Raw genomic sequence first — 71895 nt, forward strand, 5'->3', positions numbered from 1 at the left:
ATCTCTCTTCTGGCTTTCTAATGCTGAGTAAGCAATCCTTGTGTGCCACCTTACAAGGGCCTGAAAGGAAGAACCTAACTGATATCAGGCTGAGACCTTCAAAACTGAGCAGAAATAAACATTTTCTCTTTATAAGGTGATTATGTCAGATATTTCATGACAGTGCAGAAAGCTAACTAACACCATTTATATAAAATTACTGGCTGGCTAGAATACTGGTAGTTATTTTGTTTGTCTGGTTTGGTTTGGGTTTTTTTTTTTTTTTTTTTTTTTTTTTTTGTGGTTTTTGAAACAAGATCTCACAGTGTAGCATGGGATTGCCTTGGACTCACTGGCTGGGCTAAACAAAACTCAGGGCAACCTTCCTGCATCGGCCTCTTAGTGGTGAGATTCTAAGTGTCTGCCATGAACGCTATTAAAACATTCTCTAATATCTACTAAACTGGGCTAATGAGCAGGCTTAGTAGGTAGGTACAGGCACTGGCTGCCAACCCTGATGGACTCAATTTGATTCTTTGGACCTACGCAGTGGAAAGAGAAAACCAGCTCCCAAGAAAGTTATAAACTTGTCCTCTGACCTCTACATGGCCACCATGGCATCTATATGCACACACACACACACACACACACACACACACACGCACGCAAAATCACTCAAATAAATAAATACATTAATTAATTAAAAATCTAATAAACTAAATACCATACTGATGTGGACATCACTGAACAGTGTATTATACAGTACTCGCCCCATCATAACCAGACAACTTTAAATAGGCAAAGATCTCTAAAAGTGTCTTGTGCCTAGTTCAAAACTTCTCCGTGTTAGTCAGTTTCTTATAATTGCACCAAATTCCTAAGAGAAATAACATGCAAGGACAGATTTATTCTGGCCCACAGCTTTATAGGTTTCAATCCAGACACTTGTCCCATTGTTCGTTTTGGATCTGGGTCAAGGCTGAGTGAAGAGGTGACAGTGACAGGTGACAGTGTGCAGAGCAGAGCCTCTAGTTCCTTGTGGACAGCAGAGGATGAAGAGCAACAAGAAAAGCTCCACTGACAGGCCTCCAGGGACCTACTGCTTCCAAACAGGCTTCACCTCTGAAAGTTCTCCTGGTCTCCAAACAATGTCATCAGACTGTGAACTGGCCCCTGGATAAGAACATCCATTGAGTAGGTCAGGGCATCCAGAATCCAGTCACCCTCTCAGTCACTGGCCTGACCAGCCGGACACCAAGCCTTCACTGAAGCCTTTTAGAGAATCTGTGTACCTCAACCATAACTGCCCACATTTTCTTATTTTCCTCTTGCTCCATGTCGTATAAATACATTATCTCAAAGGTAGGGAAGAAAGAGACAAACATCAGATCTAAGTATGCTTTAAATGTTTTCATGAGAGAGACACACATGGCTCGGTGAACGAAAAATTGGTGAGATCCATGCATGGTGCATTTGGTCTAAGTACACATAATCAAATAGAAAAAAAAAGTTAAAGTGTATTAACGGAGGGAAGAAAAACATGGCTCAGGGACTGGCAGCTGGGTAGGGAGGGGCTGGGGGCAGGGCGGGGGAACTGAGTCAGGGAGACAAACAGGATGCTGGGAGGTGAGAAATAAGGGTGGGGAGTAGTGTAGAGTCTTAAGAGGAACTAACAAGATCTGTTGCTTATAGTTACCCAGAAACCCTTCAGAACAATAACACACAAACAAGCTTAAAAGGAAGAAGCTGGAGGACAGGCCTTCCAGCTCAGGAGATGCACAGCTTGTGTTCTGGTGTTGGGGGAGCCGTCGGCTGTCTCATAGTTATATTCCCATCACTGACTCTGTTGACTAGATGGATCCTGGCAAAGCACGGTAGACCGGAAGAGCGAACCCTGGGCCCGGGAAGTACTTGCCTGTAAAAATAGGAACCTGGGCTCTGTTCATTCTAAGTTGCCAGCTCCTCTGGTTTCCAACTTTTTCTGCTTGGCGATGCTTTTGAACACATATATCTTGAGGAAGAATTCTGGTTTTGAGAAGCTGAGCAGGCCCAACCAATCAAGAGGCTATGGAAAACTTCAAAGTCTGCCTCCTCCCAGGTTTCTCATCCCTCACCTCCACCCCATCCCCTCTCCTCCCTCCCCCCTTTCCCGGTGCCTGAGTCTGGGGTGCTTCCAAGAAATGTAATTTTACATTTCATTAGACACAACTTACCCACTTATCTGTAGCTATTTTTTAATACACTTTTCCTTGCTCTTGAAAAGTGTGTTAACTAAAAAAAAACTACATCAGAGTATTGAAATGCAAAGAAAAAAAAAAAAAGCCGCCCTCATGCCAGCCGCTACTACAACCACACCATTTTTTTTTTAAATAGCAAATCTTCCTTCCCTAAAGACCTCTGCACCATTCCTAAGGACAACCACATGCTGAGTCTTTCCATAGACAACTGAGTAAAACTTCCAAAGCATTTGTGAATGTACCAGGTTGGGATTCCCAGTAATAAAAAGCCCGACATCCTTCCAACCAGTCACTTGCTTTAGATGCAAAGATTCGGGGAGGCCGGGCATGCTGTCCTTTGGGAGCAAAGAGCAAAAAGGAAGACAGCGACACCATGTCAATATATCAAGCAGATTCCACACTCTGCTAGCTGAGTCACAGAGAGAGAAAAATGTGCGTGTGACCCTCAAAAATAAAAAAAGATGCTCTATGTATAAATGCATGTACATAAGACAGCCCCTGATTTAGTAGTTTGACATATGGTTGTATTTATTGACTTTAACTACTAGATTCTTGAACTTTCTGTTCACAACCAGCCATTGCTGGATTAGCTGGACCACAGCCTGTAAGTCATTCTAATCTAATAAATTATATATATATATATGTATATATATATATATATATATATATATAGAGAGAGAGAGAGAGAGAGAGAGAGAGAGATGCTAGTTGGGTGCTCCTAGCATCTCTGGATAACTTGTATAGGGATGAACCCATAATAAAATTGACCAACTTCTAGCATCTCAGAATACAGTGAAGCAATGAGCTTAGTGATAAAATTGGCCTGCTCCAGATGTGCATGGACATGCAGCAGTTCTCAACCTGTGGGTCGAGACCACTTTGGGAGTCTACCAACCCTTTCACAGACACCACATGTCAGATATCCTGCATATCAGATGTTTACATTATGATTCATAACAGTAGCAAGACTGCAGCTATGAAGTAGCAACAAAATAATTTTAGGGTTTGGGGGGGTCATACAATACAAGGAACTACATTAAAGGGCTGAAGCATTAGGAAGGTTTAAGACTACTGGTATAAAAGTTTCTAATTGGAAAAGAACCTACTTAACAGCAGCCACTGAGCTCAAGCTGCAAAAATCAAACCAAGGCCCTCCTTGTCTTAGTTAGGTTTCCATTGCTGTGAAAAGACACCCTGACCAAGGCGGCTCTTATAAGGAACAACATTTAATTGGGAGTGGTTTACAGGTTCAGAGTTTCAGTCCATTATCATCATAGCAGGAAACATGGCAGTGGCCAGGTGGGTATGGCACTGGAGAGGAGCTGAGAGTTCTACATCTTCATCCAAAAGAAGCTAGAAGCAGACTATCTCCAGGTGTCAAGGCAGCCGTGGAAGGATGTCTTGATTCTTGGGAGGGCATGGGCCTTTGAACCCCGACTCCCCATTGGAGAAACGGCAGGTGTTTGGCCACGCCCCCAGAATCCAGGCTTCTACACCCGGTCATGTCCCCATTAACCTGCGCCTTGCAGACACGTTTGGCTCAGTAGCACCTCCCAGAGAAGTTTTGTGTCACCTTCTACAGATACAGGTAGAGGGTGTGACTAACAAGCCTCTGCCTCAAGATTTCCATATCCATGAGTTAACTAAAGGGGGGGCATAGCTAAATTAAGTTATTCCTTCCCAGTCCCCCCTCTTTTCCTTTCCCTATTTAAGCCAGCTAGCTTCCCTTGGCTTTTGGTGGGTGGGTGGGGGCACACATCCAGACCCAACGACCACACCATGACAATAAAACTTCTGGAATCCCTTTGGACTTTCTCGTGTCTTCTGGGGCCTGCCCCTGCCAAAGTTTCTAGCCTTTGGAACCTTGGACCTTCTCATGTATATGGGACTTGCCAGCTGCGTGGAACGCCCTGCCCCGGGGCTCCACTGCTGCAAGAGTTTGATCCCACATTCAGGCAGTTAGGAGGGGTCTCCCCAAACCCATGCCCACAATGACACACTTCCTCCAACAAGGTCACACCTTCAAATAGTACTACTCACTGAATCAAGCATATTCAAACCAACACATTCCACTTCCTAGCCCCCATAGGTTTGTTTAAATACATGGGTCTATGGGGGCCATAACTAGCCAAAGCATAATGTAAAATATATATTTATTCCAACTTCAAAAGTCCCACAGTCTATAACAGTCTTAATAGTGTTAAAAGTCCAAAAGTCTCTTCTGAGGTTCATGCAATCTCTTAACTATAATCCCCTAACATATCAAAATTTAAAAATAAAAACAGATCACATACCTCCTACATCATGCAGAATATACATTACCATTCCAAACTGTCATGGTGAAAAAAATACCAGACCAACATAAGACCAAAAAAGCAGCTGGGCAAACTCAGCATCACCATGTCTGATGTCAAAGCTCTCTTCAAATCTCCAACTCCTTTCATCTGTTGACTACAACACAATACTTTCTCTTTGGCTGGTTCTATTCCCCGTTAGAAACTTCCCTAAGCTGGTATCCTATGGCTCTGGCATCTCTAACATCTTGAGGTATCCAAGGCAATTTCACAGGTTCTTGTCCCATTGTCTGGGATCCACACATGATCTTCTGGGCTCCTCCAAAGGGCTTGGGTCACCTCTCCAGCTCTGCCCTCTGTAGCACTCTAGGCTCTGGTTGACTCCACCACACTGTTGCTGCTGTTCTTAGTGATCATCTTACAGTACTTCAATACACTGTCTTCTGTTGCAACTAGGCTTCACCAGTAACCTCTCATAGACTTTCTTCATCATGCCAAGCCTCAACTTCCTTGTATGATCCCTTCAGTCCCAGACTGTCAACTATAACTAAGGCTGCACCTTCACCAGTGGCCTTCCCTGGCCACTCACAGTGCCAAGCCTCAGCTGCTCTCCATGAGCCCAACCTTGGTTATCTCTAGAACACAGCTTCTTTGTGTTCTCATGTCGTGCCCCACTCGTCCAGCAAGGAAGACGCGAACAACCGGATCCTTCTCAACAGCCTTTATTGCAGAAGCGCTCTTTTAGTTTTCAGGAGGAGACTTCGAATGCCCAGGCGAGCTGCTTATATACCCTCAGCCCTGGGCGGAGCATGGAGGTGTGCGATTGGTCAGAACTGCAGTGCCTCATTAGCATACCACATTAGCATATCCAGCCTTTTTTGTTCTGGCACATTATTACCAGAGTTATATTTTCCAGCTCCTTCACTGCCTAAGCTTGGCTGTGCGGGAACTTGCTCTGTAGATTAACCTTGAGCTCAGAGATCTGCATGGTGGTGTCTCCTGAATGCATTGATTAAAGATGTGTATCATTGCAACTGGATTTGGAAGTTGCTCTGTCCCAGGCTGGCCTTGAACTCAGAGATCTGCTTGACTCTGTCTCCTGAGATTAAAAGTGCACTACCTTGCCTGGGCCTAAGCTTTTCGTGGCCATTATACTTGAAGATCTGGATCACAGGCGTGCCCTCCATTTCTGGATTGTAGTTCATTCCAGATATAGTCAAGTTGACAACCAGGAATAGCTGTCACATCCCTCATTATAAGTTTGGCTGAATTACAGTGAAAATTCAAGTGCTAGATTCTAAAGGTTTTGGCAGTCAGATTAAGGGCATTAATTGTAAAGAATGGGACCCTGTAACTTGGCATGGACAAGAGAACCCTAATGAAGCTGAGAACTTTGGTCCTTCAGATTCTCAAGGGTTTATCTCTCCTGAAGAAGTCATCACTGTTCCCATCCCTTGAAAAGCCCTTTTCACCCTTGACTGAGGAAATTAATCCTTCATTGTCTGCTAAACCAGCAGTGACTTTCTCTGAAGGACATTCTAGGAACGACAATACTGATGTCCCCCAGAGTCCACCAATCATTGCCTCTAGACCTATATCCAGACTTAAGACAAAGCAAGCTCCTAGAGGGGAGGTAGAAAGTTTAGTCCATGAGGAAGAGCACTACATGACCAAGGAACTCATTCAAGCAGAAGTCTAGATAATACATGTGGGAATGGAAAATGGTATCAAATGTTTGTTTGAACGGTTAGCCCAGCATTTGTCAAAAGATGGCCTACAAAAAATTGAATTGGAGATGCTTGATCCCTGTTGGCTTACTGCTAATGAAGGGATTTTAAGGCTCAGGGAAATTTCAGTCCTAGAGTGGGTATGTGGGTATGTTGTGTAAAACCTAATCTTCCACAGTGGGAAGGCCTAGAAGACATGCCCTTCACTGATTCTTCATAATGAAAATGGTCCACTGGGCAGTGGTGGCACATACCTTTAATCCCAGCACTTGGGAGGCAGAGTCAAGCAGATATCTGTGAGTTCTCAAGGCCAGCCTGGTCTACAGAAGGAGTGCCAGAACAGCCAGGTAAAACAAAGTTTTAATTGAGTTCCATCAGCAAAACTAAACACAAAACAAAACATAAAGATGCGAAAGGATCAGAGGAGCAGCAGCACATGTGGAGAGCTTCTTCATGTGCCAGAGCTTAGTGTAAACCTAATCTTCCATAGTTCATTGGGGGAAAGGAAACAGACTTTCCAGTATCTTTTGGATAATCATTATGAACTGACACAAGAAACACTGCAGCCCTCCAGTTAAAATAAGGGCTTAGGAGGTCCGGTGATGAAAGGAGCTTTGACCAAAGTCAGATTCACAGTCAGTCCAGGGTGTTCCAGAATAATCTTCTGGTTATTTCCCCAGTCCTAGAATTGGGGGTTATAGTATATACTATATGTACTATATATACAATATATACTATATGTACTATATATACAATATATACTATATATACTATATAGTATTATACTATATACTATATACTATATACTATATACTATATACTATATACTATATACTATATACTATATACTATATACTATATAGTATATACTATATACTATATATACTATATAGTATTATACTATATACTATATACTATATACTATATACTATATACTATATACTATATACTATATACTATATACTATATAAATTTGTGGGGAGCCGACAGAAGGCAGCTATCATCCTTTCAGCCATCTTGAGCCATATACCCTGACAAGAGACTTGTTTACAACAGCCTACAACAGCTGAGCACGCTCTGATAACATCTTGTTTTAAATACCCACGATTTTCCCTTGGGTGTGTGAGACTTAAAGGTGTGATTTAGAGATAAGACTTAAAGGCGTGACTTAAAGGCATGGCTTAGAAGTGAGACATATAAAAGGTGAGAGGCAGTCAGAAGAAATGATTAGACACTTGTACTTGGAAGAGTACCTGAGACTTGAGGCAGGTAACTTGGAACTGGGAAAGAGACTAGCAACTTAGAACTAGGATTAGGACTTGAGACTTGGTGCTGAAGCCCAGGACCTGAGACTTGGTACTAGGAACTAGGGACTTGGAAAGAAGAAGAGAAACTGAAGAATAAACGGGATTGAATCACACTCTGTCTGGTCTCCATTCTTCGCATCTGTCCTCACTCTCTCTCTTGCTGAACCCCCCCTCCCAAGAACTGGAGCATCTTGGGGAAGTGTGGGCTCTAACAATTTAGCCCCCAAGACTTTTGACAGTGCAGGTTTCAACATTGATAGAGCGGTCCCCGACATTTTGGCCCCCAAGAGTGGGGCAGAGCGGTCCTCAACATCTATTGGGATAGATATACTAAGAAATGGATGGAATTTTCACATTGGTTCCATGACCTGTGGATCAAGGCTATCATGGATGGAAAGGCTACATGGAAACCTTTAGAGTTGCCTCTTCCAAAAAAATAGTGAATCAAAAACAATATTAAAATGTTGGAGGAACTGCAGAAATTAATGCCACCGTCAAGGACTTGAAAGATGAAGGGGTGTCTGGTTTCCACCACAAGTCTCTTTCACTCTCATATCCATCCAATGCAAAGACACACGGATCTTGGAGAATGATAGTTGACTATTGAAAATTTAATCAGCTGACTCTGATTGCAGCTGCTATACTAGATGCTGTATCTTTACTTGAGCAAATTAATATATCCTTGTACTGAAAGGTCCAGGACTCCCCAGAAGGGAGGTCCACTAGAGTCACAGGATAGCACGCTCCCAAAGAACACACGAGAGACCGTCTTGCTGTAAAGCACATGAGGTGGTTTATTAAATCAGAGCTCTGGGCCAGCCCATATCTCCATATCTCACATAGGGGATAGAGGGACTGACCTCGTGGCTCAGTGGTCTAGCACTTATATATGGGCGGGGTGGGGAAAAAGCGAACTTTCTTGCGGGCGCACAGGATTGGTTGTTTTACTTTTTTGAACACTGGCAGGCCGTACCATGGGGGCAGGGTATAGTTCCTCCCTTGGCCAGTCAGTTTCTGGGATGTTCTTAACAGGCCTTTGTCTTGTAACTCCCCCTCCTCTGTAACTAATTAGATGGGCCCAAACCTGCTGGCTGGCACTTTTAACTATTTAGGTTAGGGAAAGGGCCCTGTTGTTATTATTATTAGTTTCAGCCTATTTCAAAAATTCTCTTTTAGTATATGGTTTGCAGCTATTGATCTAGCAACTGCTTTCTTTTCCGTACCATTCCATAAGGACCACCAGAAGCAATTGCTTTCAGTTGGCAAGTATGCCTTCACAGTTTTACCTCAAGGATATATGAATGTTTCAGCCTGTGTCATAACTTAGTTAGAAGGGATCTTGATTGTCTCTCTCTTTCATAGAACATCACACTGGCTCAGTATATTAATGGCATTATACTGACTGGATTAAGTAAGCAGGGATTAGCAACCACTTTGAACTCATTGGTAATCCATATGCATATCAGAGGATGGGAAATAAATCCAACCAAAGTTCAAGTGCCTTCTACCTCAGTGAAATTCTCAGGAGTCGAGTGGTGTGGGTTATGCAGAGATATTCTTTCTAAAGTGAAGGATAAGTTATTGCACCTGGCCCCTCCCACCACCAAGAAAGAAGTACAACATTTAATGAGCCTATTTGGATTCTGGAGGACGCACATTCCTCACTTGGGTGTGTTACTCTGGCCCATATACCAAGTGATTCAGAAAGCTGCTAGCTTTGTGTGGGGCCTGGAACAGAGAAGGCTCAACAGCTCCAGGTTCCTATGCAGGCTGCTCTACCACTTGGACCTTATGATCCAACAGACCCAGTGCTACTTGATGTGATCCTTATTTATCAGTGATAAATAAGGGTGCTGTAGGTTAATCACAGAAGAGACCTTTGGGGTTTTGGAGCAAGGCTCTACCATCATCTGTAGTTAACTATTCTTGCTTTGAAAGAGAGCTCTTGGCTCTCTTGGGCATTGGTAAAAAGTGAATTTTGACAATAGGCTGTTGGCAGAAAATGTTTACAAACTTTCAATTTTTAATAAATGTTCAAGCTCTCCTCTTGCCCACCACCCACCAGAGGTAGTGGAAAAGGTCTTAGGATATAGAAGAAGTGAGACCGTTTAGCAGGAGTTCTTTGGGGGTGAGCTCAATCTTCCCTGGGGGCAGTTTAGTCTCATAGCAAACACCAAATATGACTTGGCAGCTGCAGACAGTCCTCTAGGAAGGCAAACACCAGGCACGAACCAGCAGGCGTAGCTCAATCCTGAAGAAATCTAAAGGCTTGTCAATGGGCCCAAGGAGAGGCTGTGGATGCGGCAAGCTGCTGCAGTAACCTCATGAGCAGTGTCTTTGGTGAGTTTCTTTCTGGTGTCACCACTAATGGAGATCAACAATGAGTGCTATGTAAGGCAAACCAGCACATGCATGTTGTTAGTGAAGAATAGTGAGGTGAAGCAAACCAAACCAATACTCAGTGCTCGTCTGCCACTGACTGTGGAGTCACGTTTATACTCCTTTATCATGAGTTCTTTCACATGTTTTCTATATCAAAACATCCTTTCATCCTTCCACTTCAATGGGCCACCAAGTTATCATGTGACCTGAGCTGCCCATCATGAGCTGAGTGTTATCTGAACCACCAAGTCATAAAGTAGGATGTACACAGCAGCAGTCCATTATCAAATGGTAGTAGTGTATACATGATTGGGCCAAGCAGGTCTTAAAGGCATAAGCAAGGTACATGAAGAAGTTGGCCAAATGACTGTGCTTTCTACTCCCATTACAATGCTATCTGCTGTCAATTATGCATCTATAGCCTCATGGGGTGTGCCCTATGATTGATTAACTGAGAAAGAGAAGACTAGGGCCTAGCTTATTGATGGTTCTGCATGATATACAGGCACCATCCAAAAGTGGCCGGCTGCAGCATTGCAACTTTTCTGGGACAAGCCTGAAGGATGCTGGCAAGAGGAAATCTTCACAGTGGGCAGAACTTTCGATGGTACACATATTGTTTAGAAGGAGAAATGGCCTGATGTAGGAGTGTTCACGAATTCATTAGCTATAGCCAATAAATTGGCCAGATGATCACGGACTTGGAAAGATCACAATTGGAAAATTGGTGAGGAAGACAGCTGGGGAAGAAGTATGTGAATAGATCTCTCCAAATGGGTGAAGGATGTGAAGATACTTGTGCCTCCATGTAAATGCTCACCAAAAGGTGACTTCAGCTGAGGAAATAATTGAGTAGATATGATGACCCATTCTGTGGACAATCAGCCTCTTTCCCCAGCCATTCCCACCATTGCCCAATGGACACATGAACAAAGTGGCCATGGTGGCAGAGATGGGGTTGTGCTCGACAACATGGACTTCCATTCATCAAGGCTGACTTGGCTGCAGCTGCTGCTGAGTGTCATATCTGCCAACAGAAGACATTAACACTGAGCCCAAGATATGCCACCATTCCCCAAGGTGACCAGCCTGGTGGCAGGTTGACTCTACATTAGACTACTTCCTCTGTAGAAAGGACAACACTTTGTCCTTACTGGAGTAAATAATTATTCTGGTTATAGATTTACCTTTCCTGCATAGAATGCTTCTGCCAAAACCACCATCTATGGACTTAGGGAATGCCTTATCTACCATCATGGTATTCCGCACAGTATTGCTTCTGACCAAGAAACTCCCTTCACAGCCAGAGAAGTGTGACAGCGAGCCCATGATCATGGAGTCCACTGGTCTTACCATGTTCTCCACCATCCTGAAGCATAAGGAGACATGACTGTGTGTCAGGTTCACAAAGTGGACTTGTGGTAGCTATTCTTAGTTGACTACATCTAGAACTAAAACCTAAAAGCAGGGTGAGTTTTGGTCAAACTTGAAGTAGAATCTTCTGCTACTAATCTAGATCTTTGAGTTTGGAAGACACACTTTTAATTCAGATCTTTAATTCATATTTAATTTGGGCTACACCTTCTGCTCGACACCTATATAACAACATGGCAGACAGAAGCTTCTGTTTGCTCTTTTGCCTGTTTGTACTTACCTTGCCAGGAAGTCAATTCCTTGACTGGCGTTACAGCATTCGTGATTTCAGTGTATACTGAAGACCAGCTGAGACATCCAGCCACATGAACTGAGCCACTACTGGATTCTTGGATTTTCTGAAGCCCGTAAATCACTCTAATAAATCCCCTTTCTATATATATATAAAGAGATTCACTCTATACGTTTGTTCTATGATTCTAGAGAACCATGACTAATAATACAGTTTACAGTGGTGTGAAGAGGATATACATTCAGTAGTTATTGAATTTCAGATTTTAATCTCAACTGGTGCTGGTGACAGGCCATGAGATCTTCTCTGTCCTGCTATGCAGTGGCCTATGCAGTCCGTGGAGGACTGTGTGCTTCACTGTGTTTGGCAGGTTGGGCAAATTCACTGCTCCTTCATCTTACTATGATCAGCTTAAGATGGGTTTATTGAAAGCCAGGTGGTGGTAGAACACATCTTTGATACCAGCACTCAGGAAGCAGAGGCAGGTAGGTCTCTGAGTTCAAGTCAGCCTGGTCTACAGAATGCATTCTTGGATAGCCAAGGCTACATAGAGAAAACCTGTCTTGAAAAACAAAACAAACTGATAGGTTAATTGAGTGGTAGCCTTATAGAGAGTCAAGGTATATCTATCTGTATTTCCTATGGCTGCTGTTCATTCAATGGTGTTTATATAATTTTTAAAATTTTAATGTTATTTATTATTATTATTATTATTATTATTATTATTATTATTTGTGTGTATGTGTGTGTATGTGTGTGCACATGTGCATTCATGCAGATCACAATGCATGCATGCATGTTCAGAGGTCAGAGGCCAACTTCTGGGACTTTTTTGAGCTGTCTAAACCAATCATTTGTTTGCTTAGGGGTTGGTTGGTTCTGAGTGTTGTGTAGCCCAGGCTAGCCTTTAACTCCTTAGCCTATTTCCTCTATTTGCTGAGTGTTTGATAATAGGCATGAGCCACTATAACAGGCATAATATCATTTTTTCTTCTTTCCTGTTTTGGATGTGTGTTTGTGTGTTGGGTGTACATTTCTGTATGTGTATTTTCATGAGTGTGAGGTCTTGTGTGAGTAGGTGCCAGAGGCTGATGTCCGTTTCTTCCTGGGTTTCTCTCTGCCTTATGTATTTAGTCTGGGTTTCTCATTTAAACCCAGAACATGGCAATTTAGTTAGTCTCACTAGCCAGCTTGCTTCATGGATCCTGGCTCTCCCTTCCAAGCACTGGGATCACGTGCAGCCATCACACTTGCCAGCATCTGTGAAGGTGTTGGGGATTTGAATTCTGTCCTCATGTGTTCATGCCAAGGGCTTTACCCACTGAGCCATCTTCCCAGGCCCTTTCATATTCATTGTGTAGGTCGTTTGATTCATTTGATTCCTTTTTTTTTTTGAGTCATCCGTGCCTCCCAATCTTCACCACACACCACACACACTTAAAACCTTAGAAAACAAGGGTCTTCCCATGTAGCCAGACTTAGAATTTGAGATGCATTTACCTCTCTCTAATATTGAGATTACAGGCAGAAACCACCACTAGGGTTACAGGCAGACCCCACCCTGCTAGGGTCCTGTCTCTTTAAAGGTCCTACTTAGAGTCTCTGCACTGGAAATCTCACTTCTTTAGGGACACATTACATCAAACCTACAATGCTTTTTATGTGGTAGTAAGCATGATTATAACCACAACGATACTGAGCCTGGCGGCAGTGTCCACCTTTAATCCCAACACTCAGGAGTCAGAGACAGTAGATCTCTGAGTTCGAGGCCAGCCTGATCTACAAAGCAAGTTCGGGGACAGACAGGGCTACACAGAAACCCTATCTGAAAAAAATCAAAGAAATAATAATAATAAAAAAATAACAACAATGAACAAACTTAGTTGCCAGTTAGCAATAAATTTATAGAATAAATTTATAAAAATAAATCTTTGTATGTGTAAATCACTGGTTTCAAAATTATAAATCAGATCCCTCTGGGAAAAAATGATAATCCTTTAATATCTCTAACAAGTCCCTCAAAGCTAACTTGAAATATCAATGATGCAGAAATAGATTTATAATTAAAAATAAAAAATTAGACTATGGACCTATTTTACAATAAACAAAAAAAGCAACCAAATATAAATGATAATTTTTAGCTTGAGCTATCATGACTCAGAAAAAGTAGCTTTAAGGACAGTAAAACAGTTCTCTGTCTAGCCGTCACCCAGCAGTTTCTTGCCAGTTTTTTTTCTATATAATAAAGATGTGGCCAAAGTACAGAGTCTTCACAGGATCCCCTGTTGGGCTGGTTCTGAATATCTTCAGGAGGCCCATGGAACCATGCTCAATGTCAGAGTGCCACCAGACATGACTCTTTCTTTCTTTCTTTCTTTCTTTCTTTCTTTCTTTCTTTCTTTCTTTCTTTCTTTCTTCCTTCCTCCTTCCTTCCTTTCTTTATAAATTAATTACTTTATTTACATTCCAGCCATTGCCCCCGCCCCAACTTGGTTCCCCCTCTTCACAGTACATCATCCTATTCCTCTTCCTCCTTGCCTCCCACCCTCACTAGGCCTCCTTACATCTTCTCCATCTGAAGCCAGACCAGGCAGTCCTCTGCTATATACATGTCCAGTGCCTTTGAACAGCCCATATATGCTGCCTGGTTGGTGGCTCAGTGTCTGCGAGCTCACGGGGGTCCAGGTTTGTTGAGACTGCTGGTCTTCCTATAGGGTTGCCCTCCCCTTCAGCTTCTTCAATCCTTCCCCCAATTTAGCCATAGGGCTCTCAATTTCAGTCCAATGGTTGGGTGTCAGTATCTGCGCCTGTCTCAGAGACCTAACTATTTCTAAGCCACTGTCTTTGGATTGCATGTCCTGCCAAAACAGAATCCAGGTCAGCTGTTCACAGTACTAGAAATGCTTGCACTCCTGAGTCAGGAAGGCAGGAAATCATACACACAGTTTGAACTTCAGTAGGTGTAGAGGAATTTTAATCCAGCAACATGGTGGCTCTGGTTGGAGTACAGACATGCCCTTAGTATACACCTTTAACCTCAAACAATGTAGGTAGGGTTAGTCTGTAGAAGCTGCCATCTTTGAAAGTGACTATAGTCGAAGGGAAGACAAAGTGATGAATCAGAGAAAGATTCGACAGAATAGGATATGTCCAACTCTCACAAGAACAGATAGAAAAGGTGTCCATTTAAGAGCAGTGCAGGAAGAGAGAGAGGGGAGTTGGAAGTTAGTTGAATTCATTGTAGAAGAGTTGAGTCAGTCATCTTGGAGTCAGTGCAGTAAACGCAGTGCAGTGAACGCAGTGCGGTGGAGTTGAGTTTGTGCATGAGTTCATGCAGTTCACTGCAGGTCAGCAGAGGTAGTTGAAGCCAGAAAATAAGAAGCCAGAAGATTAGAACAAATTGCCAGAGTTATTTTGAGGCCAAGCAGAGAAATTCAGTGAGAAACTGAGAGAAGCCAGATTGGATCAGTCACCTTGAAGAGGAGTTTGAGCCAGAACAGCTGAGTTGAACCAGCCAGCCAGAGTTCAGAAAGAGCTAGAAAGGATGAGCTTATTCAGCAGTAAGCCTCCAGATGACATTTACATCTGGTGAATAAAACAACCAGAACTCATGGTCACCCAAACCCTTTGTAGTACTGCACACCCATAATCCCAGGACTTGAGAAGTGGAAGCAGGAGGATTGAGAATTTGAGGCCAGATTGGGTTATGTAGCAAGGCTCCACCTAAAACCAAACCAAAACGCTCTTAGCTCTAATTCAACCTCAACACTTTCAGGCTATTCTATTATTCTGGACAATTTTAAATTGGACAGATGGATGGATGGATGGACAGGTGGACAGATGGATAAGTGGGAACTTGGAGAGATGCTTGAGAGAATCTTTATAACACTGCAGTGTTTTAGTTTCAGTTTTACTTCAAAAACTATAGCCTTGTTGTTCTCTAAGTTACATGGACCTGTGCTGTTCACGATTTCATGGTCACATGACACTCTCTTGCTCTTGTCACTTGTCCCGTTATCAAATGAGGAGGAGAAATTTTCCTGAGCAGGAAACTGAAACACTCTGAACCATAACAGCAAAGAGGAAATCTCAGGAACATTTAATTTTTGCATAAGAACAACTGCCTGAGCCGGGACTACATATGCTGAGATCAGAAGAGAACGAGTCTGGCTTTGTGGGCACAGACCTACCAGCCTGAGTCACGTTCAGCCTGGGTTATCCTGTGGTCACCATCTTGTCATTCATTAACTCATAAATCCCTGTGGATATCTCTTACTTACTAGACACTGTTTTAAGAGCTTACCAAAGAAAAATGACTAATAATGTCCTAACCTTTATTCTAAGAAGAATGTATATGTATTTGTATATGGGTATGTGTATGATGTATATATTCTCCTTTGAAATTTTTTAAGAGTAAGATAGTTCTGGGGAAATGGCTCAGTGGTTAAAGCACTTACCACTCAAACAAGAGGACCAAGAGTTTAGGTTCCCAGAGCTCACATAAGAATCCTGGGTAGGCATGGCTGCTTGCTTGTAATTCTAGCTGTAGAAGGTAGAGAGAGGAGTCTCCAGAGTAAGCTGGCTAGCAAGACTAGTAATATAGTGATATAGCTAGTAATATAGCTCTGAGTTTGACTAAGATCCTGCTTCAGAAGAATTAAGTGAATAAGAATTGACCAAGATTTGCCACATGGACCCCAGGATTCCACACATACTTATGTGCACATACACACCTACGCACACACCCGTGAAAAGAAGCAGGGAATAAAAAAAGTTAAATGTGGGGCTAGAGAGATGGCTCAGTCGTTAAGTTGCTCTTCCAGAGGATCCAGGTTCAATTCCTAGCTCCCACATGGTAGCTCATAACTATCTATAACTTCAGTTCCCAGGGAATCTGACACTCTCATATGGACATGCACATGCAGGCAAAACACCATATGCACATAAAATAAAAATAAGTAAAAGCAAACATTAAAATGTCAAAATTCAGGAAGGGAGAAGAATGGAATGGGTTAGAAGCTTCAGGGAAGAAGGTTGTGATGGTTCCTCTTCATTGTCAACTTGACTGGACTTAGAAGCACCTAGAAAATTCCCTTCTGGAAGACTGAATGTGGGCAGAACCTTCCCAAGGGCAGAATAGATGAAATGAAAACTGAGAAAGGAACCAAGCACCAGCATTTGTCTGTATGCTTCCTGACTGAGATGCGCTGGGGCCAGCTGCCATGTGTTTCTGTCACCATAACTGTCATACCATGCCTGCCAGGATGGACTCAAGCTATGAGCCAAATACAACTTTCCTTCTTTGCCACAGCAATGAGAAGTGTAACTAATGAGAAATGTAACTAATATGAAAGTTATCCCTAAAGCGGTAACAACTGAACTAAAAACTAAATGGGGGAGAAAAGAACTATTAATATGGAAATCTGAAATCCCAGCCTTCTTATTCAGACAAGATGGCTGCAGTACGTGTAAGTATCTCATCCTTGCATCACAGTTCTCAAAGTTCTGGGGGTTTTCTATTATGAGGAAGAAAAAGATTTCCCACAAGGTCCTAAGCCTATTTGCCCTCCTGTCCCAATGTCCAGTACTAGTACTCTCCAGCCAGGAATGTGGAATTGCAATGATTGGCTGGGAGCAATTGTGGCCCTGTAGAAGGCATGGCCTGTGTTGAACGTGAGCTATGTGAGGCTCAAGCAGACCAGCTTCTTGTCAGCAAGGGCTGGGTAAAGATGTCATCCCAAAAGCCAGCTGGAGAGACTGCATTTATCCTGAAGTCATTGAGCACCTAAGCCTTGGTCAGGCTCTGTGTTATCGTTGAGGATAAAAAGAAAACCATGTGACAGGCAAGCTATCTGTGATGCTTTGTATATGCTTGGTCCAAGGAGTGGCACTATTTGAAGGCGTGGCCTTGTTGGAGGAAGTGTGTCAATATGGGCGTGTGCTTTAAGACCCTCTCCCTAGCTGCCTGGAAGCCAGTCTTCTCCTAGCTGCATTTAGAACAAGAGGTGGAACTCTCAGCTCCTCAAATCCTATGCCTGCCTGAACACTGCCTTGCTCCCACCTTGATGGTAATAGACTGAACCTCTGAACCTGTAAGCCAGCCCCAATTAAATGTTGTCCTTGTAAGAGCTGCCTTGGTCATGGTGTCTGCTCACAGCTAACTAAGAAGTTGGTACCAGGAGTGGTGTATTTCTGTGATAGGCCTGACCATGCTTTTGATGGAAGAATGTGGATTTTGGTACTTTGGATTTAGGAAACAGTGGAATGCTTTAAGTGGGGCTTACAGGGCTTTCCTAGTAGGCATATGGAAGATTTTTGTTTCGAAGAGTGATTTGAACTGTGCAGACCTGGCCCAAGAGGTTTCAGTGGAGAAGAATTTCAGTATGTGGCATCGAGACTTTTTGTGGTATTTTGGTGAAGAATGTGGCTGCTTTTTGCCAACGTCTGAGGATTCTGCCTGAGGCTACGGCGAAGAGATTTGGATTAATTGCTTTGAAAAAGGACGTCTCAAAACAGCCCAGTGTAAATTCTGTTGTGTGGTTAACTGCAAACTTGTTATTATTAATCGTAATGTAAATATCTGATATGCAGCTCATGTGATATGTGGCCCCTATGAAAGGGTCACCCCCCCCCAAAGGGGTCATGACTCACAGGTTGAGAATCGCTGACCTAGAGAAATAAGCATGTGCAAAGGCCAGGGATGCAGAATGGGTTGGGAAGAAAGCAGAACAGGATGGGAAGGCAGAACCAGGGGAAAGGGAGGTAGAGAACCGTGATCGTTTGAATGAGATGTCCCCTGGATTTTGGGGCATTTGGATACTTGGTCCATCATATGTTGGTGAATATTTGGAGAGGCTTGGGATGTGTGGCCTTACTGGAGAAAGTACTCACTCGTGATAGACATTGACATACAAAACCCTTCTACTACCTCAGGTAGCTCTGTAAAATATCTTTTATTTTCCTGTTGTAATTGTCATTTCAGAGGTTTACTGCCTCCGTCTGCTAACCTAGCCCTAGTCCTGGAAGCATCTAGCCTCCTTCTAATCTAATATAGGCATAGGCCTAGGATGTTTCCAGCCTCTGAGACTTAATGCTGAATAAGTTCACCCTTTCTTGTTCTTTCTGATCTCTGGCTGATTCAACTCAGCTGTTCTGGCTCAAGCTCCTCTCCCAGCTGACTGATTCAATCTGGTTTCTCTCTCAGCCTCTGAATTGCTCTGCTTGGCCTCAAACTAACTCTAGCAATCTTTTCTAATCTCTGGCTCCTTCTCATTTTCTTGTTCATTCTGTCTTTACCTGTATCTAGCTTGTTCTCTCTTCAATCTGTCTCTGTAAAACCCTCCCAACAAAATGTCCTCTTTCTCCCCTCGGCTGCTCTACTCTCCCTCTCAACTCTACTGTCCTGCTCTCCATGAGTTCCACTGTATCCTGTACTGGACTCTCTTCTCCTGTACTGTCTGTCTCTCCCTTGAGTAACTTTCCCTTTCTCTCTCTTCTTGCAAGAGTTGGGCACAGCCTATTCTGTCAAATCTTCCTCTGATTTGTCACTTTTTCTGCCATTCAATTAGACATCACTTTCAAACATGGGTGCTTCCTTCTACCAACTAACTTTACCTTTATTGTTTGGGATTAAGGGTATGTCTGTATTCTAGCCAGAGGCATGAAAGGTGTGTGCTAAGAGCTGAGCCACACCCTAACTAGAAACAGGTTCAAATATCCTGTAATGTACTTCTGTTTGTTGCCCACCATTTGAGATGTGAGCTCTCAGCTGCTCTTTGTGGCCATGCCTGTCTGCTGCCAAGCTTCCATACCACGATAGTGATGGACTCTCATCCTTCTTGAACCATGAGCCCAAAAGAAACTCTTCCTTTTCTATGTTGCAATGGTTATGATGTTTTAGCCATAGCAACAGAAAATGAACCAAGACTGGAGTTTGTACCAGGAGTGGGGTTTTACTGTGACAGACTAATCATGTGGGTTTTTGGAGGAGAGTAGAAGACTTTGCAACTTTGGACTGGAACACAGTTGAATTTTTGAAGCAGGATTTAATGGGATGGCATTGTAGATACTCGGAAGACAGTGCAAAGAGCCTTGGGAACTTTGGAGGACCAGCTTAACAGGCTTCAGAGGGAAGCAAGGACTTGAACAGCACTGTGCAAGGGACCGTTCCTGTGAAACTTTAACAAAAGTTATGGCTGCCTTCTACCTTTGTCCTAAGAATTTGCCTGAAGTTAAATTTAAAAATAATGGTCTGGTTTTTTTTTTTTTTTGGTTGTTGTTGTTTTGTTTTGTTTTTGGTGGAGAAGATTTCAAGACAGCCTAATAATGACTGTTGCATGGTTATACATGTCTACAGTAAAAAGTGCAAGTAGTGCAGGAAGAAATACAAGATGGGCAGTTTGAAGAGAAAAAGTAGCATTGTGAGCTTTAGTGCTGCAGACAAGGCTTATGAAGAAAGAAAGAAAGAAAGAAAGAAAGAAAGGAAGGAAGGTAGGAAGGAAAGGGAAAGAGAGAGAGAGAGAGAGAGAGAGAGAGAGAGAGAGAGAGAAAGGATGGGTCTGATCAGCATTGAAATAAAGGGGAGAGTACTCCAAGGGCAAGATCCCACTCAGCTAAGCTTCCAAAGAACTATCTGCTCCTAGGAAGGAACAAACACAAAAGCTGCTGCAAATGCATTCAAGGGGAACAAGGTCCATGCCAAACTGGTAGCCAACTTGGGCAGTGTTGTCCATGTGATACTGACATTAGTCATGAAGGACATATAAGTAAAGGGACTGTACAGTCGCCACAGTTTCAGAGAGCCACTGAGGCCAGGCATATGGCAGAGGAGTCCCTCCCTGGGGACATGAAAGGCTATTGTGTAAAGCTGTGGAAGTTAAGTCACAGTTACAATGTAGACCCCAAGCTGTTAGAGATGCCAGATCTGTGAGTTATCTACTGAGGAGTGCTACCCATACAGTGTAGAATGAACCCAAGCAAGAAGAGTGTGTTGCCAGCAGAACTGGAATGGCAGTGGCCTCTTTAACCCTTTGGCAACAGATAAAGAGGCAGAGAATTTTGGAGTTTTCCATGCTGGGGTTCAGACTTGCTTTGGTCCAGTATTTCCTCTCGGTACCTCCACTCCTCCCTTTTGAAGTGATATGTATATTCTGTGCCACTGTACATTAGAAGTATGTAACTTGCTTTTATATTTTATAGGAAGTTATAACTAAGAAATTGCCGTGAGCCTCGGAAGAGACTTAGCACTGAGAAATCAGGGTTGAGACTGAAAGACTATGAGGACTTTTGGAGCTGGACTAAATGTGCTTTGCATTGCTACATGGACAGACTAGAGATGCCAGTGAGCAGAATGTGGTGGTCTGAATGAGATCTTCTCGGGCACCTGAATACTTGGTTTTCTGTTGGTAGCCCTGTTTTTGAGAGGTTTGGAAGATGCCTTGCTGGAGGAAGGGGGATCACTGGGGGGGGGTGTGGGTTGAGGTATCAAAGCCCCCCACCATCTCCAGTTAGTTCTCTGCTGTTACAGTTCAGAATAGAAGCTTTCAGCAGTTCCTGCTGCCATACCTACCTGGGGTCACACTTTCCCACGGTGATAGTGATGAAGATGAAACCACAAGCCCCAAATGAACTCTTCCTTCTCAGAGTTAGCTTGATCATGGCATTTAGCACAGCAATAGAAAAGTAACTAAGACAGAAACCTTCAGTGGAGATAGAAAGGTTGAACCTAAACTGAGTCACCCAAGAAACTGACACATTTAGACCTGTACTTTATTTAGAAAGGACATTCTTACTCCATTGCTTCCACTCTCTTCCCACACCTTTAATAATGCTACAAATGGGAGACACTGTTGCAACAGGGCGGACCAGGGTAGTGGCCAAGGAGTAGGTAATGACAGGAGATGGTTTGGTGATCTGCTAGGGAGGACAAGAGTCCAGGATGACCTCAGGCAGTTCCGACTTGCCCACCTGGAAGGGCTTCTATGTCTTTCTCAGAGCTACCCAGCACTACGTGGACGCATTTTTAATGCGGGTTTGGATTTGACCTTCCTCCCTGGAGGCACCGAAATCAGAGTGATCACTAAGGTGTTAACCCTCACCTCCCCCCATCCGCACCATATCAAAGCCACTCCCTTCTCATCTTGGTCCACTTTTCAAGCCATCAGATTTTTTTTTTTTTTTTTTTTTTTTTTTTTTTTTTGGTGCAATGCCCATTAGAACAATAGAAAACAAGTTTTCAAGTATTCATTATTTCATGTCATCTTGGGTGAAACAAGCACCTACTATGAGCCAGGCAAACAATTACACAGTCATCACATTTTCAGCTCATTTAAATCAAGCGTACTGCTAATGACTGGTGACCAATGAGCAGCAATTAACAAATGACACACACACACACACAGACACACACACACCACACTACACACACACAAAACCCAACTTTTTCTTTGACTATTTTATTTTTTTATTTGGAAATAACCCATCCAAGACCCTCATTACTTATATTTTAAACAGGACATTATATTAGAATATGAACTAGTGGGTTCTGGGTCTCCTTAGGATAGGCAATTTCAGTGTCGGAGGTTACTGGGTTCTAGTTTAATTGTCCCATGTAGTTACAGTAAGGAGCGGGGAATCTATGTATCACTACGTTTTAAGTAGTACCATGCCTGGCTGAAGCATCAAAGTGAGAATGGTGAACTTACAGGGCCTTTAAAACATCTTGAAGTAATAATAACAAGCCATAGACTGAAGCCGGGTTGTTTTAAAACATTACACAGAACTAAAACAATTGAACCAATTTGTCCTTTGTTCTTTTTATTGCGTTCCTTATTGCATTAATACTGTTTTAAGAAGAAACTCAAAAGCATCAGACTCTAGCCTAGCACCAAGCTCAGCGAAGCTGTCCTCTCACTGGCTTGGTTTCGACAGCTAAAGCGCCTTTGGGGCTGCTAGCCCTCTTAAAGTGTGAAAGGAAAGGTCCCGGGGCTGAGCCCCAGGCCAGCCAGAGCTCTCGCCCCAGGTGGGAGGATCTGCCCGAAGTTTGCAAAATTTTCTGGCAGCAAGGCTGGCCCACGGCCGCCTTTTCGCTCCAGGGCAGCGGGGCCTTGGGGAGTTGCACTCCTCCGGGGGGCTCCACCTCTCCAAGCAAAGTCCCTCTAGGCTGGAGGCGCTTGCGCGCCGCCCCTGCAGGGTAGGCGAAAAGAATACGGACGATCCGGAATCTCGGAACTCCGAGCGCCAGCGCGCAGGCTGCAGCGCGACCCTGTGCACCGGGCAGCGATCGCTCCCGAAGCACCGCGCTCCCTGGCGCCGGGACGGGCATCCTGGGCCACGACACCCGCTCCAGCGCCCTCTGCCCGGGAGGGGCAGCTCTTTCCGCGGGAGCCGGTGATTGACGGCCCCGCTCCCCCCAACCCCCCAGCCTCCACCCCCCTCGGTTCGCCTGCGAACCCGGGCTGTGTGTTTTGGAAGCTTTGCTGCGGGCCGTGAGCGTATGACGCCCGGAGCGGACAACGCCGCCCTTCCTTCCCCCCGGGGCTCCGGCCGCAGCAAGGAGGCCGGGACGGCCAGGGCGGGGCCGCGGGCGCAGGGCGCGGGGCGGAGCGCTGGGCCGGGTGGAGGCCCAGGGTGGAGAGCCGGGCGGGGGCTGCTCACGCCCAGCCCCGAGGCCGCGCCGCGCCTCGCGGGACAGGTCGAGCCGGCGGGGCGGCGCCCCGGCTCCGGGGAATAATGAGTGTCTGTCAGGCTGGCCCCGGGTGACTGGGCGGGGCGCGGGTGGGGGCGGCGCGGGAGGCGGGGGCGGGGAAGGGCAGGGCGGGGTGCGTGTTTGCCAGTGACTCGCCGACCCCTCCGGCGGCTGCCTCCACCCAAGTGGGTGGGGACCCCTCCCAGCCCGGGCGGCTGTGGCGGCTCCCGCTGCCCCTCCCTGACCCTCCCACCCCGGCTCCCAGCCTCTACTTACCCCGCCAGCCCCGGGGAGGCTCGCAGAGCGAGCGGCGCCGGCGTCATGTGACTGCCCAGAGTTGGTGCCAAGGAGCCAGAGGGGAGCCGGGAGCCGAGCCGCGCGGAGCCGCGGCCCGAGCGCAGTGCGAGCGCCACCCGAGCCGACCCCACCCGCGCGTCCGTGCGGTCGCGGTCCCTGTCCCCGACGCCGTCCGGCCCGAAGCGCTTGACCTGCCCGCCTGCGGGGTTCGGGGAGCCGGGCCTGGGTTTCTTGGCCGCTGCGCTCGGCACCGCGCTTGGCAGAGTAAGTCCCCGCGCCCTCACCTTGCCGTCCTGCGCCCCGCTTTGCGCCGCATCTGCTTGCTTCTCTCTCTCTCTTTTTTTTTTACCCCCTCGGAGAAAGCAGGGCGCGGAGAACGGGTCCGGGGTGCAGCGAGGGCTCCTCCGGGCTTGGGAAAGTGCATCGGAGCTGGGGTGGAGGAGCGAGGGGGAGGGGATGGCGGGCGGGACCGTGGGATAGGGGAACTCGGTGGAGCGGGAGCCCGCGGGCGGGGCTCACCTGTGTGGCCCGGGGCCCCCGCGCTCGGTTCCCATCGGAGCCCCCAGCGCACCCCACGAGCGGCCGCGTTGGAGGGAGCCAGGTAGCGGCGAGGCCGCGCCTGCTCCTCCCCCCTCCCGCTGGGACTCGGGGCTCCCGCCCCCCGCCCGCGCCCCCAGCTGCCGCCCAGCAAACTTGGAGCCCAGCCTCCACCGCCCCTGGCGAGAAACTTGGGGGCGATTGGGACTGAAGGAGCATCTTTTTTTCGGTACCCGGAGCGCGCTAACTGCTGGGTCATTTGGCTCCTGGGGGAAGGCAGGGGGAGGAAAAGAAACACCAGGGTTTGGAGAATCGCCTTTGGGGACATGGAGAGAACCTGCCGCAGTGCCTGAAGCAAAGGATTGCAGCGTGGCTAGCTGTGCAGAGCGCCTTCGGTGTTAGGGAACCGGAGCCCCGTAGGGACCACGGGACTGTGGTGTGGACCAGTATCTTTGGATAACTTGGGAGGTGGCAAATAAGAGTTGAAATTGTCATATCCATGTCTTTGGCGGATAACAGAAACGTTTGTAAATTTTTACTGCAGTACTTAATAATAGTATTTTACAATACTAGTTGAATATGAATGAGTCCTTGAATAATTCAGGTTAAATGGACACTGAATATTGTTCACCTTGTATTCTTCAAAATAAACACTTTATACGGAGTCATTGAGATTTTATTCTAAGAACTTATTTTTTCCTCTAATATTGTTGAAGATACTTTATTCTTAAGAGTCTGGTGTTGGGGGGGAGTATGAATTGGTATTCTAAACTCATTTAGATTTGATATCTTGTTACTAAGCAAAATTGAGCTTGGCCAGTTGTTATGATAAATGAGAATTTCATGCATACATTTGAGGAACACTTTTTTTATATATAAGAAATTCTGCTTGCATGATAACTTGCCTCATCCCAGGGACGTAACAAACATCTTCATAATTTTATAAGAGCGTTTATGAAGAAACAGCCCCCTGAGTTATTCCTTGGCTTAAACGTGCGTGCTGACCTTAGGCTGTTAAGAGAAACCTGAAAGAAGATGTTTGATTAATTTAAACTCCCTAGAGAAAATTAGTTTTCCTATCAGTGAGGTTTGCTGCAGACCAGTCGTCACTGGCCAAGTCCCATGAAGGTGCTCTGTAGAGACCCATTTGGCTGAAACGAAGAAGAGTATCAAAGTGTAGGAATGACAGTAGCTACTTGGACCCTTCTGCAATACAAAACTACATAGTTGTGGGGAGAGCTATTGTCTCTTTGCTGCAAAGTTTCTATATTAAAATCCAATCTTGTTGCTATGGGTACAGCAATGCCTTTTCCCCCTCCCCCCTTTTATTTTTCCTTTTTAATCTGTAGTTAGGTCTACATACCAAGCCTTAAGTCTCTGATAATGAAAACCTGAGTTGAGTTAAACCATCTTGGCTAACAAAGTATAAAGAAAAAAAATACTGTGGATGGGACTTTAAATGGATCTAATACTTAAGGGAAAAGAGTCATTGATAGATTATCTGGTAAAATTAGTGCCGGAGTTTATGAATTGCATATCAGTTTTGAAGTAAAAATCACATTCCCAAAAAGGTGACTTTCAGTAGGTTCATGTGGAGAACCAGTGAATAGTTCTTGACTACATCTGAAAAAGAATGAGATTTTCAAGTGGTTAAATACGCAAAGTCTGTCTTCGAATTTAGCTGTGACCAAAGGAAGCTTGAACTTAGTCCAGCTTTGGTTCTGTGGGGTAGCCCAGTTGTAACCTGGATTCTTACAGCAGTGCATTCTCTAGGTTTTCCTCAATAAGCACGATGGCTGGATCAGATCATCCCATCGTAGAATTTGGCCAGGGCACGGGGCTGCTAGCCCTCGGGACCTGGCCGAAAAGGACAAAGGAAATCAGGAAGGAGGCTGGCACTAGGTAATTCGGAAGGTCTCTGCAGCCTGAAGATGATAAAATCGCATGTGTACTTGGGATGTTTACTGTATGTGGCAGCTCCTGTTGGTAAATAGGGCAGGTCCCCTTGTATAAAGCTGGTGTTATTATTCACACCCATAGAACAAACACCTCCACCCCCCTGTTGTTGTCTTAAAAAACTCCAGCTGCTCATGAATATAGGGTCAGGGAGGGCTGGCTAAATGTTTCTCTGTGCTCTCTCTCCAGCACTGCCGGCCGGGCTGTTTCCTGTTCTTTGTTTCAAGGCTGGGGTTTGCGTCATACATTCCAAGTGGCATATGTGTGCTCTTTCCTGTTTCAGGCTGTTTTCTGGTCGATCAGTAGCCTAAACCAGGCCATGGTCCCTGCCCCTAAACTTTGTATCCCCACCCAGGGAGTTATCATGTCTCTACACTGTGATTGCTTAAGATGCCTGTGTTATGTCATAATGAGAAGTCAGTTAACCTTTTTCCACACACCCTTTGCCCCACTGTTTATAGGGGCAAATCAATACTTTTACCTTTTAAAAGTTATCCTACCGTTGTGTTGTTAGGGACTTTCAGGGGCATATGACAAATCTAAAGGAAGTTGTTTTTGCAGTTTCCCTGTGAATTTGGATACAGCCATTGTTTTGAGATAGGCACATTGCCCCAAGCTGTCAAATTTAGATCAGGATTAACACCTTAGAGTTAAGGATCTGCCATATGCGAAAGCTCTGGCCCACCCTCGCTCATTTTCACTCAGGCTGTCCAAGGTAGGCCCAGGGGGATGGAGGATTTAAATAGTTTGGCCACCTGGGCTGAGTTGCAAGTCTTGCTTGTTTTGAAGGAGAAGTCTGTAGAAAAACTTATTCAAGCAAAGCATGACATGTATCAAGAAAAAAAAAATCCAGGGTTATTTTTTTTTAGGGATAAAGATTAAACCAGCAGAATATTATTTTTAAGGGCAAAGACTCCTAAATCCTAGAGGTGACTTCTAGCCCATTTTAAGAATAAAAGTCTTAAGGAAAAGGAGAGAGGTGAGTGCTGATTGGTTTTCTTGAATGATGGTTTGGAAAACTGTCACCTTCTGTTTTGAAAACAGAGGGTTGCTTATCTTTCTCATAATATCAGTTTTTCAATCTTTAGCTTGTGGCCTCGACAGTCTGGATAAACTGTGCAGTAAGTTTCTCTCTCTCTGCTCTTGAGAAACTTTTTCTTTAAAAGAAAGAGTTGGGGGTGGGGACTTTTACGTGTCTTTTTCAAACTTACTTGGGGATTTTCTTTAAAACCTAAAGGAATGATCTACAGAGTTTGAGATGGACTTATTCAAGTGATGACTGAACACAAACCAGCCCCAAGCTGCCAGTATTGAGAATAGCTAGTTGCTTTAAATATCTCATCCTGCTAATAGTTACAAAAGGAAGATATAAAATGATATGAAGTAAAATAAATATTTTAACTGCCTCATCTATGAAAGTCAATAGGGTCAAACGTAGGCTAGTGATACTTTCCTTGAAAAAAAATCATAGGAGTCTTAGAAATCCCCAGTAGTGGTTTGATTTAGGTTTTTTTCCTTTCTCCTTTAGAACAAAGCAACTTGAAATATTAAGCTGCACTGAGAACAAGAGACCTTTAAGCTGAAGTTCATAAATTATTTAAATTGAAATACAAAGTTAGTAACAACCCAACTAGATTGGGTAGACAGTCTTGATGAGGTTTCTGCTTGGGTGGGGACAGGGAGGTGGCTAATAGGTTTGATTAGGGTCTAGTCTACTCTGTCAGGAGTGTTGCAAGCTTTTAAACGCTGTATTAAATTGTTAGGGAAGTTGTCTTATTTGGTAGTTGCTATATTTATTAGACATGGGAACAATAGTTTCAACTCTTCATATCATGCCTAATTTTACTTCATTGTCTCTGGGTTCTCACCTATTTCCAAGTGGTGGTTTTATACACACACACACACACACACACACACACACACACAAATTGGACTTGTTTCTGAAGTGGCTAGTTAGCATTGATCCTGGCTGTTGTGGGGAGAGAGTCCCTAGAACCTTTGAGCAGTTACCACCTGGTTTGCGGAGAGGTATTTTCTCATCAGTTCCTCAGAGTGAGCTGGGAGAGGAGCAGGATGGTCTTCAGTGTTTCAGGCTCTGGACAGCCAGAGCCTGCTTCTCATCTTAGACAGTCATGCCAGAGCTCGGAGACAGGAAACCAGACAGAGTCTGCCCTGATAAGGGAGAGTATTGTCTAAAGGAGGTAGCCCTGCTTCCCCACCCCAAACACTCCTTCCTTGAAAGTTAGTAGGGAACCACGGCACTGTAGATACTTTGTGAATCAGGACTAGAGATGTTTTCTTCTAAAGCAAAAAGGAAAAAGTATATACGCCTCTCAACTGTGTGCACGCCGAATGTGGACTGTGACCCTCTTCAGTGCACTAATTAATGAGACTGTCCTGTGCCTTGTTCTGCGGGTTTTCAGTAAAGTTCTCTGGCAAAACTGGTTCCTTGAGGTTTTTGAAACTCATTTTCATTGTGCTGGCAGGCTGAATACATTATCATTTCCCCAGCTAATTGTTAAGGGGGGTGGCGCGAAGATGGAGCAACAACTGACAAGTGGCAGGTTCCTGGCCATCTGCGCCTGCGCATTCAGTTCAACACTCCCCCCACCCCCCATCCCGGTCTAGCTTTCTCCCTCTCAGGAGAAAGATCTTGAGTTCAGCCTAGTCTGGGACTAATGCTAGTTGCTGATCTTTAAAGGTTTAGGGACCATTCCAAGAGATGGCTCAGAGCTGGAGTCAAGCCCCATCCAAGGAGTTTAGCCCAATCTGGACAGGATAGAGGCAATGGAAGATGGTTGAAGTCAGCCTCTACCCTAAAGAGCGGCCTGGGTTTGTCTCCGTGGCCTCTGCCATTCTTTTCCAAGAACTGCATTCTGTTGGAGTCTAATCGCTGTGGTCCACTCTTTGCCTTACCTATGCTTGTACTTTATACCCTGGAACCTTCAAAGCGTTGCACTCGCGAATACTTTGATTAGTAAGATCAGTTTCCTGTTCCACTTCTCCAGACATTGTACTTTAGTCTCCCTGCACCCTTTCAAGGGTTCATTCACATTTTGTGTTTTAGACATGCTGGCTTCGCTGGCCTCGGACCCATGCTCATCCCGGGTCCTTGCCCTTCATGTTTATCCTAACACGAGAAGTGTAGTTTGACATCCATACGTTTGTTCATCTCGCAGGTATTTATTGAGCACCTAGTCATTAGTGGTAATCTCACGTTATGTGCAATCATTCTGAGTTATGCCACAGGATAGAGAGGCGCTGCAGTGAGTGATCTAACCTGGAAAGGCATTTTGAAATCTTAATTGCTCTTGGAACCTCCCCGTGGCACTGCTTACAGCTTACCATGGACCAGTGTGCACACCACACCCTCTGGGTTGGGGAGTGACCCCAGGGTGAGGTGATTCCACCCAAAAATGGCTCCCTCCACCCAGGGTGTGCAGCATAGAGAAGCTCTGGTCTGCCAGCAGGCACACACTGGTTCCTGGCTGCAGCTCCAGGAGTGTGGAAGAGTCCCCCTGTTTCCTCATTTCTAAAATGGGGACGAAGACCTGACCCCTCTGCCTTTGTACAGTTACTGGGAGGATATCCGTATTTACTTGGGTAAAAGCTGCCAATTTTTCTCAGCGGTTTTATGGACCAGTTGCAGGTGCATTGGCTAGCAAGAATAATAACCTAATTGGAAGCCATCAGAATGTAGCTTTTGATCTTGTGTCCAAATAGGCTCTGAAAGAAGGGGCAGGCTAAAAGTCACCCCGTTGGCTACTATAAGACTATCACTGAGTTCCATTTCCCCAAAGGGACTAGTCTTTTCGCAGAAGACCGACCCCCTTAGAGTGTAGTCCTTTCTGAGTTGAGTGATGTGCCAAGTCCTCAGCCTTGAAGTCAGATGGTAAACTTGGGTTCGAATCCTGGCTCTCCAGCTGTGTGAACTTGGTGGGTTGTTAGGCCCCGCCCTTCAAGTGTTTTCATTGTGAAATGAGAAGGCAGTTCCCACTCAAGGCATATAATGACACAGATGAGTAAAGAACAGGACATTTGTCATGAAGGTGGTGGTGACCAGCCAGACAGACACATCCCATGGCCTTTGTTTTCATTGGCCAACAAAAGTACCATCTCTGTTGTTTTGAGGCAAGGTCTCTGTGTAGCCCAGGCTAGCCCAGGAGTTGTAGCAGGCCTGCGTATCCCTTCTGAGAACTGGGAATACTAGCATGTACCCCCACACTAGGCAGAAGTATCATTAGGAAACAAGAAAAACCCATACCCATCAACTACAGCTGGCTCCCATCCCCTGCCCTCTTACTGTCCTCTTGCTAGGCTTATTTAAAAGACTTCTACAGGTGGGTAAGGGGAAAAAAAATTGTTTGAAGATGATAATGGGAAGGACTCCAGAGACTGTCTAGGCCAGGCTAAGGTTAGGGGCAGTAACTTTTTAAAGGAAGTTTTGATCACTTATTTCCTGTAGGGCTGGGCCCGCCCTCCCCCTTGGAACCAGTTTAGGAACATTTCAAGTGTGTTCAGGAGGAGATGGCTGCGGAAGTCCTCAAGGCTTGGTCACTTGTAATTAGTTATTATTATTGGTGGTGAGGGGTTGCTTGTTTTGTTGTTATTTCCTTGGGCCTAGCATAGAAACAACTTTGTTTTCAGGGTAAGAGAGCCTTCTAAGGTGTCAGGGGTAGGAGACACACCCTTCTAGCTTGGCGAGGTAAGAGGAGGCCAACCTGGACATTGTGGGGAGCAAGCAGTCAGCTGGCCACATAGGGTGGGGAGAGCCTTTAGCAGGTCTTTGAAGAATTAGGAGGATTTAGATAAGCCGGAAGGGGAGGGGCATACCACGCTGTTGCCCAGCATCAGGGCCAAAAGTGAACAAAAGCTTGGGCTTGGGGAGGGGGAGTCAGGGCCGCTTGGGGAGCCTGGGCTGGTTAGGAAGCTGGTGACAGGCACAAGCAGCTAACCTCACCCTGGCAGCCCCAGGCTCCCTTGGAGGAGGGACCAGATGAGGGAGGAACTGCTGGCAAAGGGGACTGGGCTTCGTTCCTCCCCCTCCCACCCTCCTCACCCCAAACTCCAGCGGGAGGCCTGAGGACCTGGCCCTTGTGGCTGTGGTGGAAATGGAGAGAAAAGGGGTGGGGCAGACTTCACAGATGACCTTAGGTTTCCATGGTGAAAGACGAGAAAATAAGGCAAATGGGAATTAAGGAGGGGCAACCTCTTAGAGCAGGGACTGGAGGGGGAGGAGGAGGAGGAGGAGGAGGGTCAGGCTGGACTGGAGCCATGTTGCCCAGCCAAGGTTGCAAGTGCTTTCTGGTTTGTGTTTACTCTTGAAGGGGAGGCCACCGTCCCCCTGCACGGTTTTGGATGGAAGGTGCAGTCTTCTGAGGTAAAGTTTAGTGAGACTCCAGGCACTGGGAGCTACACCACCCTGACAGTTCTTTCTGGTTATTTTTAAGGTTCCAGCCATCCTTGGTTCAGGGAGGAATTTCCAGGAACTGGCTGCAGCCTGGAGCCAGTCAGGTCCCTCCCAGCCTTCCCACTCCCTGAAGGGTGGGGCTCCATGGGTGGAGGCCCAGCAGGGTGGAGTGAGGTGGGTCTCCAGTGATAGGGAGGGCACCTAGTGAGCCAGGCAGATGAGAGGCCCCTTGGCCTCACGCAGCCTTTCTGGATTTGATTATATAACGCCTCACAGAGGAGAACCGTGAGGGCTTGGGCGAGGCCTTTTGAGCTGTGTACAAAGCAGGATTAAGACATCGTGGGTAGTTTTCAATTTATCTTGGGTGGCTTGCCCTTAAAACTAAAACACAGAATTGTCAGCAAGCTTAAAGGAGGGAAACAAATGGTAACCCAAGTGCTAACCAGGTGCCCTTCAATATCAGAGTTGGCCTGAAGAGTAATATAAGTTTGGGTCTCTGCAGCCCAACTGGGCGCTCTCCGGGGGTGGGGGGTGGGGGTGAGGCAGGGGGCGGGGGCTGGTGAGGAGAGCCTGGAGGACTCCTGCTCCGTAGCTGCCTTCCCACCTGTCCTTATTTACATGTAAAATCAATTGCTTCACTTGGTCTTTCCGAAGTACAGGGTGTGGGCAGAATCTTATCTGAAGCTATGTCCTGTTTGGACAAGTTGGACTCGCCCTGGCAACTCTCCATGGGGTGGAGCCGATGGGTGGAGGCAGAAAAGTAAAATTGGGTGGCTCGTTCACAGAGAGGGGAGGGCGGATCACTAGCTCCCTGGGTCATTGCATCCCATCTGCAACCAAATCATGAACTTCTCCCTTTTACAAAACACGTTAATGCAGAAATAATTGATGAGAGGCAAAGATTCGGAAATATCCAGTGGAATTCTGTTCAGGTCGACAGTGGAAGAGTGAGGTGGGTGAGTCCTTGGGTAGTGTGAAAACTGGACACCCTTCCAAGGTAGGTGCCAGCGCCGCTAAGCAAGCCTGCCTTAGGGTGCCTGCCCCTCTGAGTTTCTGGCCAGGCCATTGCATGGTACTTCCTGTAGTACTAGTCACTGGGAGCACTACGAGAGTTTGCTAAGGAAATGTAAAGAAAGGTTTCTCGAGAAAGGAAGTCCAGCTCTGGGACGGTGCTTGCCCTCCTGGCCAAGATACACATCGAGCCCAGATCTTTACCCTGTCTGTTCCTTTGGAGAGCGAGGGTGGGGACCCAACAAACTTACTTCCTCTTTTGAAAAAGTTCAAATGCTTGGGAGTGAAAGATACTCGATGATTGCTGCTTGTTTGGTTGTCTAATGACTAGGGTTCTCTGGACACCTGGCTGAGGTCCCCGTTGAGGGAAGCAGGTATTTGGGACAAGCCTTAGGGGTCAGGCCGGGTAAAGAAAAGAGAGAATGTCAGGCAAGGGTTGCTTTGTCCTCAACAGTCTGAGAACTCTTGACTGTATTCACCCTGAGGTTGAGCCCTGAGCCTCACAGACTGCAGGAGCTGTATCATTTCTAGAAGTCACCTGAATGATTCTCCAGGCTTCTAGTATATAATTCTACAGTTATGCGCTGACAGAAACCTGACCCTTGGTTTGATAATCTGCAGTCAAAAGTAGAAGAGGGGAGGGCTCCCGAAGGGATGGTACTTTTCAATGAAAATTCGGTTTTACAAGCTCTTCCCCACAAAATGACCTGGTTGTTCCAATTATGGGAAATTATTTGGGGGGAAACTGATTTCCCTATATTGTTTTTTTTTTTAAAGCACCTTAGTAACTTCTAAAAACAAAAATACGTTTTGCCCGCGTGACATGCCAGGTTTTTTTTTTTCCTCTGTTATTGCTTAATTCAGATTGAGAGTGTTTAGCTAAACAGAACTACGATGTAAAGAAATAACCACAGTTGAGGCTTTCTCATCTCTGCAGTGCCTACATAAAGTGGTTAATATGATGCCTCTGCTTGGTTAAAAGCCACAAGGTTGTAAAGACCCCGAGGCTGGTACACTCAACTCTTCTGTCAGCATCTTAAGACCTCAAAGCCTGTTTTTGTGCGCCACCTACTGGTTCTCTTTAGAATTGCCATCGGTGTGGCAAGTTAAAATATTTTCTACAAGAGTCAGTGGTTTCAGAATCCCTAGATAGCCTGGCAGTGGTGGAGCAAGCCTTTAATCCCAGCACTTTGCGGGCAGAGGCAGGCGGATTTCTGAGTTCGAGGCCAGCCTTGTCTACAGAGTGAGTTCAGGACTACACAGAGCAAACCCTGTCTCACAAAACAAAACAGAATCCCTTTTTAAAAATGAAGGAGGTGTGGTAGTATGCATCTGTCATTCTAGCACGTGGGAGGCAGGTGGAGCGCTAGGTCAGCCAAGGCTATACAGTGAGACTCAAAAAAAAAAAAGGAGAAAAACTATCTTTAAAAAAGGATAATAATAACCGCAGACCACTGTTCCTAGATCACAGCGACTGCCAACCAAGTTCAGAGATCCCGATTCTTACCTGTTAGTTACATGGAAGGCATTGTGGTAGTGCTGCACTCATTCTTTCCTGATTTAAATATTAACTCTAATTCAAGTGTGAGGGATTGAACCCAGGGCCTCACGGTGCTAGACAAGCATTCTGCCAAGAGCGGTTCCCCCTCTTCCCTGGTTCCTCACCAGAATGCATAAAGCCTGGAGCAGCTTTATGCTGCTCCAGGGGAACTGCCGCTGCTGTTTTGGACAGGCCGTCTGATGTGTGTTGGTGTGCTCCGTTTTCTTGCTGTCCTTTCGATGTCTTTCTTTATTGTGGCTAAACTTTTAACTATAAACATCATCACACAAGGTATGGGAAGCCAGCCCCTGCTTCCAACTCTGTTGTGAGCCCAGGATGGCCTTGAACTTGAGACATCCTCTTGTATCAGCTTTATCCTGAGTGCTGAGATCCAAGCATATACCATCTCACCTGGCTTCCCCTAGAAGCTCTTATTAACAGTTGGGGGGTTCCAGGCATCATTTATCTTGCTTTATATATTGCTCTGGGGTTTGAAACTAATAAATGTAGTCCCGGTGTGTGTGCAGTGCGTACCACAAATCCAAAAGCTGCACATCTATTGAGATGAGTAATTCAGAGGGAAAAGGATCCTGTAACTTGAGAATGGAGTGTGGTCTGCATCCTTCCTGTGAGAAGTATTGCCTCCTCGGGGCTGGGTTAGGCTGTTATCTGAGGCCTCAAAGCCTCGGATCTCCTTCCTTCCACACCTGGGAAGGACAGCCATGATAAACATCTTGTAGGATAGATTCAAGCGGACTCCACTTAAAAGACTAAGATGTTGGTGGGAAGCTGCTAAACTGTCTGACCTTATCAATGGCAGCAGAACATCTGTCAGCTTTATGGTCTCCAAAGATACCAGGAGATACACCTTTCTTCTCTCAGGGTGGGGACCTGTCCCACCTTTCTTCTCTCAGGGTGGGGCACGGACAGGTCTTAGAGCTCTACCTGTGTGTGGAGTTGCTCAATTAGGACCAGTTATTAGATGCCAAGACACAACAGGTTTTCTTTCTTCCTAATAAGATCACCCAGGTTTGGGGGTTTTGTTTGTTTGTTTGTTTGTTTTGGGTTTTTTGTTGTTTTTGTTTTTTGCTGTCATTTTGTCTTTTGCTGGGATACCTAAGAGGGTAAAGGCACCAAGGAGTTGGGCAGCCTGGTGTCACATTGTATTTACAGATTATTATATACCCTAAGGTATAGGACAATTAATTGAGAAGTCAGAGGTGTTGGTGGGTAGAATTTATATGTTGCCATGAAAATCAAAGAGGTTCCATTGACATGCTGAAGGGCAAAAGCCACCTGGCACCACATTCATGCTTCTATGTGAATGTCTTAATGTAACTGCTAACACTTGTATGTACAGTAAGTAGGCTTGGGCTCTGTATTCTCCATACTGTGGTAGGAGACGCGAAGACTCTCCAGCCCGGAACTTCTTTTAAAGATTTTATTTTTATTTGAAGTTATGTGTCTGTGTGGCTATGTGCAGGTGAATGCAAGTGCCCAGGGAGCCCATGGGTCCCCTAGGGCTGAGGTTCTAGGTGATTGTGAGCCACTCTGATGTAAGAGCAGTTTTGTATTCTTAACCACTGAGCCATCTCTGCAGCCTCTTCTCTCAGTCTTCCTAGCGCTGGAGTTTGCCGGTGTGCCACTTTCTCAGGAGAAACTTGCTCATTTAGCCGCTCGAACCAGAGGGACCTGAGTCAAAGTGCTGAGCATGTAAACCAAGCTGGGATAGTGAGGCTCTGCCGATGCATGAAGTCTGTCTCTGGCCAGTAGTTCTAAGCAGCAGATTTGTAATTACAGGGTAGAGCACGACAAGGTCAAGGTAGGCATTGCCTTCGCTAGAGTGACAGCAAGCTAATGTAGGAAACCTGCCCAGAAAACAGTGCTATGACTGAGGGTGTGTTTCAAGATCCAAGCGGACTTTTCTCCAAGAAATGTAAATGACAGAGACTGAAAAAAGGTTCCGACTCAGTAACTCAAAGAAAAGCGATGTATCATGTGGAAACCATCAAAATGAAAGCAAAGAAATTTTGCTTTAAGAGAATTTGTCGTAAAAATTAAACTGTGTAGGATACAAGTACAGCGTGTTAAATGCTATTTCTAGTAGTGAGCGTTTTGGAAACTGTCGGAAACACAAAGGTCCAGCAATGTTTTTCTTGTTTTACTCGTGTGTGTGTGTGTGTGTGTGTGTGTGTGTGTGTGTGTAAAATGGAGGACAGGTTGCTTTGCTCTGTGTGGTAACTGGTGGCCAGGCTTAGCAGCAGACACATTTGCCTTCTGTACTAGTTCATTAGCCCTTGTTTCTAATGAAAGGCGACACGTTTTTATTTTGAGACAAGGCTTCTCTGTGTAGCCATGACTGTCCTCGACTTACTTTGTAGACCAGGCTGGCCTCAAACTCACAGAGACCCACCTGCCTTTGCCTCCCAAGCTGGTGTAAAAGGCGTGTACCACCACACCCGGCCAAAGGTGTCAGTTTAAACTGATCTTGTCACAGAGCAGTGTGGTTTGATGCTTTGAGTCAGTACATCAGTAAAGAATTAAGTGACAGTACAGGTCCCACACAGCGTGTGTACTGCATACCCACTTACACAGGGCTTGGAGGGTTAGAACCGGCAGCACTGGCAGTTGCTTCTGGGTTTCTTCCTCGATGTTTTCTTCCTAGGAGCACGGGGATGGGCGGCTCTTCTGCTGAGCTCTCCAGCAATGCCCTGCAAGGTTTCCTGGCAGAAGAGGCTGTACATATTGTTCCAGAAATGTCAGGGTTTGTGTGACTGTATTAGAAATGCCACTTTCATTAAGTCCTGCCTGGGAGGCCTGGTTTTAATTATGCAAAAGGGCATCTTCATCTCTTCATAGTAGGTATGGGAAGTGAGAGAGAAAATGGAGTGAAGCTAAGAGGTTGAAGGGATGTCTTCTTTTTCTTAGTTTATGTGACCTTGGTATTAAGACCAGGCATGTTGTTTTGTTTTCTAGGCCAGACATCAGAACACCCTAGAAGTCGAAACTAAAAGAATGCTCATGTTTGACCCAGTCCCTGTCAAGCAAGAGGCCATGGACCCTGTCTCAGTGGTAAGCTTCCCTAAACTGATCAACACTCTTAACTGATAACATTGTGTGTCATGTTTGTTTCCTAAAGTGCTTCTTGTTTGACAGGGCATTTGACAGGTGGTGTTTCTCAAAGCCCCCAGTAATAAACGAGGTGTCACTATCCCCACACCCCTAGATAGGGTCAACCATAGGCCAGTCTGTTCACAAAAAGTAAATTCACAAATGTATGTGTAAAACACATTGAGAACAAAGTGATTTTTTTTTTAAAGGAAGACAGAAAGCATTGACAGAAGCCATATGGGGCTGCGGTTCTAGGAGGGATGACTTGAGGAGAAGCCAGCCAGAGAGGGGACTTGGCAGTAAGACCAGATCATATTTCACTTGGAAGAGTGTGTGGCTGGGTGGGAATTACTTCTACAGTCTCTTTCAAGCCTTAGTGGCTCAGTTGGCCCATCTTATAAGCCAGGCCATAGCGCTCAATACTCAGACACCAGGGGACTAAGACTCGGTCGAGGTGTTTCTGTAGGTCCGGTCCTAGGGTCTCGGTGATGAGATACAGGTGACAAGGAGGTGCCCGACTTTTAAAAGCAGGAGCAGTTTAGACTGAGGCTGTGGTTTCCAGACACTGACTAACGAGGCATCGCTCCCAATCTGCCTTGCTCTTTTCTTCCATGGGTTCGGAAAATATTCACAAGGGGAAAAAAATCTTGGCCTGGATGTGTATCTGAAGGTTGGGAATGACACGCTTGCAAAATTAGATCATCCTTATGCACTGGCTGTGGAAGTTCCTGCCAGAAATACTTACACAAGACACAGACAGGGTCACTCCAAGGTGCTTGGAACTCAGTTACCATGGATATTACTAAGCCGATGATGTGTTTGGTGTCTGCAACAAAACGTCAGTGAGAACATCTTTAAGGAAATAACATTTACATTCTAGCACAGTAGCCAGATGTAAATAATAATGCAGTTATTGTGTGCCTGAGTGTAATAGTTGAACAATAAAAAATATATTTATTTTAAAAAGTAGACTTTTCTTCTAAGGCAGTAATTTGCAACCTTTGGGTCTTGACCCCTTTGGGGGGTTAAGTATCAGATATCCTATAATCAGATATTTACATTACAATTACATACATCACATAACAGTAAAAATTACAGTTATGAAGTAGCAACAAAATAATGTTATGGTTGGTGGTCACCACAGCATGAGGAACTGTGTTAAAGGGTCCCGGCATTAGGAAGGTTGAGGACACCGGGCTAAGGCTGTAACTTGTCTTCCCTGTCAGTTTGCTTCCACTGCTGTGATTAACAACATGACCAAAAGCAAAGGTGGGGAGGAAATGGTTTATTTCAGCTTATAGCTCCAGGTCACATTCTATCAGTGAGAAAATCCGGGCCGGAGCCTGAGGCGGAGACCTTGGAGGAGCCCTGCTTACTGGCTTGCTCAAGACCTAACTCTGACGTAACCGAGAACCACTGGCTCAAGGGAGATTCTTCACGCATCAATCCTTAGTCAAGAAAATGCCCCCAGAGACTTGCCTACAGACCAGACTAAGAGATACAATTGTTTCTCAGTTGAAGCCCTCCTTCCCAGGTGTCCTAATCATGTGTCACCTTGACCAATAAGACAAAACCAAAACAAACAAAACAGCACACGCATAAAGTTGAAATATGTAAGAGTAGTTTTGTAGTAACTTATTTCTCTCCCTCGTGTGCTGGTGGTCACGTGACACAGTGTTTCATTCTTGCTCCAGAGGTCAGCTTTAGTCCTTACTGTGCAGGGAGTAAGACGCCTTCCGTTTGTGCTGTCAGGTCTTCAAATTTCATCTCCCTCACCTTGATAGGAAAGACTGGAGGGGTCAGCCCATGTTAACGGCAGCATCGGAGTTAACGGCAGCAGCATCAGACATCTCTAAGTTTGCTTTTGTTTCTTTTGAGACAGAACCTTGCTGTGTATCCCATAATGACCTTAACTCATGGCAGTCCTCCTGCCTCAGCCTTCTGTATGCTAGAATTGTGTGTATGTATATGTGTCAATGCATGCAGTGTCTGAGGAGGCCAGAAAGGGGCAGTGGATCCCCTGGAACTGGATTTGCAGTCAGTGGCTAGCTGCCATGTGGGTGCTGGGAACCAAACCTGGGTCTTCTGCAAGATGAGCCAGTGCTCTTAACACTGAGTCATCTCTCCAGCCTCAATTTTTTTTTTTAATCCCAACACAAACATGACAAGGTTGTTGTATCTGTTCATATATATGTCTGTTGTCAGTTCCCACTACCAACTTTTTCTTTTTAAAAGAAAATCCTAGCCAATGCAATCTCATTATTTAGTATTTTTTGTCATAGTTTAGAAAAAGTGAAGAAACACCATTCTTTTACTGGAATATAAACCATGTTAAGGTCTATGCAAGTGATTGAAAGGCTTTAGGAAAAAGATTGAAAGCTAGGGTTCTTTCTGATTCAGGCAACCAGAAAGAAAATAAATTTAAGGGGGAAAAAAAACCCAAAATTACTTTTTAATCTTAATGTAAATTCCCTTTTTTCTTTCTTTCTTTTTTTTTTTTCTTTCTTCTGGTAACTTTTGTCACCCAGCAGACTCCTTGTACTTTGAGAAGTACTTAAAACCAGTCATTTCCCCTGCTCTGTCCCAACAGAACCCTTGGTGGTTTTCCTGGGCCAGGTGGACAGAAAGCCTTCTGTTTGCCTCAGAGCATTTGCCGAGCCCAGAGCAAGTGTTTATGAACGTGCCACACCTTCCGCCTTCCTGTGCACACAGCCCCACCTGTGGTCTGAGGACTCCTAAGTAGCCTGTCACAGATGCCCCTTGTTTTCAAGTTTAGCAGCAGCAGAGACTTCCTGTTCCTGTCAGTTGTCCCACCCACTTACTGTCTCATGAAGAGAACTCTTCAAAGCTGTTCCTAATAAAATACAAAACTGGAAAGTCTCACTTTATAAAGTAATAGTGAGACCTCTAGGGGAGTGTCCCAGCTCCCCTTCCCGACCCCCCCCCAATCCCCATGTCTTTAGGAATCAAAAATATTGGCATTACCCCAGCCTTGCCAGGATTGAAGACCTGCAGAAAGCAGGTTAATTCATCCCAGACATTCATTGACAACGTATGAAACTCTTGCGTCATATTCTGGTGACAAGCAGCAGTTAGCACGTACACACACACACAGCAGAGGTGTGGACATTTGGTGCTTGCTTCAACAGGAGAAAAGAGGGCTGGGGTGGAGCTGGTAGACCTCTGTTCAAGTCTTGACTTTGGGCAGCTATATTGCAGAAGACAGGGTGGAGGGCGTTGTGGGGTCTGTCCATGCCTGTCGATGCCCAGAGAATTCTTTGATCCAACATTTGCTTCTGGTGTGTATTTGGGACCTGTTCAGCCACACTTGTGTACTCAGACCACAGGAAGGGTTTAGACCTAAGAGAAATAGCTTAGTGGAATTTACATGTGCATCAGGTTTTACACCCTGCTTGCCAGATGGGTGCCAGCCATTGCTGCAGGCTGAGTGTTCCACCCAAATACTTAAACCTGGCTTAGAGAAGATTCTCAGACATGCCAGTGAGCCAAGGAAGGACTGTATTTCTTCTCCTTTTTGTGAGGCAATTGAACTGGAAATAGTTAATTTTGAACCTGGGGTTGAGGGTCTGTCCCAGAGTCCCTCCCTACACCTAGCCTGGGTCTTTGATGGAGACTTGAAAGCCAAATGCACTAAGTGTACATAGAAGATACACAGTGTATGTCAAACCAGCTTGATGTGTGGCTTTTTTCTTCTTTGATGAATCCTGAGGATATTATTTGCAAATGCCTGAATTCCCACTTACAGATAGAAAATCCAGCAGTGACAGCAATGGAAGTATGTCCTCATTCTGCTTCTCGTTTAGCTGCCAGTAACTGAGGGCCTTAAAATCTAGGTCAGTGGGAGGTCCCGGAAGAGCAGGGCTGAAGATGAGGAAGACCCCACATTACACATTGCTGCCCTCCATCCATTTCATGAAATCTTGCCTCCCACCAGACCTATGTCCTTTGGAGAGTTAAAGCACACGAAGCTTCTCCCTAGAGTTAATTATCGAGATCTTCTTTGTATAATGTCTGTGAGCCTTGTTCTTTTAATAACGCCTATTTTAATTAAATTTAAATAGGTGTAGTCTTCATGTTGTCTTATAAAGTGGACCTCTTGCCTTGTGGTATATCCTTGTAGTATATCATCTTTGTGGTATATCCTTATGGTATATCCTTGTGGTATATCCTTGTGGTATATCCTTGTGGCATATCCTTGTGGTATATCTTTGTGGTATGTCCTTGGGTGGGTATGGCTAGTTCTAAAAAACGGTAGACATTCGTATGCTGGTGCAGATCAACACTTGGAGGCAGAAACAGGAGGATTGCTACAAGTTCAAAGCTAGCCTGGGCTATAGAGTTAGATCCTGTCTCTAACTAATTAAGAAGGAGGAGATCTAGGATTGCCATTATTCACCTTCCACAGCTGCTGAAAACTGACCCCCAAACCTTGTGTCTTGCACTTTCTGGTCTTATTCCTTTGCATATTTCTGCACAGTATTGGAAGTCTTTTTTTTTTTTTTTTTTTTTTTTCCATTCAGCTCATCTTTTTACTCTTTATCGCTGTCACTTAGGACTTTGCTAGAAGGTGACAGTCTCTGCCATCTTAGGCTGCTGCTCCCCTACTCACTCGATATGTAGTCCTAACAGTGTGCCATCCTTGGGTGCACTGTGATCTTAGAGTTTGGAGTCTTACAGCCATGGTGTACATCTCCCGCATAAAGGGCTGGAAGGCTCTCATAGGACAGCCCAGTGGGTGTGAATAAACTTGAGAGGATTACATAGGTTGTCTTGTCTTATCACCTTGGCGTCCCGGAAGAGGGCTCCTCAGTACCCCTCAACAAGGATCTCCCCATCCCAGAGTCAATAAGCCCATCACTGCAAGTCTCATGGTCTGGTCTCCCATTCCTGGCCGCTTTGCTGGTTCTAGGTCCAGAGAGTCACTTCTATAAGGGAAAACAATTGCAGTTCATAGCCAGGCAGAGATTGAGCCCCTCTGACCCAGAGAAGAAAGTGTGAGTCTGAGAGAGTAATCCCAGTCAAAGCCATGGCCAGGGAAGCTCAGAATGAATAGTGTGTGGGTGCGGTGGAACATACCCTAATCCCGATGCTGGGAAGCGGGAGGGGCCACACAGTGAGACTGTCTCAGAGAGAGGAGGGGAAGGGGGAGAGGAAGAGGGAAAAGAGAAGAAAAGACCATCAGAAAAGCCTGGGGGAGGGAGGGAACCCTCAGGTTATATAGTTTGGCCTGCTCTCAGTGGCCTTCAGTGCTAACTCCTGATGAAGGCCTCAAGCCCTCCATGATGCAGACAGCTTTAAGAAGCCTGCCACGTGTCAGTCTTCTTACTGAATATGAAAATCATGGATTCGATTTTCAGTTTTTCTTGGGGCCCAGCAACCTTACTTTCTAGCAGTTACTAAACCATCTCTCCCATAGCTTTTGGGGGAAATCACACACCTCTCCATCTAAAGTATGTCTCCTTATGCTTTTCCTTTTTTTCCCCCCGTTTCTGATAGTCCTACCCATCGAATTACATAGAATCAATGAAGACCAGCAAATATGGGGTCATTTACTCCACACCGTTACCTGACAAGTTCTTCCAGACCCCAGAAGGCCTCACTCACGGGATACAGATGGAGCCAGTGGACCTCACTGTGAACAAGCGGGGCTCCCCACCCTCTGCTGGTGGTTCTCCTTCCTCTCTGAAATTCCCATCTCACCGGAGAGCATCTCCTGGGCTCAGCATGCCGTCCTCCAGCCCGCCCATTAAGAAATACTCACCCCCTTCTCCTGGCGTGCAGCCCTTCGGAGTACCTCTGCCGCCCGTGATGGCAGCTGCACTGTCCAGACATGGGATCCGAAGCCCGGGCATCCTCCCCGTCATCCAGCCTGTCGTGGTACAGCCCGTCCCTTTTATGTACACCAGCCACCTGCAGCAGCCTCTCATGGTCTCCTTGTCAGAAGAGATGGACAATTCAAACAGCGGCATGCCAGGTAAATTCTGCCATGCCCCTACACCCAGCACCTGCTTAGTAGACGGCATCTCTGCCAGGAGTCTGGTGAGGACACCAGGCAGAGCTATTATATCCTCAGAAGGACATTCTGGCCTGTCCCGGGCAATTCTTTCTGTTTTTGTTTTGAAGTGTTGATATTGGGAGAGTGTCCAACAATTAGTTATTTTCACAGTATATTTTATGCTTTGATTTACTGAGTACCAATATGGTCCTGGGCACAAAAGAGACTTAAGTATTTTCTGACCATGCTGCTAATGGCTCATAAAAGCTCCCTGTGTGTCAAGTAGAGAGCGGACTGCGGGGATAGCCAGATTTTGTAATGGAGAGTCATCTTGAGTCACGGGGTCCTCTGTCTGCTTCAAAAGTGAGGACCACTCACAAATTAAATCCTGCTATAACCCTTGCTAGAGACGAAGAAATATACATACAAAAATGTAGTCACTAGAAGCCATGAGGTGACCTTTCACAAGCTGAAATTGATACATTGTGTGTAGAATGATTTTTCTATTTTTATTTTTTAGTACCTGTAATTGAATCATATGAGAAGCCCATATTACAGAAAAAAATTAAAATAGAACCTGGAATTGAACCACAGAGGACTGACTATTACCCTGAAGAAATGTCACCCCCTTTAATGAACTCAGTGTCCCCCCCGCAAGCGTTGTTGCAAGAGTAAGTATACTTAGGCCGACCTGGTGTTTTTGGCGTGCACCTGGGGACCTGGAATAAAGCATGGAATGCAAACATGTGATGTGCTGTGGATGACCAGGGACATCCTCTTTTGTGTGGCATCACTGAGTGGTACCACAGGTAACCGTGGCCAAGACAGTCTCCAAGAACATCATGAACCATATCTACAACAGTTGTGTCAACTTTACCAGTCGGTCCCCCAAGGTGACCACATGAATCTTTTGGTTTTTGTTTTTTCTTTTGCCATCCACATGGGATCTATAGTGTTTTCATGAAGATTGGATTTGATGTTCACGTCAGCTTGAACAACCAAAACTTGTCATGTGTCAAATAGAAGCTGCCCCACCCCCTTCACCCATAGTTGTCACTTCTGGCGCTGTAGAGTGTGTTTATTATTGAAAATGTCTTTTATTAACATCTTCAGGCCAACAACAGTTTTGGCCACAGACAGAAGCTTCCCGTGCAGCTCAGAGAAGCTCAGTACAGAAAGCAATCTTTACATTGAGTCTTTAATTATACCTATCCTTGGAGCCTCTCCTTAACTTGCAGAGATGCAAGCCAGGAGGAAGGATGTTCTGTTTTGGTCAGCATCTGAGTCTCTGATTGGACAGGGTGGTACCTCTCACATGGTTAAGTCATTCATTGTTTGGCCCCTGGGGAGAGCAGCCTCCAGGAAGATGGCTTTGACCTGGATGCTGTGCTTCAGCATGCGAAGAATAAGTTATTCTCACTGCCCACGTCCTCTGTCTTTCTTTTTTGTTGTAATTACTCTTGTACTGATTCTATAGTGCTTCTTCATTGAGTCCAGCCAGTACATTGGGACAGCCTCAGCATCCACAGCCATTGCCTCTGCAGGGTCGCTCCCACCTTCCCTCTCCCAAACCACCTTCTCCCCAGCTTCAGTAAATGTTCTGCCTACCTTTCCTCTCCTACCTTCTCTTCTCCTGTCACACAGCTCAATGGTAGCTTCTGTAAAGCCGAGGAAATCACATTCTACCATGTTTCGGGTGATTTCAGATCTACTGCAGTCACACCCACCTTTGGTTTGTGTGGCTTTCACAGAGGCTCATGTGTGACCATACCACATTGAACAAACTTTCGGTCTAGGGATGATGGCATATATGTGGCATCGTGTATAGTCCCTAGTGGATGAGAAGGGTGGCTCGTCATCCCAGCTACATCAGGCAAGGAAAGTATCTTGGCACGTGCTTTCATTTTTCACAGTTGCATAGTACTTCCCCTTCAAAGTTCAGTTTTAGGGTTTTTGTCTGCTTTTGTTTAAAGACAGGGTCTTGGTGTGCAGCCCTGGCTGACCTCATATTCCAGACCTTCCTGCCTCAGCCTCCTGAGGTTGCAAGCATGAGTCACCATGCCCAGCTCCAGGTGTTTCAAGTGAGTTCTTGTATTCAGAGCAGATAGAGAGCCAAGACGTTAGTTAAGGTATCCCAATACACCCACAGTCCCACTCTTAACTCAGGGGGCCTGCTTTGAGCTCTTTCGTCTTTCTGGGCCCTCTCTCTGTGTAGTTGGCCTGTAGGTAGCAGAGGACTAGTCTGAAGTCTGTTACAAATTAAAATGTGAGACATTGTGGCAAAGTATTTGAAGGCAGATACCTCCCATTCTTTAAATACTGCTTAAAAGAAGATACTGTTTCCAGCTAGGTGTAGTAGGGTATGCCTGTGATCCCAGCACCTGGGAGGAGAGGCAAGAGGATCAGGGACCAGGCATTTAAGCTAGCCTGACCAACATGACATGAGACCTGGACTCACCTCCCGCCCTCCCCCCAACCGTGTGTGTGTGTGTGTGTGTGTGTGTGTGTGTCTGTGTGTGTGTGTGTCTGTGTGTCTGTGTGTGTGTATTCCTGTTTCAATGATCTCACTGCTAGAGGCTTTTAAATGCTTAATGAGTAATGTGTTCATTTAATGCTGACCTAAGATGCATTTTTCTCCAAAAAAAAAAAAAAAAAAAAAAAAAAGAGCCCTGTAGATTAGCCACAGTGGAACATGCACTCTATGTAGTTCTTTCACAGATGGGATTAAGTAATGTCTTGGAGTGGACCCAGTAGCAGCCCACATAGAACACATTAGCCAGGAAAGAATTGCTTGAAGCCAAGTACCTAGAACATTGCAGTGAGCCTGGCCCCAGCAACACCAGCCTTGAAACCCTGCTGCCTAGGCGTGGGCTTCACAGCTTGGAAACCCATTTGCTTGATCCAGAATTACAGTATTAGAATCATTTTTAAATGCATTCAAAGTTATAGCAAAATATAAAATAAAATAAATGCTACTCCATGTGTATTTTGCCTTTGTGAGAATGCATTTAGAACAGGGAAATGGGAGAAGATAAAAACAGGAGCAGGCATGAGAATTTAGGAAGGGCCAGTTTAACTCAGAGCAGGTATCTGCTACATAGTAGCTAGTCTATGCTTGTTTGAGTCCAAATGATCTCTTTAGAAATGAGTGATGTAAGGCCAAAGACTGAGATTGCCAAGACCCTTAGTCTCTCTCTGACTTTAACCTTTACAGCCACACTGTTGCCTTTTCCAATAGGTAGTTTGATATCTATGCTTGATGGTTTTTTAGAGGGGCTTTGAAACATCCAGCAAACGCCACATGAGTTGGACAACTGTGACGTGCAGCGGGAAAGGGTACTTCTGAGCACGGAGTGTTGGCGGCTTTCTGTCAGTCATTTGGCCTTTGGCAAAAATGCTGTCCTGTGGTTCTCTGAGTAGTCAGTCCCACACTGTTTACATCCACAGCAGCCTTTCTAGTCAGTATCATTAACACCAGAGACGGTCAGTGACAGCGAACACTGGGAAGTGCAGTCGTGATTACCATGCTGAAATGATTTAGATTCTCAGCCTACAAACCCCCCAGTTGTTGGACAAGATTTTTAAAGCCATTTGGCATGGACTGTCTGCCTGTGTCCCAGACACATAGGCCACTGAGTCTTCCCTAGCACTTTCCAAAGTAAAAAAAGATAACTTCCTTTTTACTGAAGGGTTTTTAGTGACTTATTCCATCTTAATAAGAAACCCAAATAAACCTTATTCTCCATTGTGGGGTTTTTTCCTCAAATTTAAAATAAAAAATATATTTATGTGTGATGGGAGTCCCAGTCACCTGGCCATGCCCCCACTGCTTCCTGTTCACTTTTCTGTGTCTCTGAATCCTGACTTAGTTTATCTGTCTGTGCTCGGCTCCCAGGGTAAGGTTTAAAATACTGACAGAAGTAAGAAAGACCACATAAAACGAAACCTATCTTTTATTACTTAACTAGTCACCTCAAGCCCCCACCCCCCAAAAAATGTGCTTGCAAATTTTATGGCAGGCACTTCTTAGTGCCCTTAGTGGTCAAATTTTCATTTACATTAATCTCAGAAACATTATTTTTAATCTTCCCCAACACAGAAAACGTCCATGCATCTTTTAGAATATTTCAGGACCCAAGTTCAAGTTGAAGACAGCACCTTTGCTCACAGAGGCCAGCTGCATTCTTCGCTGGCTTGGTGGTAGCCTTGCTAGCCGCAGGAAAGGGTTTGAAAACAAAACCAAAACGCCACACTCTTCCCATCAGCCCTTGCTTTCATAGGTGTGGCTTAAGAACCCTTGGACAAATGTGAGAGAAGGTGGGGAGGGCATCAGGTGTCACCACCTTCCCTTGGAAGCCAGTCACCGCCCTCCTCCACATCTCTGAATGCTGGAAACCCTCCTCTTGCGAGAGTCACACTGACGCTGAAAGATTGTGCTGTAGACAGCAATGGCGGACTTCCTTTGAAAGAGCCAGCGAGAACTAAATGTTAGCGATCATTAAGAGACATTGAGAGGAAGGATAGAATACAGATTTGTAGAGCAGCGTGTTTGCCTAAGAAGTAGGGATTTGACTGAGAGCTGGCCCATGGGAAAGCCGGTGCAGTGCTGAGAAGTACTGGACACGCGCCGAGAGCCTCTCCCCGCACGCGGCACCTCCCTCAGCAGAGCACCTAACCTTCTTGCTGTCATTACTTATCTCCATGTCTGTCTCCCCCTAGAGTGTGAGCTCCTCGAGGGCAGGAACCCTGTTTTTATTCATCTTTGTGTCCCGGTGCCAAGCACAGTGCCTGGCTCATGGTAGGTGCTCGCTACATGTTTTGTTGAATGACTATAAAAGCAGCGCTTCTTGGGTTGAACAGCTAATTCTTTTTTTTTACTGGTCTTATTCTTATTTTCTTATTTCGTTGGGGGGTTTTTTGTTTGTTTTTGCCCGATGTTGTAAATGCTTTTTTATTTTTAGTAGGCTGAGGAAAAGGGAACACCTTCACTCAATGTTTTGCATTTAATCTCGACTTCAATAGGAACCATCCTTCGGTCATTGTGCAGCCTGGGAAGAGACCTCTACCCGTGGAATCCCCGGATACCCAAAGGAAGCGCAGGATACACAGATGCGACTATGATGGATGCAATAAAGTCTACACTAAGAGCTCGCACTTAAAAGCACACAGAAGAACTCATACAGGTGAGACATGCAGCCGTGTCCTAACGAGTGGGCAGAACAGATCCGGAACAGGAATGATTGGCGCAACCGGCATTACAAACACCCTGAGACCGGAAGCTTTTTACTACTTTCTTACTATTCTGGGGAGGAAGGGTATGGCCCACACACCGTGGTGTGAAAGTGCAGGCCAGAGGACAGTTTTGAGAAGTTCTCTCCAACCTTCATGTGGGTTGCCGGGATTGAAAGTCTGAAATGTGGACCGCGTCTGCTCCTAAGCATTTTGGGTGAGGGACGCTGCCTAAATAATGCAAGTTCTAATCCTGAAAATGAACATACTGATGTCTATGTAAGTCCCAGAGAATCTTTGTAGTGATCTACCACAGATAATTATTATGTAACTTAGAACCGAAGTGGTCCCTCGCTCAGGTCCCTCCTTCCGAGGTAAAGTCTGTCCGAAGGAGCTTGGGGAGATGAGAAAGTACTCACTATCAGGGATGGGGCCCTCCCAGGAGTCTCTGCTGGGGCACGTGTGGAGGTGAGGACAGCCTTGGGTGTTGTTCCTCCCGAGTATCATTCACCTTTGTGAGTCAGGGTCTCATTTGCTCGGAGTTCACCCATTCCACTGGGCTAGCTAGTTAGCCATAGAGGTCCGCCTGCCCCTGCCTTCTGCAGCTATATCACCATACCCAGTGTTTCCATCCAGGCTCTGAGGATGGGCACCAGGGAGCTAACCAGGAAAGTGCTTTACCAACCGAAGCCATCAGCCTAGCCTCTGAGATAAGACTGTTTAATAGTAGCCAGGCAGTGGTGGCTGCGGCGGTGGCACACGCCTTTAATCCCAGCACTCGGGAGGCAGAGGCAGGCGGATTTCTGAGTTCGAGGCCAGCCTGGTCTACAGGGTGAGTTCCAGGACAGCCAGGGCTACACAGAGAAACCCTGTCTCGAAAAAACAAAAAAACAAAAAAACAAAAAAACAAAAAAACAAAAAAAACAAAAACCAACAACAACAACAAAAAAAAACCAAAACAAAACAAAAAACCTGTTTAATAGTAAAGGGCCATTTTTTATGCAGAGCAGAAACATGACATTCGGACAGATAGACCTAGCTCTTCTAGGGTGTGCTCCATATTGGCTAAGATTGAGCCTAGAGTCAACTGTCAGGTCATGTCAACATTATTCTCTCCGTAGAAACATAGGCAGTCACCCCCAGTGCTCCTGAAGGCTTGATAGAAAGGCAACTTAAAGAAATTTAAAGAAATCACACGGATGTTTCCAGTGGCTGCCGGGACCCTTGCTTCTTGTATGCTGAGGCTGCTCCTGGCTTGGGCCCTTTAATAGATACAAGAACTTAACAGTGATTGGTTTGGTGGCCCTTGTCTAAAGCTCAGAGTGTAGGTTGTTTTTCTGAGATAAGTGGGTCATTCTTATCGGGGAATATTCACGGAGAGGAATCTGGGATTTAGTACAAAAAAATAGCAGTCATGTTTGGTTAATCCAGGGAAGAAGAGGCAGAAGAAGCTATATGAGAGGAGCTCCTGAGCAGCCCCCACATGTCAGCCATAAATCATATACCAGGCTTGGGTGGGGGCGGAGGGGCGGAGCTTCATTCATGTCATCCAGCTTAAAATTAAAATGATATTGAGTCTTTGGATTCAGATGCAACATAGAAATCCCAATACTTATACCAAGAATATAGAGACAATGGTCACTCGCTAAACAGGGACTAATTTGTGATGGGCCAGGTGTCCCTTCCTGAAATACTCTGGACTAGAACTGTTTTAGATGCACATGGATATTAAGATATGTAATTCAGAAACATAATGAGGTATCTTGAGGGCAAGATAAATCCAAGAACAAATGTTACTGTCTCACGTATGCTTTCTACACACAGCCGGAAGGTAACTTTAGTTACACAGCGTTTTTCTAACTCTGAGCCTTGACACAATGCTACAGGAGAGCATCTGCTGCTGTGGGAGACTCACAGAGTTTCAGATTTTAGAGCTGTGGTTCTCAACCTTTTTAACACTGCACCCCTTTAGTATGGTTCCTCAGGTTGGGCTGGATCCCAGCCGTAAAATTATTTTTGTTGCTACTTCATAGTTGTAGTTATGGATTATAATATAAATATCTCTGTTTTCTGATGGTCTTAGGTGACGCCCCATAAAAGGGTCATTCGACAACCCCTGGGGAGGATTACAACCCATAGATTGAGAACGGCTATTTTGGAATGTTCTAACTTTTGTATTAGGGTGGCCAGCTTGTATTATACTGATTTAATAGAATCAGATCAGCACTAAGCACTGTTTAGCTGTGAAGGTCTTCACGATGGCTCTCACTAGCGTTTTCCCACAAGGGCCTTCTCTGTTCCTCACACAGAGTGATGGTTAGACTACAGGAAGGGGTGCGTGGAGGCCTGGTTTCTGAGAGGAGAGAACTTCTGTTTTCAGAGCATAGGGGCCTGAAGCACTGTCCATGGCATTGCTGTCAGGGTCTAAATAAGAAAGTGGGTTGTTAAATTCCTTAACAGGTATTCTAGTTTTAGAAAATGATGCCAAAGCTTAAGAGAGGCCCAAAGCTTTCCGTGGGATGGTGGCGTGCACAGGAAGGTTTAAGGCTTGCAAACCTACACATGCAGAATCCGCATGCTCCATGCTTGTCCCTCAGAATGGCTCTCCCTGCCTTAAGAGCTCTTTTTTGTTGATTTTTCCATGGAGAGAGTATGTTTGTTTCGTGCAGTGCCATGTTAATTGAGAGCTGTGTATGATGTTATCCCAAAGGCTGTGTTTTCCATGGGTATTAGTTCAGAAGTCGTGGCTTCTCTTTTTATTCCCCAGCAATGAAAATGATTAAGTGCCGCCTCATCTCTTTGCAGGAGAAAAGCCGTACAAATGCACCTGGGAAGGCTGCACGTGGAAGTTCGCTCGGTCCGATGAACTAACTAGACATTTCCGAAAACACACTGGAATCAAACCTTTCCAGTGTCCAGACTGTGACCGAAGCTTCTCTCGCTCCGACCACCTTGCCCTACACAGGAAACGCCACATGCTAGTCTGAAAGCCTGTCTCCAGCAGCTCAGTGTGATTCCCCGCTCTTCCTGGCCTCTCTCTCTCTCTCTCTCTCTCTCTCTCTCTCTCTCTCTCTCTCTTCTCCTCCTTCCCATTATCTAACTCATTTTTATATGTACATTTTAATTTCGATTCAGCTGGTCTGGATCTCTGAATTTATATCATTCAAGACTTCCATATGGTCAGTAGTTGATACTCTAACCCTCCCTCTCCTTACCACGGGTCAGACCTAAAGAATGTGAACATTTTTTTTTCCGGGGATGCTAAGCAAGCCCTCCTTACAGATACATTTAATGTAATGAGAACAAGGGAACATGTAAACTAACGACCAATTTGTCGGTTTCTCCATGTATTCCTCAAAAGAATGTCAAAGTAAATGTATTAGAAATACAGTATCCAGCCTGCTAGTCCTTGCCAGAGACGTTCGACCTTCTTCTGCATTCTGTGTTTGATGACAGAAAGAATGCGGTCCCTTTTACCAGCTAGCAAGACCCACGAGATGTCAAGCTGGTCCCACCTTCTCGCCTTTGCCCTCCTCACGATTTGCTCATTGGCCTGGCTCACCAACTCAGCTAAGTCAAGTCCTTTGTCCTCTGTGGCACCGGAAGCTCATGTGGAGGGCTTTGACACCCCTGGGAGCTGAGCAGGAGCTCTTGCCTTAGGTGGTCCGTGCTCTCCCGTAGTGTGAGAAAGACGCAGAAGATATTGGAAACGGAGGAGGAAGTCAGCGATTCCTGGCTAGGACCGGCTGGGCCATTCACATTAGCTGCGCAGTGTGTTTGTTAAATGTCCATCCACCCCCCTCCCCACCCCACCACCCCCCCCCCCCCCCGGCATAACTCGGCTAAGCACACCTTTGCTGCAAAGCTGGATACCGAGAGGGTCATCCATGCCACCTCCTCCGTTCCTGCCGGATCCTTCATTGTCGATCATGAAGCTCTGAGAGTAAGGAATCCACAGAAATATTTGCCCTGTAATGTATAAAATAGTCTCTTCTCCCCCCCCCCCCCAACCCCCACTAAGAGTGTTTTTGCATACAGGAAAACATTGAGTGGTACTTCTAGTCCCATATCCAGTTAGTCACATAGCTTTCATATGGAGCTTCTCTGTGTGAGCTGTATGGTGCCAAACCAGCTGTCATTTGTGTCTATGACACATAGTATAAAAGAGCATCCACTAAGCTTGAGCAAAGTCACTCGATTAAGACCTGAGTGACACTCTTTGTAAATATACCTAGCGTGAAGCACATAGATCTTTATTTTGGTGACAGAATTTTTTTTTTTTTTTTTTTTTTTTGAAAAATAGAGAAAACCACAATTCAGGGATTGATATGTGTAGCTTGACGATTCCCACAAGTTTCTGCCAGAGCTAGCAATTTCCTGCCGGCTACCAGGTACCCTGTTAGGGCAAACTAAAAGCAATGACTCGTGCTGATGTTGCAGATAAATAGCACCATTATCTGGAGGGGAAGTGTTTTTTCTTGATTTTTTTTTCAAAAGCAGGCTTTTGAACACTGCAGTCTAAATGTCAACAAAAACAGTTCACATGCAGAAATGCCACTGGTTACAAATTTGAAAAACAAAATGGGCACAAGGGTCAGATATGACTGCCTATGACCGACAGTCCCTTCATCCCCTCATGAAGGATGAGGGAGAAGAGAAGGGGGAAGCCTGAGCATTCATCCCAGCAATATCTCAGGATCCAACACTACCTGGACTGGGAGGAACATCCTACTTGATTGTTCTTGGACATTGGTGAATGAGAGGTCTTGGAGGCCTGCACACACAGGGAGCTTGCTCTGATGGCACTATGCTCACAGTTGTGGGGACAGCACTCGGGAGGTCCTGCTCAGCCCTGTGAACCAGCTGAGGGGGAATGTGGGTAAAAACTGCAAAGAAATGTTATCTTGGCTCTTGGGTTCCTTTTCTTTCCTTCCTTCCTTTTTTTTTCACTGCAAAAAAAGAAAATCTATTCAGGCTATTAAAGCATGCTACTGAGGCTGTTGCCTTTCTCTTTGTCTGCAACTATGACGTGAACTGAGGAGTAGAATGTCTCTTGGGAAGGCAGGGTCTCCCTTGTCAGTGTTCTGTTGCGTTCATGTATCTTGAAGTGGTTCTTCGGCAGAGCACTGAAAAGTCCAGTTTAGTGTTTGTTCCAATGTGTGTTCCAGCCCAGTGAGAGGTCGGGGAAGGGTGCAAGGAAGGACAGTTATCTTTGCTTCAAACCAGAGTAGTTAATAGCTCCATGACATATTTAAATTTTGTTCAGAAGTCTTTATTACCTTACTCTTTAGCTTGCTTAGGTCATGTTAACAAAAAGACCCATTTTAACTCTGAAAGAAAAGTAACCCAGAGAAGCCATTCTCAATTCCCATGCTAGTCTGATATACTTTTAGTTAATTGGCCCCTACCAAATTTCCTTTATATATATTTGTATGTATGTATGTATGTATGTATTTGTATCTTACTATGATAGTTGAAAAACTTAGTCTCTTAGTGGTTTCTTTTTTTGTTTGTTTGGTTGGTTGGTTGGTTGCTTGGTTGGTTGGTCTTTTTTTTTTTTAAATCTGTTTTTTTGTGAAAGATACAAGATAGATGCCCTGAATCTTTGATTTTTGATGACATGCCATGTTAGTGTCAGTTGTGGTTCAGCTGCAGTAAATGATGAGAACAGGCTGTAAACATGAAGTCAGCACTGTGTAAATCGTTACAGAGTTCATTCAGTTACTGCTTAAGTATCATCCTGGGGACGTTCCAGCAATAACCAGAATCTTGTGTTTTCGAGTTTCACAGTGGGAGGGTACATCATTAAATGGGCATTTTGCACTTGAAAGTCACTTGGTTTGGAGACTGTGTGTAGCACAGCTTTGTTCAACTAAGAAGATACTAAACATGCAGATGTCGCAAGAGCCTTGGAACAGAATTACAGGGGAGTGATATATGTATATGTATGTTTTATTAAACACCCACCTGCACTATCAGTATTGCACTAATGTGGAATTTGAGAGACTATTGCTGATACTGTAATCTGCACACCATTCCTTAGATTGTTATAAAGACAATCTCAGAGATCAAAGGTTTTATAATTTGGTTTGAAACTAGAATTGTCTTGAAGGAGTTGCTAACGTACATGAAGTCACTTGAGTTCTCTTTATTCTCTTCTTGGTCAAGGTTAACAGTTTCTAAATGATTGCAAATTCACTTAAGTAATACATTTACAAAGCCATTTTACATGCATTAAAAGAGGGCTACAATGTGTTTTACAAATACTAGCACTTTTTTTTCCTGTTATGTACCTAGTGTTAGAGGGTCAGAATAATCTTTCTGCTTGGCATCTCTTAAACCCTACCTGCAAGCATAGCAGGCTTATTGCATTTACAGTTCTTTAATACTTGTATAAACTATGCAGAAATTTTTAATAAAGTGTAATATATTTTATAAGCTAATAAGACTGAATGGGTAAAGGTTTTTAGCATGCATTAGTATACTTGCAAATACTGAAACATTTTGGTAATCTTTCTTACTAAAGATGTGAATGTTTAATGTACCTTCTCTGTTTCTACCCTGTAGTCCAATGGGAATTCAGTAATGACATTTTGTCATGTCAAACTGTGAACATAAATTTGTACTGTACAGTCCTCATATACTATATACAGTATGCAATATATGTATTATATACTTGTTAATAAAACCATCCGAATATTACACATGATCATGTGATTACTATAGGTACTATTCACCAGGAACAAAGACAAGAGAGGCATAAAGTTTCAAAGTAAGTCATCAATGAGCAATAATTTTTAATTGTTAGGAAAGGAAGTCCATCTAGCCAGTAGGTACACCACAGAAGTGAAGATCCTTAAAACAATGACTCAGTAATGTCCAGGAAGAGCAAGGCAGAGTTTAAGCCATTAGAACTGCACACATTCATCTGTAAATACATCCAGTGCATTTTACAAGAGCTTTGTTTCTCTGCCCTGTCCACAATGCCTCCTTGCTGTGTGTGATGCTCCTGAAGAAACGCTTCCCAGAAGAGTCTGCCTCTATAATTTCACTCCCTTTTCTTAATCACAAATGATTCTCCAGCTCCATTGGGCTAGCAAAGCAGAGTTTTCACTCCAGTGATACTGGCCTCTTAGTAATCACAGCTAATTCTGGTTAAGAATTAACCAGAGACCATAGATTCTTAAAACATCACACAAAGGGCCCCAGTAGAGTCTCAAACTTCCCTCTGAGACTCCCACAAGCCAGACCTCTCATCATGTGCATTGCTCTTAACATTCTCTTCCAAGCCACCATGCCAGCCCTAGAGTTCTTTTTGTTCAAGACAAAATATAATAACTCCCATCTTCTCCCACTCTCTTCAGAGCAAATGAATTGGTTGCTTATGTGTCATTGAAGGGATCAAAGTACTTGACCAAGAGGAGGACAGGTTTCTTTTAGATCACAGTTTCAAGGGTTTCAGTTCTTGATGGGGGAAGGCATGGAAGTTCATGTAGGTAAAAGCTTATAGTAGAAGCTCATCACAAGATGGATGGGATAAGGTAGGGTAAGCTAGAAGAGGAACCCAAGTATAACCTCTGAAGGTCCATGCCTGGTTAACTGAATCCTTCCAGCTAGGCTATACTTCCTAAAGATTTCACCACCTCCCAAAATAATGCAACCAAATGAAAAACACATGTTGAAAACATGAACGTGTGGGGGACACTTCAGATTCAAACCATTCATTCTCAAAGGCTCATGACCATCTCATAATACATGATGAGGCATTTAATCCAGCTTCTAAAAGGTCTTGGAATCCTAACAGTTTCAACAGTCAGAAAAGCCCAATATTATCCTTTGAAACTCAGGGGAAATTTTTAATTATGAACTGCTATAAAATGAAGAAGTTATATGCTTCCACTCTGTAATACTGTAAGGGTCAGAAAATCACTGAAGGATGATCTCACACTCAGTATGAAAAAACATAGAGCATTTCTTCTGCAGAAACAACTAGCATGCTAGGGTCATCATTTCAGAATGGCAATGCAGACAAAAACATTTGAGCCCCTTTTATAACAGAACTGCTTAATTGCTTCTGAGATAACAACAGACTTCTAAAATTTAGAGCACATTCCAAGAGATTATAAAAACCATTAACAGAAGGTCATAAAAATGGTATTCACCACAGGTGCAAAAATAGGAGCTAAAATATTGACTGGGTTTATACAAAGTTTTAAGGACAGCTTATTGTTTTTAACTTTCCATGAACTTGTAAGCTAGTAACAAATGATGAATGTTGAGCCAGATAATTACTCCTAGTAGATATGCATGTAGACATTCTCTATTATAAACCTCTCATTCAATTTGTGACCTGAATTTATGTGCAAACCTGTAGTGAACTTTTTACCATGTGATTGTGCACTCTGAAAGTCCTACAAGTGCTAAGAACAAAGGCCAGAGAGGCCTCCCTCCCCTTCTCTTCCAGAGACTTAGAGAAGCACAATTCCCTACTATTATTACAGTGGACCAGGAAACAGAGAAAGGCAAGAACCAGAAGGTGTGTGTCAATCTTCAAAGGCTTGCCTCTGGTAACTCACTTCCACCAGCAGACCCCACCTCCTAAAAGTTCAAGAGCCTCTCAAAATTCAACAATTTGAAGAGTTCAAATACATAAGCTTATAAGGGGCACTGCAGATTTAAACTGTAACAATAAATAAAAGTAAGATAATACCTTGTTAGATACCAACAGCTACCTATAACACAGGCTGCTTATAAAAACATACACTGACATTTATCTGCCACTTACCAGAGGACTCCTTTAGAGGCTGGAGAGTTTGATATTAGAAGAACATTGAGTCCAGTTTTCAGAACTCTCTCCATTGTGTTTTTTTTTCCCCCAGAGAATTGCTCTGTGCTCTAAACTGGGGTAGTTGACTTCAAGTGCAAAGTGATAGGACAGGACTGTTAATTTTTAATAGAATGTTTACTTAAATTAGTTCAGAAGAGTGGCTGAAGTCTTCCCACTGAATTTCTTGTAGATGTCCCATTCTTAAAGAAAGAATGATACCACAAGATGTATTCTGCCCAGGTGAATGATCAGGATGGAAACAAATGGAACTTAAACTTTGGTCTGTCTTCCTTCCTTCCTTCTCCCCACACCACCTACCTGCCCTTTCTATAATCCAGGCTGACTTTGGACTTACTATGTAGCTAAGGATGACCCTGAACTCCTTATCCTCCCAGCTGAGGAGCTAAATTAATTGGGATATGGCTCTACGTACTAAAGACGTTTGTCACCAGAAATTGGCAGTCCATATCCTCAGCCAATAGTTTCAGTGCCGCCATATTAAAGAAAGAAGTATTAGGGGTTCTTGCCAGGGAGAAGTTACCAAGCCCACTGGGAATTATAAGAGAAGGGTATTTCTATCCAAGGAAGATTGTTATTAAAAGATAAACCTCGGCGCCTAAAAATCTTAAAACGTTTATGTGAACAGCTTGTGATTTGAGGTTCAGGCAGCACCAGGCTGCAGGTGGTTGGTTGGGTTCCATTAAAGTGTCATGAAGAGGAAACATATACCACTTCTCAGAGGCAAGGCAAAGAAAATGCTTGACTAGTTAAAATGGGAAGTCCATAATTAGAGGTTAGTTGAAGAATTTTGATTGATGAGTATCTGGTTAGAGGATAATTGGTAGCTGATGATTAGTTAAGGACAAGTTTCATTCTCCTAGACTATAACTGTCAACCCAGTTGAATTTCATTTTGCTCTACCCAATGTGCTAGAATTTTCACAGCCTAATAGCCTCTGTCAGTTATTTTTAAGAATAGACTAAAAAGGGACTAAATAGACACATTATTTATGTATATGTTGAACAATTGGGGAGCAGAGTGATCAATGTGTCTGTACAAATCTAAACAATAAATTTTTCTTCAAGGGTGCATCCATTTACTTATTTTTATGTGTATAGGTGTTTTGTCCAGGCTTCTGATCCCCTGGGACTGGACTTAGAGACAGTTATGAGCATCATGTGGGTGCTAGGAATTGAACTTCAGTCCTCTGCAAGAGCAGCCAGTGTTCTTAACTACTGAGTCATCTCTCCAGCTCCAAGAGTCCATCTACTTTAAGATGGATAAAAGAACCCAGGTACAGATCACAGTTCCAGCTGATAACTATATGCTGTAAATGAAAGTTACCGTGCAATATATAATCTTTGGTGGATGGAGTCTCATTGAGTCTGGACACAATGGCGTTGAGTACTTCTGTTTTCACACTCCTTGTGGTACCCCTAATCATCACGATTAATAACAGAAGACAGAGGCTGGAAAATAGTAACTAAAGCCAAATAATCCACAGAATTGCAATCCATAAAAAAGCAGGGCATTGTGGGATTCATCTATAATCCTAATGTTCCTAGGGCAAAATGGGAGAAGGGAAGAACAGTTCCCAGAAGCCCACAGGCCAGCTAGCCCAGCATATGAAACAGCAAAAGAGAAACTCTCTCGAAGAGGAAGGTGGGGATGGATACCTGTCCAATGAAGACTCAGGCACTTTGCCAAAAGCCTGCTAGCTCAGAGAGGCAGAGAAGACACACAGCTGATCTTCCTGCTCCATCAACTTCCCAGAAGGAAAAAGCTCCTTCTCCTTGATATTTTAAATGCCCTTCCTTTCAAAGACCCTCCTTTCTGTTTATTTCTGTTCACTCCCCATCAGCTTGGTAGCTTGCTTTGACTCTTGACCTAGGATTGACTTTATTTAGCTCTTGGATAAAAGGTGTGTGCTGGGGCTGAGCCACACTACAACAAGGTTTTTTTTTCCAGTAAATAACACAATCTTGGGGATCATAGTGTGATCAAATATCCTGTAACATGTGCACACATCTATTGCTAGATTCTGTCCTTCGTATTGTACATATTCATTACATCCAGGGTTCCTTTCTTCTCTGAGCACTTAGAACCTCCATCAACCCAGCATCTTGTAGGCAAAAAACTTTGATAGGGAGTGCCTGAGAGCTTGCTTGCAAGCCATGCTCATCTGCTCCTGAAAAGACCATCTCCTACAAGACTCCTGTTTCAAAAGCTAATAGCTGCCCGTAAATAGCAAGCTTAGAGAGAGCACGCTGTACGTCATCATCTTGACCCATTATCCCAGCTGTCACTCAAACCAGCTTCTCTCACGTCACCTCTGGGACCTGCATTAAAATTTAATTATTATTTTTTATGTTATGTATGTGAGTATTTTGATTGCGTGTTTATTTGTGCACCATGTGCACACCTGATATTGAGACAGCCAGAAAAGGGACTTGTCCCTCCTGGCTTGCTCAGCTTGCTTATAGACCTGAGTACCAACAGTCCAGGATGGTACCACCCACAATGCAACAAACAAGTTGTTTGTATTCTAAAAGAAAAGGGGAGAAATGTGTTTGCACCAGTCATAGGAACTTTCATGGAAATTGAAGTAATCATGGCACAGTCTTTCATGTGAGGTGGGGGAGGGGGGGAAGCTTTGGTATCAGTTACAGGATTTCTGTTGAGTCTCTTTATGGAGTGCTCCCCCTCTGGCCTGGATTAAAAATGGCTGAAGGTCATCCAAAGTTCAACATGGCCCCCAACCTGGCCAGCGCAGGCTGTCTGGAGTGTATCTTCAGCCATGGCTCTAGAGGTCTATTGCAGCTGTTGGAGTGTCCTCAGAGTAATTGTAAAGTGTCCCAAAGAACTGCCTTGCAATGAGGACAGTTTGGCTGGCTGCTTGCCTAACAGTCATGTAGTCAAAGCAGCTGGGGCACCAGGGAAGGGTGTGACAGCTGTTAGGGAATCACATCCCTCCAGCCCCCAATGTGCTGGCCTGTTTAAAGGAGAAAATAAACACAGAACGATGTGATTGTACTAAAAGCTTATCGCTAATGTTAATGGTGACTTAGTGTTTCATGGCTTTCCCAACTCATTTCATTCTGCTAGTGTTAGCCTGTGAGCAATGGAAACAAGGGCATCACAGCAAAGGGAAGCTACAGACCAATGTGCTTGACAAGCACAGGAGTGAAACTTCTCAACAAAACATCACCAAGTTAAATTCAATAGCTCACTAAAAAGAGAATTTGTCATGATCGAGTTGGCTGAATCTCAAGGGTGTGCAGGAATGGCTCAACGTTTGTGTCTTAGTTTCACTTTGTTGCTGTGACAAAGACCATAACCAAAGCCAACTTGGGAAGTGTCTTAGTTACTTTTCTATTGCAATGATAAAACACTATGACCAAGACAACTTATAGAAGGATGTGCTTATTTAGGCTTATGGATGCAGAGGAAGAGAAACCCATCGCCATCACAATTGGGAGGTATGGCAGGAGGGAGGCACAGAGACTGGAGCAGGAGACTGAGTTCACATCTCAAGCCACAAGCAGGAACCAAAGAGCAACCTAGCAGTGGTGAGAGATACTTTAAGCTTCAAAGCTCACACACCCACAGTGGCACATTTCCTCTAGCAAGCTCACACCTCCAGTCTTCCTAAACAGTGTAGGAACCTGGAGACCAAATATCCAAGTGGCCAAGAATATCCAATGACCATGGTCTCCTTACTGTCCCTGTAATCACAGGCAGTAGCATAATTCATTTTGTCCAACTTTAAAGGTTTCGAATGCTTTCATATCACAACACTGTTTAAAAGTCCAGTCCTGGGTCTCCTCCAATGGCTGGGATCACCAGAAGAAAGACACTGTGGAAAAAGGTGGGACCAGAGACTCCACAGTGGTAAGGTGCAGGCAGATATGAGGAGGCCATGGGAAGGTCCTGGCCCCAGATGCTTCTAAGGGTCCTTGAAGTGGAAACTTAAGTGTTCTTAGGAAAGTCAGTTATTGTTGGATGGCATTTTGCTAGCGCAAAGATGTGAAGGTTTTCCTGAAGTGGACACAAGTGAAAGGACATTTTGCTAAAGCATGCACGTGAAGGAACGTTTCACTGAAGCTGACACAGGTGAAAGGATGTTTTGCTAAAGCAAACACGTGAAAGGACATGTGGTGAAGGATTCTCCGCTATCAACAAGCGTGTATTGGTCACGTGGTGAAGGATTCTCCGCTATCAACAAGCGTGTATTGGTCTGCTTTACATTGTGTACTTGCACTCCATTTGTTGGGACTCTATAAAGAGAAACACACCAAAAAATTTTTGGTGGTGTGCTGTGGCTTCCTGCCGCTTCCAAGGACTCGGGCGATTGGCAGTATGATGTCAGCTGAGACAGACTCACGTGCTGAGGCAAGACAAGTGCTGGGGCAAGTCCTGTAGAGAACAAGTGATGTTCAAAGGGTATAAAAAGGACTCCATGGACAGGATGGAGGCAGAGGTTGGTATGCTTTCATAGCTAAATGCTTGTTGGTCTCACATGTTCAGTGATCTTCACAGAGACACAGCCCAGAAATTTTCCTGTCTTTCCTGCTGGTCTGAATTCTTCCCAGGCATGGCTGTCTCTGCTAGATCGTGCCACCACTGCTGATTCTTGTTTTCCACCCAGAATCTACCAAACTGGACTGCTGGTGTATCCATGAAGTGTTTTCTCCAGGATTGAGCTGCCCCTACTGACCTGTGAATTTAACTGCTGATTTCCTGCAGACAGGAGATGCTCCAAAGAACCATTTCTAAACAGGTTCACTTTCCCATACCCTTTCTTTTCCACTACCTCTGGTGGGTGGTAAGCTAGAACAGAGGTTAAAGTGTTTAAGAACAATCATTAAAAAATAGATTTTGAAAAAATTAAAGTTACAGGTCCTGCTGCAGCTGGGATCTGTGTCAATGTTTATGACCTGAGTTACCACCAAAGGCCTAGCAGATGGCCATGGCCTGGGCTGCCACCTGAGGCCATGGAGACATCCATGTCTATGCTGTTGCTGGAGCCATACCTGGGTCTGTGGTCCTTTCATAACCAGGGTCCGTGTTATATCTCAGGCCCATGTTACCAGCAAAGGCCATGGAGATGTCCTTGGTCTGTACTGCCACCTGAGGTACTGTGCTGGGCTAGCTCTGCCCCTCACAAGCCACCACACTTGGGAGAGTGGGCCCTGCACCTCATCTGGGCAGCACAGTAGAATTGGCCCTCATGGTGAAGGAGCAGGTGATCCAGCCCTGAGGTCATGTGGGCAGGAGAGCTAACCCCGCCCCTTGCAGGCTGTTGCATTGGGTGAGCTAACCTACATAGTACTGGAGAGCTCATCCTGGTGGTATAAACACAGGAGAGCTGGCAGGCTGACCAACTTAGCTACCTCCCAGACTCAGATCCAGAGCTTTGATTTGGTTCAAACTAGTATCTATTGCATCTATGAACTGCTGGGGAGTGAAAGGGCCAGTCCTGCAGATTCAAAGCTGCAGGGTCTCCATGACACAGGGCAACAACAGAATATCCAAGACAAATCCTGATGAAGATCCAGTATTGATAGAATAGCAGAAGCCAGAGGCCTTGAAACAGACCAATGACTCATTGCAATGAATGTTTGTAAGTAATGATGTGTGCACAAATGAGTATAGACTGTCTTACACTGTGACAGTACAGCTTCCACGACAAGATGTTTTTATTTGTGGTTCTTTAAAAATCATCTTATTTTATTTTTATTTTATTTTTGGGTGGGGAGGTTGCAAGGGTGGATAGCAGATATGAAGGGACAGAGAGATGAGTGGGATTGGGGTCCATGATATGAAATTCACAAAGAATCAATAAAAAGTTAAAAAAAAAAAAAAGTCCAGGCCAGTCTCTTCTGAGACTCAAGGCAATCTCTTAATGTGTAAATCCCTATAAAACCAAAAAGGAAATTACTTACTTTCAAAATATAATGGCACAGAATATTCCAAAGGAGAGAGGTGAGGATTTAGTGAGGAAATACTGGATCAAAGTAAGACTGAAACCAAGTAGAGCAAACATTAAATTCTGTAGCTTTATGTCTAATGGTGAAGGCCTTAGATAGGCCCATTCTTCCAGCTTTGCTGCCTGTTGCATACTTCTATTTTTTGGGGGGGGGGGGACAGTCCCACTCCATGTATGTCACTCTTCTTGGCAGATGCCTTACAGCCTGGCATCTCTACATCCTTGGAGTCTCCAACACCACCCAGGCTTCACTTCCATAGTTTCATGCAATGGCTTCCTAGAGCCCCCTCTTAGGGTCTTCACATATGGACTCCACTGTCATCTGCTTCAGTAGCTCTCTAAAACCTTGGGGGAAGAGTTCACAACCCCTTAATTCTTATGTTCTTTATGACCCTAAAACAAACTCCACATAGAGGACATGGCCAGGTACTACTGCTTGGGATAGATTCCATTGCTGAGAAAAAGCACCATGACTAAGGCAGCTCATATTAGCAAGGGTTTATTTAGACTCACTGGGAGGAGTGAGAGTTCATCAACATCACAGCTGGGAAATGTGACAGCAGGTAGTCATGGAAACTGGAGCACCAAGCTGAGTGTTCACTTCTAAAATCACAAGTAGGTTTAAGATGCTCCACGGGCATCAGAGGAAAGAACAGGAGGCACTGAATCTGGGCTTAAAGCATCTGAGATGTCTAAGCTTACCGGCACGGTGACACACTTCCTCCAACAAGGTCATTTCTACGACAACAAGACCATAGCTCCTAATAGTGACATTCCCTATGGGCCAAGCATTCAAGCACATGAATCTATAGGGGCCATACCTACTCAAACTACCACATTCCATTCCCTGACCCCAATAGGCTTGTAGCCAGGACATAATGCAGAAATGCCTTTAGTCCAACTTCAAAAGTCTCCATGGTCTACAACAGTCTCAACCCCATTAATGCCTCTTCTGAGACTCGAGGCAATCTCTTAACTCTAATCTCCTATAAAATCAAAATTTTTTAAAAAAAGGAGATCACATACTCCCAACATACAATGACACAAGATATACATTACCATTTTATTAGGGAGGAAAGGAAACATAGGAAGGAAAGGAAGCATAGTGAGGAAATACTGTACCAATAAAGACCAAAAACCAGTTGGGCAAACGCCAAACTCTGCATCTCCATGTCTGATGTCCTAATGCTTTTTATATCTCCAATTCATTTATCCTTTGTTGACTGCAACACACTTTTTTCTCTAGGGCTGGTTTCAATCTCTGTTAGCAGCTTTCCTCGGCAAATATCCCATGACTCGGGCATCTTCTACATCTTGGGGTTTCTAAGGAAATCCAGGCTTCACCTTTACAGTTTCACACAGTGGCATCTCTTGACCTCCATGAAGGGACACCCCTGACACACACTTGGCAACCCTTGGCCTCAATAGCTTTCCTTAGTTGCTGAGGGAGATTCCATAACCCCTTTCTTCTATTCTTGACTCTAAAGCCAGAACCATGTGTCCAAAGCTGCTAAGTTCTGCTGCTTACTGGGGCTGGGACACGGTCTCTTGTTCAATTACATCTTCATCAGCTTTCTGGTTTTGATGGTTTTCTTAACTGCAAAAGTTTGGCTGTCTTGGAATTCACTCTGTAGACCAGGCTGGCCTTGAACTTAGAGATTCACAAGCCTCTGCCTTCTGAGTACTAGGATTAAAGGCATGTGCTACCACATCTGGATCTCTAAGATGTTCTTTAATTCCTTTTCACAAGGTGGAAGCTGAGCTGGGTGTGGTCTTGCCCTGAGATCACCACTCTCTTTATTCCATTTAACATCAGGCTTTTTTTTTTTTTTTTGATTCATTTATTTATTTTATGTATGTGAGTACGCGGTAGCTGTCTTCAGACACACCAGAAGAGGGCATCGGATCCCATTACAGATGATTGTGAGCCACCATGTGGTTACTGGGAATTGAACTCAGGACCTCTAGAAGATCAGTCAGTGTTCTTAACCACCGGGCCATCTCCCCAGTTCCCAACATCAGGATTTTCTTTAACTTGTTTATCTCCTTAACAAAGGATTTAGCTCCATTACACTTCCTGGTATCCGTTTTCTTCTCAAATTGCACATTTTGTATTTTCTCTTGTTTAGCTTGCTCCGTGTCATTATTGATCTTCATAAGAGTAAGCACTAATAATCACAGGATAGAGTCAATGCCAGGCTGTTCTGAGTTTTCTTTTGCCAACAGAGTTAATCCAAAACTCTTCAATTTAGCCACAAATAGACTTTTAAGGGCAAAAAGCAGCCACATCGTTAACCAAAACATCACAAGAAGAGTTTCTAGGCTATATATTAACATTCCTCTCCTCTGAAACCTCTTGAGCTAGGACCCCACAATTCAAATCACCCTCAGCACCACTGTCTTCCATGTTCCTATTAGTACAGCCCATCAAGTCCCACTTAAAGCATTCAACTGCTTTTCTCATCCAAAGTTTCAAAGTCCACTTTCCTCCAAAGAAAAGCATGGCCAGGCCTATGAGAGCAAAACCCCAGTTGCTGGTACCAACTTCTGCCTTAGTTAGTGTTTCTATTGCTGTGAAGAAGATTCCATGACCACAGCAATTCTTATTTAAAAAAAAAAAAAAAGGAACAAACAAAAAAACAAACAAAAACAGTTTCAGAAGTTTATGAATTATTGTCCTGGCAGGAAGCATGGCAGCATGCAGACAGACACTGGGCTACATCCTGATCCACAGACAGCTGGAAAAGAACTGTGTGCCACTGAGCTTGGACTTAAGCATCTGAGACCTTGAAGCCCACCCCAAGTGACACTTTTTCCAGCAAGGCCATATCAACTCTAACAAGACCACACCTCCTAACAGTGTCATTCCCTTTAGGCCAAGCATTCAAACACATGAGTCTATGGGGGCTAAACCTACTCAAACCACCACCCAAGGGCACATCTCCTAAGCCTCTCCAAATCATTTCACCACCCAGGGAACAGAAATTCAAATGCCTGTGTAAGGCCCCCACGAAGGGAGGACCTCACCCAAGCCTCAGGAATTCGCAGCCACCCATTAACTCACAAGACACCGAACTTGATGTAATCAGCAAGAGGTATATTTCAATCAACATGTTGAGATCAAGACCTGTAGCCCACGCAGGGGCAATGGATTCTGACCCCGGGGCTTTGGAGACAGAGAGAATTTAAAGTAAAAAAAACACAACCCAGGGGGAAAATCACAACCCAGGGGGAGTAAAGGAGGGCTATTGGAGAGTACCTGTGGAAAGTCTCAGCCCATTATTCAGTTTGTGACAGGGTACAAGGAACAGTCATGGGGAACATTTTGTATAGGCTATTCTCTAAGAGCCTATTCATAATCAACCATCTATCTTGTGGTCAGCCAAGTTCCTGAAACACAGAGCTCACAACTAAGCTGACCTGCACTCTTGGTTCCGCTTAGGCTGTTAGGAGTTTTTGAAAATTCTTAACCCTTTCACCTGAGAATATGTGAGACAAGAACCATATCATTTAAGCCACCATGGAGAAAAGGGACTTTATTTGTTTATATATCCTGATCACAGTCTATCATGAAGAAAAATCAGGGAAGGAACTCAAGTAGGGACCTAGAGGCAGGAGCTGAAGCTGAGACCATGGAGGAATGATCCTTACTGACTTTCTTAGTCTGCTTTCTTATACAATCCAGGACCCTTGTCGAATAGCACTGTCAACAACAGGAAACCCTCCCAAACAATCATTAATCAACAAAATGCTTCACAGACTTGCCTACAGGCCAATCTCATGGAAATATTTATTTGGAGATTTCTTTTTCCAGATGACCCTGGTCTGTGTAAAGTTGACAAAAATCTAATCAGTATAATATGAAATTAATAAATGTTATACATTATATCAACAGAATGATAGACAAAAACCATATAATCATCTCAATAAAGAAAAAACTATTTGATAAAATTCAATTTATCTGTGTGATAAAAAGCCCTGAAAAATGTTACATACACAAGGATTGTACAACAACATAGAGAAAACTATTAAAAATTTATCTAACAACAAAATAATGATAAAAATCTAATGGATTTTCTCTAAAATTGGAAACAAAACAAGAGTGTATGTACTCAGTATTCTTATTTATGAATACTAGAAGCCCTGGAAGGTCACGAGAAAGAAATGAAAAACATTCAACTTGGAAAATGTGGTGGTTTGAAAAAAAATGGCCTCCATAGGTTTGTAGGGAGTAGCACTACTAAGAGGTGTGGTATTGTTGGAGTGATTGTGGCCTAGCTGGAGCAAGTGTGTCACTGGGGCAAGCTTTGAGGTTTCAGATGCTCAAGGCATACCCTGTGGGGCAATCTCTTTCTGCTGCCTACAGATCCAGATGTAGAATTCTCAGTTACCTTTCCTGATCTATGCATGCCACCGTGTTTCCCAACATGACAATAAATCTCTGAATTGTAAGCTAGCCCCAATTAAATGTTTTCTTGTAGAAGAGTTGCCATAGTCATGGTATCTCTTCACAGCAATAGAAACCCTAACTAAGACAAAAAGGAAGGACTAAAATTATCCATGTTTGTAAATAACATGATTTTATACTTAAAAAAAATAATGTGTAAATACTAACTATGCCACCAAAACAGATGTTAAAGTTCATAAACACATTTAGTAAACTTACACAATAAAAGTCAGTATACAAAACACAAAAATGTCTTCCTTTTTATCATATTGTTTTCTGTTCTGTGGCTACCTTCTGGTTGGTCTTGCCCAAAGTCTAGCTTCTCAATTTCTTTTCAAGCAGACAAAATACTTTAATTTAATTTAATTTAATTTAATTTTGTTTATTATGAAAGTGTGTGTGATGACCTGGTGAGGAGCGTACCCTGTGCATGTCACAGGATGGTTCTACAGAAGTGGTTCTTTTCTTCTACCTTTAAATGGGTTCAAGGGATGGGACTCAGGTCACCAGGCTTGCATGTCAGACAGCCCACAGTCTCTTTGCAAAAGTAGAAGGAGGAAGAGGAGGAGGAGGAAGAAGAGGAGAAGAAGAAAAAGAAGAAGAAAAAGAAGGAGGAGGAGGAGGAGGAGGAGGAGGAGGAGGAGGAGGAGGAGGAGGAGGAGGAGGAGGAGGAGAAGGAGAAGGAGAAGGAGAAGGAGAAGGAGAAGGAGAAGGAGAAGGAGAAGGAGAAGGAGAAGGAGAAGGAGAAGGAGAAGGAGAAGGAGAAGGAGAAGGAGAAGAAGAAGGAAGGGGAGGAAGAAAGGTTTCTTTTTTGCCCCAAAGTCTTCTTTCCTCTCAGACCCTCAAGCAGCTGTTGTTGATCCGACTCAGAAATGTCACAGCAGTGTTAAATGTCCTGAGTTGGTTTTGCTGCTAGGTTTATTATTTGATTTGCCTTCAGTTTGTTTTGTTGCTGTTGTGTTGTTTTGTTTTTTGTTTTTGTTTCATTTTTTCTGTAAGAGTTAGTGATGTTTCACTCAGCTTCCATGTAGCTGGATTTTTGTCCAGTAATATTCTGGGGTATTAGAGTGTAAATGGATCCTTAGAACTGAACAGACTAGACAGGAGGAACACACCCTGACTCTAATGGAAAAAAAAAAAAGACCCCTTAGTGGAAAATGATGTGTAAACCGGGTCACTGTTTGGAGAAAAGGCTGGTTTTGTTACCACATCATATGTGAAGCCAAATGACTGGTGTATAAAGACAACACTGAGACTGGACTGTGATGATGCAGGAGTCTTTCATTGATTTCTCCGTAAGATACATTTCTTCCAAAGCATGAAATATATCACCCACATGCAAACTCTTTTAATGGATTTGTTTAGAAATCCATGTACCACAAAGTGAGATGATGACTCCCAGAAGTCAAATCTCTACTTCCACCATGTTGGCTATGGGAATGGAACTCAAGTAGTCAGGCTTGGTGGTGGAAAGTACCTTTATCCACACAGAGCCTGGTGGTTTGAATGAGAATGGCCCCGTAGGCTCATGTGTTTAAATGCTTGGCCTCCAGTTGGGTTGGTGGGACTGTTTGGGAAGGATTAGGAGATGTGGTCTTGTTGAAAGAGGTAAGTCACTGGGGGTGGGATTTGAGGTTTCAAAAGCCTATACCATTTCTAATTCTCTCCCCCACTCCCCGTGGTTGTTGTCTTAGTACACCAACAATGCTACAGAGTTGTTTGTTGTTTCTGCCTGCAGTCATGCTTCGGTCATGACTCACCCTCAGAATCCCTTAGCCCAGTAAACTCTTTTTTTATAAGTTGCCTTGGTCATGGTGTCGTAGCAGAGTAATAGAAAATTAACTAAGATACCTTCAGACATATAAAATAAACAAATCTTTTAATAAGTTGAAAAAAATTTTAAAGAACACCTCGAAAGGTTTAGTGTACATGAATTCAATACCAGTCCTTGGGAGGCAGAGGCAGGTGGCCTTCTGTGAGTTCTAAATCAGCCTGGTCTATGTCCTGAGTCACAAGCCAGCCAGGGTACACAGTGAATCCAGAAGAAAGAGGAAGAAAAGAACACTAGACCTACATATTTTATTTTTTATAAATGCATGCATAATTAGCACCACAGCCTAAACTTTCAGCTTCAAAGTAGGCATCAGTGCAAACAGGAGAAAGGGATTAACAAAGAAGAAAAAGAAAATGAGAGTTCTATAACTCAGTGTGGGCTTCATTTGTTTATCTCCACACATCCTAGTCCTATGTAGAAAAAAAAAATCCTAAAACCTAGTCCAGAAAACATTAGAAAAGCATTTATCTGGTCCTGTCTCTTGCCAGGTTGCTGATCTTGTCAGCCACTTTCCTCCACTACCCTGAAAATCTGGGACATTCTCAAGCCAGCCTAAGTTTGCCGTTGTCTTTTTCAATAAGCAAAAGCTTTCAACCTTACTCATCGGGACTCACTTTTTATAAACATCAAATGGCTGAGCAAAGGGCTGAGCTGGATATTTGGACGGAGAAAGGAGTGTTCTGGCTGGTTTCTTTTTGATGCCTCTTCCCTTGTAAGGAATAGAGTGACCGGGTGGCTGTACGTGAACTTTAATGAGACCAAGTTGAATATGCTTCCCAGTCTTACTTGCCAGGCATTGCAAAAATCATCACTGATTTTTTTTTTTTTTTTTTACAAGAATTCAGTACATGATGGGACAGGTCAACTGGGATTAACTTGGAGATTTTCTTGCTCAGTTTCAGTAGGACTCCAGAAGAAAGACAACTTTACTGGGATGGGTGAAGGGAAGGAGAGGAACACAGTTTAATGAAGTCAGGAGCAGGTCCAGGCTCTGTGCTGCGCACCCTGAGGTACCAGACCATGTATGGGGTACGAGGGTTAACAAATACTACACCAAAGTCAATGCAAAGGCATTTACAGACATCAACATCCGCTTCAACTGTGAAAAGAAACCCCAAATAACTTGCACATTTCGAGGGAGTGGGGATGCTAAATATAGAAAATAGAGAGAAAATATAGTGTCTGTTAAGGAACTGCCAGATTATATATACCTTGCTGGTTGACCTGTGTGTGTGTGTGTGTGTGTGTGTGTGTGTGTGTGTGTGTGTGTGTGTGTGAGAGAGAGAGAGAGAGACAGAAAGAGACAAAGATAGACAGGCAGAGACAGAGAGACACAGAGAGACAGTGTGTGTATGAGAGAGAGAGACAGGCAGAGACAGAGACACAGAGACTGAGAGAAACAGAGTCAGAGATAGACAGGCAGAGACAGAGAGACACAGAAAGACAGTGTATATGTGAGAGAGACAGTGTGTGTGTGTGAGAGAGAGAGAGACAGAGAGAGAGAGAGACAGAGAGACAGAGAGACTGCATGTGTCAGAGAGACAGAGAGAGACAATGTGTATGTGTATGAGAAAAAGAGAAAAAGAGAGAGACAGAGAGACAATGAGTGACAGAGAGAGAGTTGAATCAAGGTTTCTCGTTATACTCCTGGCTATCCTGGAACTCACTATATACACCAATCTGTCTTTTAACTCACAGAAATCTACCTGTCTTTACCTATCAAATTTGTGGAACAAAGGCTCAGGTTGACCTTTTCCCCCTTTCCTTTCCTTTCCTTTCCTTTCCTTTCCTTTCCTTTCCTTTCCTTTCCTTTCCTTTCCTTTCCTCTCCTCTCCTCTCCTCTCCTCTCCTCTCCTCTCCTCTCCTCTCCTCTCCTCTCCTCTCCTCTCCTCTCCTCTCCTCTCCTTTCCTGTCCTTTTTTCTTTCCTTTCTCTTTCTTTCTTTCTTTTTCATTTTTTTTTCTTGCTTTCTTTGCCTGCATAGTCTTTGTATCTCAAGAACATGGTTTGTGTCACATTGCTTTTTTTGAGCAGCAGGGGAGGTAACACAGGGTCTTGCTATGTAGCTCCACCCAGCAGCCTAATGCCTTTCTTCTGCCTCAGCCTCCTAGAGTGCTGGGATTTGTGGTATGAGTCATCACTCCTGGATAATTATAATATTTCTTGGAGAATAGAAAAACAAGTTGCCTTTCCCCTAATTTGGGTAATTACCATTTCTTTAAAAATATTTACTCATCTATCTGTCTGTCTGTCTATCTTCAATCTATCTATCTACATATCTATGTTTCTATTATCTATGCATATCTCTCTTCTATCAATTTTCTTTCTATATATCATTTATCTATCATTTATTTATCATCTATGTATCTATTTTTACATATCATTTATCTATCTTCTATCTATCATTTGTTTAT

The 71895-nt window shown here is 44.4% G+C and overlaps 1 protein-coding gene across 3 annotated transcripts; it reads left to right on the top strand.

The window, feature by feature from the left end:
• The first annotated feature begins 23701 nt into the window (after window positions 1–23701).
• Klf3 (KLF transcription factor 3) lies at window positions 23702–51775 on the top strand. Of its 3 annotated transcripts, none has more exons than XM_034508296.3 (6): window positions 23702–23839; window positions 37006–37101; window positions 42658–43135; window positions 43677–43827; window positions 48179–48339; window positions 51191–51775. In XM_034508296.3, exons 2-6 carry the CDS (start codon window positions 37045–37047, stop codon window positions 51370–51372), a joined length of 1029 nt encoding a protein of 342 aa, XP_034364187.1. In that variant the 5' UTR covers window positions 23702–23839; window positions 37006–37044; the 3' UTR covers window positions 51373–51775. The 3 variants fall into 3 exon arrangements, with proteins under 3 accessions (XP_034364187.1, XP_076794647.1, XP_034364188.1); XM_076938532.1 differs by lacking the exon at window positions 23702–23839 and adding an exon at window positions 32289–32430; XM_034508297.2 differs by lacking the exon at window positions 23702–23839 and adding an exon at window positions 32299–32475.
• The last annotated feature ends 20120 nt before the right edge of the window (window positions 51776–71895 follow it).

Source organism: Arvicanthis niloticus, chromosome 7 (assembly GCF_011762505.2).
Source record: "Arvicanthis niloticus isolate mArvNil1 chromosome 7, mArvNil1.pat.X, whole genome shotgun sequence".
Taxonomy (NCBI): Eukaryota; Metazoa; Chordata; class Mammalia; order Rodentia; family Muridae; genus Arvicanthis; species Arvicanthis niloticus.

Bases quoted from the DNA above. Each gene is read 5' to 3' on its own strand.
- Klf3 (XM_034508296.3), top strand. From the start codon at position 37,045: ATGCTCATGTTTGACCCAGTCCCTGTCAAGCAAGAGGCCATGGACCCT. The intron at 37,102-42,657 runs GTAAGCTTCCCT...CGTTTCTGATAG, and splicing joins CCATGGACCCTGTCTCAGTG to TCCTACCCATCGAATTACAT. The intron at 43,828-48,178 runs GTAAGTATACTT...CGACTTCAATAG, and splicing joins CCGCAAGCGTTGTTGCAAGA to GAACCATCCTTCGGTCATTG.